Source organism: Coenobita brevimanus, chromosome 59 (assembly GCF_032717465.1).
Source record: "Coenobita brevimanus isolate Jiangsu-jjx chromosome 59, ASM3271746v2, whole genome shotgun sequence".
In the NCBI taxonomy this organism is placed as follows: Eukaryota; Metazoa; Arthropoda; class Malacostraca; order Decapoda; family Coenobitidae; genus Coenobita; species Coenobita brevimanus.
Window position 1 is genome coordinate 10,987,649 of NC_137012.1, and position 72,089 is coordinate 11,059,737.

The window sequence follows — 72,089 nt, forward strand, 5'->3', positions numbered from 1 at the left end:
CTCAGGCTATACAGTACAAGAAAAATGGTAATAACACTTATACTCAAATTATACAGCAGCTAGATGATTGGAGACTTCCTGAGCACTCACAAAAATACACTATACAGGGGAGGACAGAGATGTGAACAAAATGAGGAGTACATCTAAGTGGCAATTAATGTAGAGACTGAGCTCATTATATAGGGGCCGGCAGAGTTTGATTCAACTTGTAAGAAGGACGCGCAAATGAAGCCATAGGGGACAAAGAGTTGACAATCCTGCTCTGAACAACAGAAAGAACGACTTACTCTACTATAAGGGGGAGAAGGGGGGAGTGAGGTAGAACACGCAAGCCTGGTCACTATGGAAGCCACGAGGCGAATCGTGATCAAACATGCAGCATACTGTACGTTAGAATTATACAAAGGATGATGAAATCATAGGCTATGTAACACCTCCCCACAAAGAAAAAGAAATTTACAAAGGAAATTTCTTATTACTCTAAAACAATCTGTCTAAAGTCTACATAAGCAATCTGCAATAACATTTTCTTTCCCCTTGACATGTTGTATGTCTAATGAATACTCTTGAAGAAGTAGACTCCATCTTGTCAATCTCTGATTTTATCTTTAAACTTACTAAGGAATTTCAGTGGGTTATGATCGGTATAAATGACTATGGGGTCAAAACCAGAACACAAATAAAATGAAAAATGCTGTATACCCAAGATCAAGGCCAAAAGCGCTTTCTCAATAGTTGAGTAGTTATTTTGAGGTGGAGTTAACTTCTTACTGTAATAAGATACAGGGTGTTCAATACCCTGATCATCCTCTTGCAGCAAAACAGCCCCAGCTCCTGTATCACTTGCGTCAACAGCCATCTTAAAAGGGCTTAGCAAAATTTGGAGCAGCGAGCACTGACTGACTTAATAGGATAGCTTTAAGTTTACTGAAAGAGGATTCACAGTTATCGGTCCAGACAAATTTAACTCCCTTTTTCAGTAGGTCTGTAAGTAGTGATACAAGAATTGAAAAGTTAAGAACAAATCTCCTGTAATAACCTACCATTCCCAAAAATATTTGTAGCTCTTTCCTACTTTTAGGTCTGGGAAGATCACTTATAACCTGAACCTTAGCTCCTGGTGGTGCAACATGTCCATCACCAATTACGTACCCAAGGTACTGAACTTTAGCTTGACCAAACTCACACTTTGATAAATTAGCTACAAGATTAGCCTGAACCAAACGCTCAAGAAATTTACTGACATGGCATAGGTGATCTTTCCAGTTGTCACTGAAGATTAATACATTATCAATATAAACAACACACCCTGCCAAACCCTCTGTTACAACATTCATGAGCTTCTGAAAAGTGGCTGGTGCATTCTTCATACCATATGGCATTACAGAACATGCAAAAGTCTTTCCTAGTGTTACAAAACATAAGATCTCCCTAGCACGTTCAGTCATAGGTACTTGTCATTATCCCTTTAACAAATCAAACTTACTTATGTACCTAGCCTTTCCGATCTTGTCTATGCAATCTTCCACGCGAGGGAGAGGGTAAGTGTCTGTTTTGGTTATCTGATTAACACGTCTGTAGTCGATGCAAAGCCGCTGTGACCCACATGGCTTAGGAACTAGAGTGACAGGAGAACTCCACTCACTCTGACAGGGCTCAATAATCTTGTGGTCCAACAGGTAGCCAAGCTCCTTCTCGATGAGAGGAACTTTCACTAGGTTCACACGGTAAGGAGGCAGTTTAATTGGCTTTGCGTCTCCAATATCGACATCATGCATCAACACAGTGGTTCTTCCTGGAGTGGCACGGAACACTGGCGAGTACTCATGCAGTAATGCCGAAAACTCCTGCCTTTCCTCGGGAGCTAGATGAGAAACCTTAGTCTGGAGATCATTCATGATATCAGGATTCTTCCCCAAACTATCACTCAGGCTCATGCTGCATGGGAGAACTTCACTTGCAAACTCAGGTGGAACAGCTACAGTGCAGACTGGGTTATTTTCGTCCCGCCCGTGATATAACTTTAGCATGTTGATGTGACAAAGTTGCTTGTTCTTTCTACGATCTGGTGTGGCGATGACATAGTTGACATCACTGAATTTCTTCTCCACGAAATAAGGACCACTAAACTTGGCTTGAAGAGGTTGCCCATGCACCGGTAGCAGAATCAAAACCTGATCTCCTGGCTGAAAGTGGCGTAACCTGGACTTTTTATCATACCAAGTCTTCATCTTCTCCTAAGCAGCTCCTAAATTCTCTCTCGCCAGCTGTAAAGCAGTGGACAGCCGTTCTTTGAACTTCATCACATACTCCAGCAGGTTGACGTCATCTTCCTCCGACAGCCATCATTCCTTGAGTAGTGGGGTCCTCTTACTTCATGGCCAAACAGTAGTTCAAAGGGTGAGAAGCCCAGTGATTCATTTGGAGATTCTCTTGCAGCAAATACAACGAACGGAAGACCTTTATCCCAGTCTTTCTGATGTTCCAAACAGTATTTCTTGAGCATCGATTTGAGTGTTTGATGATATCTCTCCAACGCTCCTTGGGTCTGGGGATGGTAAGCTGAAGACGTGATCTGGATGATGCCCAACTCTTTCAGAGACTGCTTGAAAACATTCGACATGAAATTACTTCCACGGTCTGACTGTACCTCCTTGGGCAGACCAAACTTTGTGAAGAACCCTAGCATTTCCTTAACCATGTTCTTTGCTGAGATATTTCTAAGTGGAATGGCTTCAGGATAACGAGTAGCCATATCAATCAGGGTCAACACATAAGAAAATCCTGAAGAAGTCTTAGGAAGAGGGCCCACAATATCCACCAACACACGGGTGAATGGCGCCTCAAAAGGAGGAATGGGAACTAGAGGTGCAACCTTTTTGGTCTGATTACACTTCCCCACAACTTGACAGGTGTGACAAGACTTACAATACCAGGAAACATCTCTGAAGATACCTGGCCAGTAGAAGTGTTTCAAAATGCTTGCCACAGTCTTCCTCACTCCAAGGTGTCCTGCCAAACTGGAATAATGAGCCACTCTAATGATATCCTGCCTACAAAGACGAGGGATGACAACTTGATGTACAACCTCCCATTCACAGTCGGCTGATGCTGTTGGGGGTCTCCACTTCCTCATAAGTACTCCTGACTTTATATAATAACAAGTAGAAGCACCAGCTGACTCTTCTTCACTGCAAGCAGAGTTAGCTAGACCTTTCAACTCAGGGTCAGCAACCTGCAACTCAACCAACTCTTGACGAGACAAATTATCAACACTACGGGGTACTGCCTCATCTGGTGAGTTGTCCAAATTAGCAAGAAAAGTGTCAGCTAGGATAACATCATCATCATCATTATCCTCTATGTCACCAGTAACTTTAGACTTAGCCCTAGTGACAGCACATGCAGAGAACACATCAGGGACATCACAATCCTGGGTCGCAGTCACTGGTTCACTAGACAACTGAGGAGCTGGACACACTTGACTTCCACCAATATCATTTCCAAGTAAGAAAGTTACACCTGACATTGGGAGTGTCTCAACCAACCCAACCATAACGGAACCATTAACAAAACCAGACTCTAAATTCACTCTGAACAGAGGGACAGAGAAGTAATTATTCCCTACACCTTGTAAGATTACAGTTTTATTAGAGGAATTAACATTAGGGCCTAGAACACTGGTCAGCATAAGGGATTGGCAAGCACCTGTATCACGATATATTTTAACTGATTTCCTGTCATTACTGTCCAGAGGACTGACCAAACCATCAGACAGGAAATTAGCACATGAACTCTTGAGAGTGTCATCCACGTTACTGCTCAAAAGAGGAGCTTCATCATGAGAATTTAATTTACCCCTCAAAGCAGGTTTAGTTAACTCAGTTAAAGAATTCTGGGAACTCTCAAGGGTGGACACTAGACCAATTGACTGAATATTTAAAGACTCCTTTTTGTTCACATCAGCTGTCTCCTGAAACATTTCTCCGTAGTATGACCAAGCTTACTACAATAAGTACATTTACTTTTCTGAAATCTAGAGGTGGAGCTGGTATTTACTTCCTGAGAAACATCATCTTTATTCTCTTTCCTGTTACCTGTACTCTGAGTAGAGGCAACGTACTTACTCTCAGATTTCCTTTTTTCTTTAGAATATCTCTTGCGAGTGAGAACATATTCATCAGCTAAAACTGCAGCATCAGACAAATTATCTATTCTTTTCTCATCAAGATGTAGGCTTACATCTTTATTAATACACCTTTTGAAGTCCTCCAGCAAAATCATCTGCTTAAATTGATCAAAATCAGAATTTACATGCTTAGAATTTAACCACTGCTCTAACAGATCTTCTTTGATTTTTGCATACTCAACATGGGATTGCTTATCTTGCTTATAAGTTGTCCTAAGTTTTACTCTATTGGCTTCAGGAACAAACTCATAGACCTTAAGAATCAAGCTCTTAACTACATCATAATTATCAGATTAATCCTGAGGCAAAGATGCATAAGTTACTTGAGCTTTACCGGTGAGAACACTCTGTAAGAGTACTGGCCAATACGTTTTGGGCCAATTAAAACCTGTAGCTACCCACTCAAACAACTGAAAATACTTTGTTAAATCAGATTCATTAAAAGGAGGGACAAGTTTAACATTTTTAGCCACATCAAAATCATCAGAGCTAGATGATCCAGTTCCACCTTGTTTCATGCGATACTCATGGTGTGCCTGAATCCTAGCAAGTTCAATTTGTGCCTGAACCTGTGCCTGTGCCTCCTGAATACGAGCCTGAGACTCAGCCTCCTTAGCCTCAGCCTCCTTAGCACAAACCTGAAACTCAGCCTCCTTAGCACGAGCCTGCAACTCAGCCTCCTTAGCACGAGCCTCCTGCAGGACTAGCTGTAACTTAGCTATTTCAATCTGCGTTTGCTCATCTGGAGGAGTTACAATAAACAAGCTTTTATTAATCATGTCAACAATTTGATCTTTAGAATGATGAGAGCGAACAGAAATTCCCAATTGTTGAGCAACAAGCTTAAGTTCATTCTTTGTTCTGTCTTCTACATCAAACACTGTTTGCACATTTGACAAAAAATCTTTGGCTTCATCAAGAGTAGTAATAGTAGACATCATGAATAAATCACAGTCACAAAATATCAAGCAATATCCTTATGATAATATCCTGAATATCCTGATAAGAGGTCGCCAAATTTATGTTACGGAACAGAGAGAGATAATGAACACTTCAAGTGAGAATACTAAAATCACTACTGTCCCGCAAAGTTCCAGGTTCAAAACAAAAGAGTTAGGTAAAATTACAAGTTAAAGTTTAACGCTCAAACTAACAACTAAACATTCAGGACTCATAAGAATAATGTAATGGCAAAACAGGTTACATATATGGTTAACTGCAATAGCCTCTATTAACATGAATTTAGCAAGAGCAAATTTATCTAAGTCAGCCCTGATAAATGAGAAAACCGGATAATGCTCAGTTAAAGCAAGTCATATTATTACAGATACAAAATATTATTGAAAATGGCTGACATCAAAAACTCTACATGAATCACAAAGACCCTATCAGGCCTACGAATCAACGCCTCTGGCTATACAGTACAAGAAAAATGGTAATAACACTTATACTCAAATTATATAGCAGCTAGATGATTGGAGACTTCCTGAGCACTCACAAAAATACACTATAGAGGGGAGGACAAAGATGTGAACAAAATGAGGAGTAGATCTAAGTGGCAATTAATGCAGAGACTGAGCTCATTATATAGGGGCCAGCAGAGCTTGATTCAAATTGTAAGATGGACGCGCAAATGAAGCCATAGGGGACAAAGAGTTGACAATCCTGCTCTGAACAACAGAAAGAACGACTTACTCTACTATAAGGGGGAGAAGGGGAGTGAGGTAGAACACGCAAGCCTGGTCACTATGGAAGCCACGAGGCGAATCGTGATCAAACATGCAGCATACTGTACGTTAGAATTATACAAAGGATGATGAAAGCATAGGCTATGTAACAATATATATATATCTATATCTATATATATATATATATATATATATATATATATATATATATATATATATATATATATATATATATATATATATATACATATATATATATCTATATCTATATATATATATATATATATATATATATATATATATATATATATCTTCAATGGTACGTTACCAAATACTTCACAGTCAAATTAATCTGAGTTTTACGTGCCAAACTACGCAAAGCAAAACGATCTGTTCTAATAGTTAACCGTTATGGAGACTTCAAATTGCAAAAAATTCATTAGGATCATTTGTAAATATGGCTACAGGAACATATACTAGTCTCGTGGGATGTAATTTTTGCTTCCTGTTGATGCAAATGATGTAATTATGCTTTTCGCATACCTGTTTCTCTCATATCATACCGCACTTTCCTCTATTGTTTTGAATATTTTACCCATTTCCAACGATAATAAAGAAGTGCAGTTTCTTCCCATGCATTCAGAGAAAAGCAGAGAAACTGCATACCCAGTGCCGCGATATGCATACCGACCTGAGTCATGGAAGAAGCTGATATACCGATATATTACCCACATGATTGCAATGGTGGCATATTGTAGGGGTAATATCCCATGATACACTCAGTGAATAGTAGTAGTAGTAGTAATAATAATAGTAGTAGTAGTAGTGTAGTAGTAGTAGTAGTAGTAGTAGTTGTTTTTGTTGTTGTTATCCGATGCAAGTCCCTTTTACAACATGCACTAAATTATCAAAGCGATATCCGCCATCCTTCCCCTGTTTTGTATCCTATATAAGATTTGGAGGGGAGCAGACCCCTCTTAAAATAATGGTGGAAAATTTAATGTAGTGGAAGACTTTATCAAGAAACCTGCAGACGAACGGATCTGAGAGGTTTCGTTGAAATCCATGCGTTCATTTCCCTTATATCTGATCGTTTCATTTTGGTTGGAGCTGATCCCCCAAGAATCATTGATGGACATCATGCTCCTTGTACAGTATACCGCATTATGGATGAGAGTCAATTGTACAACATGTATTAATAATATCAAAGCCAATGCTGCCCCTCTTTTATTTTTTCTGAGTGTCTGTATTTTGGTGAACGGGGCTAGCCCCCTAAAAATCATGGTTGGAAAATTTTATTTAGTAAAAGGCCTTCGGAGTAACCATAAGAACTCACCTGGGAAGTTTAATTCAATCTCATCAAATAGTCTCGGCACACAGAGAGCAAGACATACAGTTAAACCGAATATCGCACAAAGGTATAGAGCAAGTTGCCGAGAATGATGCTACCCTGCTTCAAAGTACTGATAAGTAGAAACTTTTCTGATTCAGTGTAAATGGCAACGGTAATAGCCAGTGCCATATTACCCCCTTCGAGGTGCAGGTGCCCGAGGCAAGACAACCGTAGTCCATTACATTTAAGGACAGATAATCAGCCTACTTTAGTTAATGGCATTACATGACTGAATGTTTCCAGTCACCTTCTAGGGTACGAAATTATGCAAGGCCATCACTGAGACCGGGACGTTATAACCACAGTGCCACTAATACAGGTTTCACTGCACTGAGCTCTCATTGTCAATTAATTTGCTTTTCTTTATATAACTTACCTTTACTCATCAGCCTCATTCTACCTCCAGCTACTCGCTCATGTGCTGACAGCTTTTTTTTTTTTGTATTTTTTTCCGTTTCACCCTGTTTTCGCGCAAAACATAAACTAGAAAGCTCTCACAGAGTGCATACCTCCGCCAATGACATTGCCATTAAAAGGATCCGGATCGGTGGGTATAGCATGGATCTGCTCCAAAATTTAATCAATTCTTTCTTGTTCCATGGCCCTCCTTTCCACAAAATTTCATTGAAATTCATTGAAAACTTTTGGAGATATTGCGTTGCGTACTCTGGATCCGGATCCGGATCCTCACCAAATTTTAATTCTTTCTTCCTTGGCCCATGGCCCACCCTTCCACAAAATTCGTTCATAACTTTTTGAGTAATCCCGGATCCGGATCCATGGACATAGGATCCGGATCCCCCCCCAAATTTTATCCATTCTTTCTAGGTCCATGGCCCACCTTTCCACAAATTTGATTGAAATCTATCGAGACATTTTGGAAATATTGTGCAGGATATTCCTGATCCTGATCCGGATGCGACCAAAAATTTAATCATTTCTTCCTTGGCCCATGGACCAAGGCGGAGGTAAAAATATACAGCAATTTTCCAACCATCCCAAGCGTCCATCTCTTTATTCCCCGATCCGGTCAGACTCTGAAAGTGAAAGTGAAATATTCATTTAGCCAAAAAAAAATCTTTAAAAAAGGATTACAGTATATTTTTGATATCAATTATGACTGAACCTTTTTGAAAGTAAACTCTCCTAAAGATGCCTTATATGTCTGCCACTAGAAATATGTAGACATATTCCTAAATTTGTTAATTTGAGAAAACATTAGTAGGCTAACCTACTTCCAAAAACATCTAAGTGCTGTAGTATTTACAGCAGAATTTCCGTCTAGAAATATGTTGTTACATACACTGTGTCCCTTTTCATGTTCATAGGTAAATCTATACACCGATAGCTACATTTTAAGGCTGGCTCCATGGTGTCCCTGTTTGTCCAGGTATACAGTTCGGTACCTGAATAAACTGCAATTGTTCCGTGTTGTATATTTTAGGAAAAGAATGTGACTTGGTAATAATTAACTGTCTGCCCTAATGACCCTCGTGCAGTCGACAGGTATTGGTTCATTTTTCTCCCTTTTTTTCCGATCCTTCCTTTTATTTATTTGTTTTTTCCACAAGTTGCTGAAATCACTTTCCACCCACAGTGAATTCTCCCTAAACGATCCAATGGAGAAAAGTAAGTTAAATATATTAAGAAAAAATGCACAAATAACCAAAAAGGATTTACTGTGCTGAACGACCAAAGATGTGACAAACTGATAAACAGCAGCAGCAGTAGTAGTAGTAGTAGCAGTAAAAACGTGCATTGGGTGGACTGCAGGCTGAAGTTGCCCTTTCCCAACAGTCCACCATCATCCTTTCCGGGGATATGAAGGGAATTGAGGAACTTTCTTATAACCGGGCAGAGAAGCCAGTCGGTTATATTGGTGTCACCACGAGAAGGCATCGTTCTCCAGCACCAGCAGACATGTGAGACACTGGTAAGTAAGCAAAGCAAGTGAAGAATAACTCCTTCACCACAGTTGCTGGTGTTGCCACGCGATTGGTGCTGCAGAGGGACGCCTTCACGTGGTGTCATTCACATAATTGGACAGCACCACTTCCCGGTAACGTAAACGTCCCTGATTTCAGTTCCTATCTCCAGAAAGGAGGAAGCACACTGCAGCAGGCAGGCAAGTTCAGCCTCCAGTCCACCTGGTTCACTTCTCTATGAATCTGGGATTCCGACTACCATCAGTACCACCACCACCACCACCGCTATTACTATTGCTACCACTAATATTACGACTGCTGCTACTACTACTACTACCACTGCTGCTGCTGCTGCTGCAGTATTTGTAGTACCGTATTCAAAACTCCATAGGGGTCTTCGTCGCATCTCCATTAGGTATTCATTTTACATATTACACCTTAATATTCTCCCGTATGTTATGTATATCGTTTTAATATACGTTTTCATTAGTAGTGCACTATCAAGACAATGCTAAGGTATAAGATCCAGAATAAATTACTAAGAATGAGGACCTGAAACGCAGATGTCACAGTAGATTACAATTCCCAAGACTGTCTGGTCATTGTTGGAATACAGTAAGTGACACTACACTTTTTTATTATTATCCGTTAATATGTAAACAAAAAAAACATTGAAGTTATGTATCTACTAGCCTGTCTTTCTGATCATCTATCGATCTGTCCATAAAGCTGAAATGATAATCCTACAAGACACATCCTTCTCTTCATCAACTATATAAAAATTCATGTGGTTTCTGTCTGCCAGACAGTATTAGATGTCAAGGACTGCTAGAAATCTGTCTACGAGGGTTTTCAGTTAGGCAGAAACAGAAACTTATAACACCATCAGTTTCAATATTTCTAGTTATTTTTCGGTATGCAAAATCTAAAATATACCTCTGTAATACAGATCGTATATTTCTTACTGCTGCTCTACAGAGCTGAAGATAGTCACCTGGTAGAGTTAATAATGAAACATACAAGATGTAACTGAGGTGGAGCAGTAGAGGTTCAACGTAATGCTTTGTTATACCCTGTCTTAATACAGAAGTTAATAACTTGTATACGTGCATGTGTCTTTCTCAAACACAGGAATGAGTTATGTCTTCACTTTTTAATGTCTGCAAGCACAACCGACAGACAGTATAAGTAGAAAAAAGAAGAGAAAATCTCTCTCTCTCTCTCTCTCTCTCTCTCTCTCTCTCTCTCTCTCTCTCTCTCTCTCTCTCTCTCTCTCTCTCTCGTGATGTTATCTTTTAATTGGGGTTAATTAAGGCCTGGTAGTCCGTTATCAGAGCGTCTTATCAACAACACAGAAAGTCAGTTAAGCTCTTCAACCTGAGAAGGTTCTTTATTTTATTTTTTCCATCTCCTTGATGATTCTGTTCGGGTTAGGAGAGTGAATTAGCAGTAAAGAAGTTAATGAAGGCAATTTCTGGCCCTTACAGTTCTAAACGACTCTCTTAGGCTAATCAAGATAAAGCCAAATGAAGAGTGCAATATGGAGCACATGAGTAGATGACGTCATGAAGCTGGATAAACCGACGCACCGGGTTGGTTCGTGCTGTTTATCTTTATTGCCCAGATTATGCGAGAAGAGTGAAACTGAGAAGAGGGAAAAAGTGGTAGAACACGATAACGCCAAATAATGAAGTGAACTTATTATGCATGAATAAGATAAAGGAATCTTGCTATTCTAGTAGGAGAGAGAGAGAGAGAGAGAGAGAGAGAGAGACTAATTAACTAGCATCGCCACTGACAGTGTAGCTGTTTAAAATACTTGCGAACAAGACGCGGTGCCAAGGCACAGCAAACCCATCTCCGGCAGTCATTTTAGTGCTGACGTATTAACGCAACAGGATATCTAGTCAGAGATGTCAGTCACAACAACAAAAACTGCCATCATCACCATCACCACCACAACAACAAAAACCACTATCATCACCACCACCACGACAAAAACCACCACCACCACAGCAACAACCACCACTACCATTACAATAACCACCATCACCACCACCACAACAATAACTACCATCACCACCACCACAACAGTAACTACCATCACCACCTCCTCCACAACAACATTCATTTGCTTAGTCTGAATTCACTGTAAAACAAGCCCCACTGTTACATGCTTGACCGCTCCAAGATGGCGGCCACACAGACGCATCACCACTGTGCTGAAGAATGGGCGATGCGGCATCTAGTCTTATTTATATCTACGTCCTCCTCCTCCTCATCATCATCATCATCATCATCATCATCATCATCATTATGAATCCTACTTCCACCTCAAGATGGGATGTAAAGGAAGTGCTACAAACATAATGCCAGTAACTTCCACAATGTTGGCACAATGTTGGTATTCTGGTTAGTACTAGCGATATTGTTCAGCACCAAAAAGTCCTTCGACGTCAAAGGGTTGCATTTTTACTGGTATGGACGGTGCGTGCTCACTAACTTAACTGCTTCTCATGTATAATGGTTGACAATCGCCTACCTAGGTACATAAAAAGAAGAATGTAGCGCACTTGGGGTCGGATTTGAATTATGAAAGCCCAGTTAGCAGAAACAGTTAATTTGCTAATAAATACCAAGTCCCAAAAAGGTATGAGCGTTCTGGATGTAGTTATTACTCAAACTGGGAATGATTCATACTGACGCGAAGTTATGATTCGTAATGAAAACAAAGCATATGATCATTAGTTCGTTCTCAGAGTTTCGTCTAGTACCGTCTTTATTTACTCTCCAACATATGGCTGCTACCGGAACACAATAAGACAACACAGCGCAGGCCTATGCTCCGTAGCGTCTCTTTCTTACTGATATATTTTGAACATTATACTGGACATTCATTTGTGAGTTATTTATTTCCCTTTAATATCGACACAGATTGCAATAATAACTCACAAAAAGCTATGGAGGCGTAATCCTTAAAATAAATCGTTAAGGACGAGGTGTTACAAAATCTTCAAGCCATCCAGAATACTACCCAGCAACAAAAACTTTGAGTGGCTCAGCAACGTTTATTGTACTTTAGTATTACTAGCACCAGGTGAGTTTTTGTAGGTGAGGGGAGACTCTAAATATGCGGGAGTTAGAAACAGCTTCCATTTACCCTTACATTATCAGGTGATCTTCCCTAAAGTATTTTTACTTCCACCAGACGAGGTCTTAGGGTGGTATGCTCGCCATCATAGTGGCTTTCTAGTATCCTTTCCTTAAAGATTTTTTTTTTTTTTTTTGCATTCTGTATCTTAATATTCTCATACGTCTCAGTATTACGAACAAAGATTCCATAAAAATCATATATAGGATTATTGAAGAAGCTCCCTGCAGAAATTAATAGGTAGGCTAAGAAATAGGAGTTAGGGAGCCTCCTTAGTTCACGACAATTAAAGCCTGAGAAACACCACTACCACGATGACCTTCTTCATCGTATTCATCCTGAGAGCAGAGAGTTTTATTCAAATTAAGGGATATGCTTTGGGAAAGTGTTAATAGAGGTCATTTCTAACCCCTTCACTACCAGACTTCCACAAAACTGTGTGAGTGCGATTGTTGCTGATGTTGCGGCTTCAGACTCATATGAACATGAACCCAGTGCACTACAGGCTGAAGTTGCCCTTCTGTAACTACACCATCCTCCTTTCGGATGATAGAAAGTTGAGAGATGTTTTTATAAGCTTACAGTGGAGCAGTGTCCCAGCATGAAGGCGTGCCTCCCCAGCGCCCTGAACACAGTAAGAGTAAATATAAAATGGCGTCATCATACATGAAGGTAGCAACCAGTAAGGCCATCTTTGCTATCTTTCTAACTATTGTCAGACGCCTTAATGTCGGAAGGGATGTGCTACAAATGTATCGCCTCCATGCCGTTCTGTCTTCCACCATCCGGCTGCCTTCTCTCTAACTCAGACACCCCTCACCCATATAACAGTCCTCCCCTTATTCCATCTCATCCTCGGTCTCTCTCTTCTCCTCACCCATCCACCTTACTCTCCTGCTTAATCTCTCATTGCATAATTGTTATTTTGAAGGAAGTTAACAAGTTTCCAGAATAAATAATTACCCTCGCCAGTGTACTGTTGTGACAGATTTTTTTTTTGTTTTTTTGCCATTTTAAGTCACTCTTATTATGATGTTTCGTTAGTTGTATATGTGAAGACACGTATACATAAGCAATTTAATGCACAACTTATCCTGTTCAAAACGATGAAGTGTTCTACAGTTCATCCATGCTATCTCCAGACAATTTTATTCAGCCTGGGATAAATATCTGGATCTGGAGGAGTACGATATGGCCTTAATTACCCCTTCCCTTCTGTTGAGCTCAATTGAATAGAATGAAATCGTGAATAGGCAGGATAAAAAGAATCGTCGTACTGACGGTGTTAACCTTGGTTTAGTTCATAAATACGGCTTCTGCACTGTTGTGGTCACATTTCCTGGGCCAGCTGCTCTCAGTGAAGATAACAGAGACCTTCCCTCAGGGACACAACACCATATAATAACACACATGATGGTAAGTTGTCGGGGTACTAACAGCAAAACGCCCACTGATTTGTTGTAATGATGGTGTAGGGTTGAACGAGTGATGGTCATCTTGGGTGTAGTTTTTTTCTGTCCTATGTTTGTTCCTTTTCTCTCTCTCTCTCTCTCTCTCTCTCTCTCTCTCTCTCTCTCTCTCTCTCTCTCTCTCTCTCTCTCTCTCTCTCTCTCTCTCTCTCTTATCCTGCTCAAACACTGCAAGAGTCAACTTTTACACATAGATCATCAGAGGTAGTAGAGACGGTATACACAATTACTATATTCACGGTGATATAGAAGATTTCGTAGCACCTCTTCCTGTGTGAGTTACTTTGCATATTACATCACTATATCCTCCATTTAACTGATACAAACTGTGTCAGTATTCAGGATTGTGTCTCACTGTATGAGTTCATATTTGGTTCATTACAGGACCGGATCTTATCCTCGGAGACTGAATGATAGCCAGAATTAACCCATCCCCATGCTGGCGAAAGATGAATGGGGAAGGACTGTCTGTAGGATGAGCTGTACATGTGAAAGCCGATGTATTTTAATGGGTAAGTTTTTGTGTGTTAGAGTTTGTGTATGCCTTCGGTAGAAATGACTGGATATGAACAAAGCATGAAAGAGCATAGTACTGTCTGTCGTGGTTTAGGTTTGAACCTTAGACTGTGGGTACACATATCGAGCGACGTGTACATTACTGATGGAAGCGCGGCAACTTCCGATAATAAGGTGATATGCTTTAAATAATACGCAAAAGAACACTAAGGTAGTGTGAGCAAGCATACCACAAATGAAAAGGTGATAAGAAATCTCACAAGACAAAATACAGACACAAGAGTCGTATCCTTAGTAACTTTAGTTGGCAGCGCTGTTTCCTTAATAATTTTATTGTCCACACTGCACCTCAGTATTATCTAGTACGTTATTAATGTAAATTATGTTGATATTGAAGAATTACCAACATATAAGCCCGAATCCAGCTACTGAACCAATTTCCGCCATGTACCTGTATTAACAGTTGTAAACATTTTTCGTCATGAACCGATTTCCCTCTTGAATCATTTTTCCCTCATACAGTACATCAATTGTCCTCTCTTGATCCATTTCCCCATAGACTGATTTTCCCTACAGTTGTACTTTGCGTGGATTATTTTTGTTCCATTACCTCACGGACTTATTTCGTTCTACATACCATACTCTCAAATACTTTTCTCTGCACCAATTTTCCTCCATCGACCCATTTCCCTCTATGAGACCATTTTCCAGCATGGACCTATTTTTAATACATGGACATATTTTCCCATGAAAGACCTATGCCCATCATGGGTCTGCATTTCCTCTGAACCAATTATTCTCTAGACATACAATACCTATGTTCTTCATGGACCTAATTTCAACCTAGGAATTATTTCTCACACCATGTGGCAGTAAATCTCCACGTGGATCTACTTTTTCACATGGACCTATTTCCTCCACGGACCCTTCTTACTTACTGGACCTATGTTCCCCCTTTGGCTCATTTTCTCCGAGGACGTATCCCTCATGGAGCAACTTTCGCAACTGGACTTATTCTAACGATGGATCTAACCGCACAGAACTCATCCCTAGCAGATCTCTTTTCCCCCATCCTCCCACCAACCATAATATCCACATAATTACCCACTCATTAGACTAAGCAAGCCTGTCTCATGGGTTTGTTCTCCGGAAGGCCACCAATCCACCCATCCATCAACAAGCTCATCCACTCACCCAACCCTGAAGCGCACCCCCCCCCCACCCACGTACTAAACCTGCCCAACCACCCCACCCACCAACCTGCCCTCTCCACCCACCCACCCTGCCTGTTCTTCCACCCACCTATTTACCCTCCAACCCACGAACCTACCTCACCCATCCGGTACTCACCGACCTACCAACCCGGTCACCAAGCTTGAGCCTTCACAATATGATTTGCAACTTTCCAAACACACACACACACACACACACACACACACACACACACACACACACACACACACACACACACACACACACTCAAGGACGGCTGATTTTATTGTACAGACAAATTTACAAGAGAATGTCCGAAAGTAATATGCAAAAATAAAAATATCAAAGGAGGAAATGCTACGAAGCCTTCAATTCTAATGTAAGTAAGGGTCTAAGTCGAGCCACTGGCAGTAAAGATTCAACGTTTGCATTATACTATCCCTGTGTCGGCAATCTTTCACGATCATAGGGTGGGAAGGGATGGAAGGGGAACGAGAAGGGGGCAGGATGTTAATGGGATGGGATGGGTAGGGAGAGAGGACATAATGACTGGCCTGAAGGAAAAAAAAGAAAAAAAAGGCAGTGAGAACATGGGACAAAGGGTAAGATTATGGGAGTTGATGAGAGGGTAGGACTAATGAATGGAAGTGTGCCCTTAGGTATCGCAGAGAGAGAGAGAGAGAGAGAGAGAGAATGTGGGAGGGAGGGAGGCATTTCTGAATCAGTCCTGTTTGACTGAGTGTTCACAAATGTCTAAACGTATAATGTGTATGTTCTGACGTGTATATGCACTTGTGTGTGATTGTGGATGTGTGCGGAGTGATTTTGGTGTAAAAAGTGCTTGCCTCACGTACGCTTGTCTTTCAGTCATATCCACGTATGATTCCATATTCAAAATGCGAGAGTGGTGCTGGAGAGGGACGCCTTCACAAGGTAGCATCAATATACCGGAAGGATTTTTTAACCCACTTAAATGCCCCTCAGTCCCCTCCCTATCCTTCAAAAGGAAGATGGTAGATATCAGGAGAAGGGAAACTTTACATGCAGTACATCGGGTTCTCGTCCAGGTGTGCCTAGGGACAAACAAAAGCAACAACAAAGATTAGAGTACATGCCTTCACAACACTTTTATAAGCATTGATGGCGTCTTGTTTTTTTATGATATACTAATATATTTTCGGGTTAACGTTACTTTGGTTGAAGCCAAAACCATCTCCCGCATTTACTTGTAACACCCACTTGTTGCTTCATCTAACCCTTCTAAGTCGAAAAGTTTCCCATAAGTTGAGTCAAAACGTCTGGGGTTAAAAAAAATATATATATATATATCCTTGGGCTAATAGGTGCAGAAAGTGACCACATTCTCCATTATGAACTAAGGCCATTCAGGTGAATCAAATCTAATGGGCTGTATTTTATGTGACTTTGGTGATATCCAAGCAAATTTTCCTCGGCCAATAATTTGCCTCTTTCACCAAAATATCCTCTTGTGTGTCACTGATACAAACTATATCAATGCAAATTACATAAAATTCTTTCTTTTAAAGATAATGAATGGAGGAAGGAAAAACAAAGGAAAAAATATAAGTCCATGTGCCTAAAGGCATCCTCCATTCATAAAATATTTATAAAAAGTGGATTTAAATTGAAGTAGATTAAATGATTGTGGGAAACAACTCCCAGGAAGTGAATTCCAGAGAGTAGTAGTCTGGGGATAAATGAATTTTGATAAGCGGAGGTTCTGCATTGCGGGGGAGTCTGAGCTCATGGGCGCTCCCAGCTGCCCGAGTATTTCAGGAGAAAATGTGAAGGGGAGGCACAACTGAAGCAAGTTCGTCAGAGCACTTACAGTAAAAATATAGATAAAATAATGCTAAAGAAGCAGCATCTCTACGCACTGATAATGGAGGAAGGTCCTGTGTAATGGCAGAATTATTGATTAACCTAATGGCTTTATTTTGAATTTTGTCCAACTGCCTCAACGCAACCGCTCCACATCCACTCCATAGTGGTGAACAGTATTCGATCTGAGAACGCACATGACTTTTGTATATTGTGGCCATCTGGTCGTCAGTCAAGAACTCACGAACTCTGTACATAAGTCCCAATTTTTTGGAAGCCTTTTTAGCAAGGGATTTAACGTAAACTGTCCAGCTTAGGCTGTGGTTTAGAGTAACACCTAGGATATCAACTGTAGTGGATATGGAAATATATACATCATTTAAAATTATGTGAGAGTCTGAGGGATTCTTTCTGTTGGAGAAATTAAAGTATTTAGTTTTCTGAGCATTAAATGAGACCAGATTTGTTTGTCCCCATTGATTAATTTTAGAAAGGTCCTGGTTCAGAGAAGCTGCTGTGTTTACTTGGGAATTTATAATATCAAATTGTGTAAAGGAGGTACTAAATGTGAAAGAACCATGAAGGGTCGAGTCACCAACATAAGAGTGTATTGGGTTGTGAGTGACTGATAGGAAGTCATTTATATGAATGAGAAAGTGCTCCTATGTGTCAACAAGTGGGTTGGTGGAGGGTTAGTGCCCTTCCCCGTAAAACAAATAACTAAAAGTCAAATGGCCACCCCTTACAGGATTATGGCGTCTGGCAATAGATCGATAGATAGAAAGAGGGTTGGCGCCAAAACTAATCCCTGAGGTACGCCAGCATTTATGGAATGAAACTGAGAATAAATTCCATCTACCATGACTCGTATTTTCTTTTTTATTATGAAGGTATGGAGAAATTAGAGGAACCAGTGATGCAAGGCCATAGTGTTACCATATAAAGTAATATTATATTGCCGATATAAAGAAGTTGCTAAGACGGTGTTACAAAGTCTCTTTTGCCACCAAGAACACGGCCGACAGAACCATAAGACAATGAACATTTCCAGTATTATGCGTTGTGAAGCAGGTCACACAGCCATCCAAATTACATGTTATAGCATAATGAATGTGGGTCTAGAATGGTCGGTGGCATCAACCCCTATAATTATTCCCTCCCTTCCTCCCTCATTCCTACGCCATACACCATCTTGCTTCCCACAACACACATCCTGCGCACCACACCACACTATCCTACACCCCACACTACACTGCAGTGCATCCCACACTACATTAAACTGCCTCCACACCACACTATCCTGCACCCCACACCACACTATCCTGCACCCCACACCACATTATCCTGAACCCCACACCATGCTATCCTGCACCCCACACCACAGTATCCTGCATCCCACATCACATTATCCTGCTCCCCACACTACACTATCCTGCATCATACATCACATTATCCTGCACCCCACACCACACTATCCTGCATCCTACATCACACTATCCTGCTCCCCACACCACACTATCCTGCACCCCACACCATGCTATCCTGCACCCCATACCATGCTATCCTGCATCCTACATCACACTATCCTGCATCTCACACCACACTATCTTGTACCCTACCCACACCATGCTATCCTGCAACCAGCACCACATTACCCTGCACACCACACCACACTGGTTGTAAACAAAAACCACACAGCGTATACCCTACACACACACACACACACAGGACCATCACCACTACCACCACCATACGCCCTACATCACACCACAAACTAGACTACATTAAACACATCACCACCTTCATCCTGTATCATACTGCAAACTATCCTGCACACCACACCATGGGGTTCATCACTCAAATAATAAGAACAGCCACCATCACTACCCCTCCTTAGGTCAATGAAGCAAGTGAACCCTGAGTATGCAGTGCGCGTACTATGGCGCGCTTGTTTTATACTGACCAAAACTCCAACGTTCTCTCAGCTCACTTGTTAACCAGGTATTGTCAGATTGGAGAGTCAAATGCACTTATTATCATGAAACTCTTTCCTACTTTATAGTTAAGGTTCATTCTAATTTCATGCATCCCGGATTTAGCATTACATCTATAGCAGTGGTTTAAGTTAGGTAGAAACAAACCAATCGTACGTCTATCATGGTAACTGCGAGAGACTGCAAATTCGATGAAGGAACAAAGAAATGTTTTGACTGTTTGTAGGCTACATGTGAAGGACAACTGGCCATTACATTTTTCAGAAATAGTCTTCCATCTACTCTTATTTATGGAATAACTGTTGCTAGTAATACACTGTATAAACAATGGGCATTTAACGATTGTCTTTCCCAACCAGAGACGATAAGAACAGATGAATGGCCTTCTGTACGCAGTCGCCTGAAGGAGCTGTGCTATTTCGAGAGGATTTGTTTGGCTGTGACAGGGATAAATAAATAGTGGGGGGAATAAACAATGGCAAGTGCTCATATATACTGTTGAATAAATGCAAAGAGATATTTGACTGTAGAAGGAACAGAAGCAGAAGTGAATTATTACAGAGTATGATCATTATCTGCACCACGCGCAATAGAGATGCATTAAGAAATGGCAACTAATCAACAAGTATTGAGTTCGTCGTCTGATAACAAAGACAAGGAGGATCATTATTCATCCAGCACAATATGGAATCATCTCTGAACCACCACAGTTCCACTGACTCGAGTTTTATTTTCCTAAATGGCTATATATTGATTCAAAAATTTAAATTAACTTTTGATAACCACAAGGTAAAAGTTGTTTTTATGTACAAGAACTTGTCAAAATGCGAATAAGGCCTGAAAAAAGAACTAGTGAGACTGTCTGAAGACAGAGAACTCATATGTGGGATGAATAAAATCAAAATGTTGAAAATGAAAGCGAAGAAAAAAGCAAAGCTAATGAGAGAATAAAGACAGAATGACCAAGAACTACTGTAGGTGGACGGAAAGAAAAAAAAGAGTACATGAGCGAGGATAGCTTGAAGTGGCATGGGGGAGTGAAAATTAACGAAGGGTTATTGCATGCATTATTACCTTGGCCATCCTGGATAAAGTCTAAGATTAGGCACCTGGTATGGGTAAAGGTTATCGCTTCCAAATGGAGGACTGAACAGAAGATCGTATTCTTGCTGTTGTTGTGGGCCCAGGTTCATCCTGGCGGGAACCCGGTAGGCTTCTGACCAAAACAGCCCATTCCTGGAGTCCACCATCCTCCTTTTAAGGGGCATAGGGGAGCTGAGGCACCTTTTCATAACCAGGCAGTGAAGCCGTTCGGTCAAATCGGTGCCATCCCATGAATGCATCCCTCTCCAACAACAAAAGACTTTGTAATAACTCTTCGCCTGCGATTTTTGTTTAAGTTACAACCCACACTTGTCTTGTGTGATGAAATAACTTGTAATATAAGCAAAAATATATAAATACTCGTAACATGCATGGGATCTCGAAGGTACTGTTCATAAAAAATAACCTGGCAAAAGGAGAGGTGTTAGGGAGACTCCTTAGCCAAGGAGATACAGTACAAGCAGCCACACAAATGCATAGAAACACGAACGATGCCCTGCTGCTAAAAATTATATTACTCTGAAAAAGTTTGCTGAAACAAAGATATGCAGAAATTTAGAAAGCGTACCCTAGCTTTATAAAAAAAATTTCCTATTAATCCCATGAGCACACTGGGAACATTTTTTTCTCATTACCGACGGACTATTCATGAAACTGAAGGAAACACCTGGGACCCTATTCTCGTCGAATAAGGAGGCCTCCTAGCATCTTCTTAGCCATTTATATAGCATTCTACCATTAGGCTAGTGTTCTCATTCATTCATTTTCATTCATTGCCAGACGCCATGTATCCCAAACGGGGTGGCCAAGGGCTTAGAGTTAATTGTTTTACAGGGAGGGGCACTAATCCTCCACCAACCCCACTTGACACGTAGGGAGAACGTTATGCCAACAGCATCTGGTGTTCCCAGGCGGTCACCCATCCAAGTACTAACCAGACCCAACGTTGCTGTTCTCGTGTACGGTATTTATATGTTATACGTAACGACTCAGATTACATTAATGGAATGCAAATGTGCCGCATACAGGAATAAACTGGTAAGGATGTAATGCTGGAAAGGTTCCTATGACCGCAAATAGGATAGGGGGGGACAATTCTCTCTCTCTTTCTCTCTCTCTTTCTCTCTCTCTCTCTCTCTCTCTCTCTCTCTCTCTCTCTCTCTCTCTCTCTCTCTCTCTCTCATATTTTATATTTATCCCATTGGAGCCCAGTGTCCGGAATATTGGACAGAACTGGGATTTTTCAAGTCTTTATAAAGTAGGGAACCCCCAGGTTGGGACCTATGAGCTTCACGACTATGAGCCGATAGGCGGAGGGCGGTACGCTTGGTACCCACCCAGTACCATGCCTCCCCCAGCAACCCTGGGATCCAATGGGATATATTCATATGTATATATATATATATATATATATATATATATATATATATATATATATATATATATATATATATATATATATATATATATATATATATATATATATATATATAGGCTATATGAAATTCATTGCAATTCAGTGTGATTGTTCGATGCGGTAAAAATTTAAACATTGTATACTGTAACTAAAAAATACCACACTGCCTGCCTCAGCCCTTTGCATTATTTACTGATGTATATAGAGCCGTGCTAAGAAATGTGGACAATGGAAATTGTGAAAGTCTTCCTGGGTCCTTCCACTAACCGAACTAGTAAACACATCAAAGCCAGTACACACACACACACACACACACACACACACACACACACACACACACACACAAATCTCTCATGGTTCACTGAAGTCTAGTAAAACTCCTCATTACTTGCCGGTGTGTGTTCATCAAGTCTCACCTTTCACTACCAGTTTTTCCCTTTGTTACAAAAATATAAATTATAATTTATGTTTTTGTAATAAAAGGAAAAATAACGTGTTATCAATAAACTGTAAAAAAATAAGAGATATTTTTAGTCAATCTGTCTATCTATAGCCAGACGCCATAATCTCGTAAGAGGTGGCCTCAAACAAATTGCCACGACGTCGACCTGTCCCCTGTCATTTCGCTGCCCTACCCCCAGCACACACACCCCTTTCTCATATACCTCTCCACTTCATCTCACCATCTCATTCTCGGTCTCCCCCTCCTTCCCCCCCTCCTCCACGTCACTCGCTTACACTCTCCTGGTTAGTCTCTCGCTCTCCTTCCTTTACACATGGCCAAAACACGTCAGTGTATTTTTCCTAACGCTTTCCATCACATCCACATCCACATCACAAGGCTCCTTCACTTCCTTATTTGTCAGTCTGTCTCTCCATGTAAATCCATATGCTCCTCTCAAATACCTTATTTCCAGAGATTTCACTCTTGACTTGCGTCCTTGTAGTAAGGTCCAGACTTCACTTTCATACGTTAGAGTTGGTATAATAATACTATCATGTGGCGACTTTTTTTTCTTTCTTTCCTTCTCATTTCCCTGTTTCTTATCACTGCTTTCAAAGAACCAGCAACTTTCTTCCCTGTTGTACCCTTTCAAGCACTTCGTCCTGTAAACTCCCATCGTTACTCAACATACTACCCAAATTCTCAAATACACTCACATTTTCCATTTCCACACCGCCTAATCTCACTGTGCAATCAGTGACTTCATTTCTCTCGAAGAAAATAACTTTACTCTTCCCTACATTCACCTTTAGATTTCGTTTCTTACAGTTTCCAAAACTCATTCACCAAGCCTTGCAGTTCCTCTTCCTTTCCACTTAACAATACAGGATCATCTGCAAACAACAGAACAAGAATTTTCCACTCACTGCCCTCTCTCATTAGGGCCACTCCAACATCCACTGCCATACCCAGTATTTCTTTTGTAACTCCATCGATATACGGACTGAACAACCATGGAGACATGACACATCCTTTTTTCAACACAACATTCAGATACAAAACTTAACTAAATCCACATGTACTGCAGCCTTGGTGCCCTCTACTCTTCATGGCATTGAACTGCTTCAAATTTTCTCCATATATTCTTAATGTTTTCCACATTCCTTGTCTGTTCACTCTGACATATGTTTTCTCCAGATCCATGAAAGCTGCATACTGCTTCTTTCCTTTCTCTAGAGACTTTTTCGCTTAAGACCTTAAGATGAATATCTGATATAAACAACGTCTTCCCTTCCTAAAACCTCCATGTTCTTCTCCAACTAATTCCATAATTAGTTCCCTAACTCAGTCAATAGGTATCATACCATATAATTTTCTAATTACACTATGAAGACAAATGCTCCTATGAATATACACATTTTTCCCCCCTTTTCCTATGTAAAGGGGAATAATAATTATTCCTGACTTTCAGTCCTCCGGGACTCTACGTTCCTCCCAGGCCAATCATCTTCTACATCCATTTTACTACTATCTCTCCTTCGTTCTTCAGGATTTCACCACACACTCCATCAATTCATGGGTTTTTCTCCATTTTGACTTCTTTCATTGTTTCCAGTACTTCCATCCTACTGATCTCTTCTTTCCTTCTTATCTCTCTCCTTCTCCCAGCCATTCTCCAGCCATTTATACTGAATATACTTTCATTTTCTACATTTAATATTCCTTTAACCCACCCCATTCCAGCAATTTTTTCACCAATGACCTCCCCCAATCGCGGCAGATTTTCATTTTTTTTTTTTTTCTAAACTTCGCTTTTTATGAAAAACATCGAAAATTCACAGAGAAATTGCTCATCTGAGCTTAAACATGCCAGTACAGGTGACCATACCCTCACCTGGCACCGTTTTCTATTAACCCCGGCTCCAGAGAAACTGTTTTCTATGGGAGAGGTAACTATTCCAAACCACTCAGAATAGGTAGATATTCACTTATTTGGTACGAATTTGTATGCAGTACAAGAGTATAATGGTTTTCACATAGTAATATAGGCGATATAAGTGTTGTCTCACTCACCAAACACATCAACATACCCCATCTTTTCTGGCGACATTACCTGCTCATCACTTCTCATTGTTTGTTCCTCTAATGCCATGTAAACTTTGTCCTCCACATTGTCGTCAGTTGGGGAATCACTCTCGCCTTGAATTTCGTACCGTGGCATGACTTGTCTTTACTGGCCAGGTCACCAGTAGCAGGTGAACTGCCCTGACAATGTCGTGGGGGGGGGGTCACTCGGGGTAAGGCATTGTCCCCATCTGGCCTCGGGTAGAGGAAGGTGTCCCGCATATACGTACAAAAAATCACGTGCGAAATTTGAAATATGTGCAGATGATGGATCTTGCAATTGCAGCGCATTTATAAATGTCTACAGGAATCACAGTGACAAAACGTTCAGGTACATATGTATGTCAACGGGACCCGGCGGGTTAAAGTGTACTCTCCATCTGCTCACTTTTTCTTCCTTATCCACTAGCAATAATACTATTCTTATCTTTCACTCCCATGCTGCTTTCTTTATCTCCCTGTCTAAGTCTCTTCACCTACTTCCAGAACATTTTCTGACATTCCCTCCACTTTACACTCAAATTCCTTCCAAATTCCTCATCCAATCTATTCTTACTGTACCGTCTCAGACTAATCTTTCCACCTCTCTCTTCTTCTCTACATATAATTTCCCATTCCATCTCATAATTTCTTCCATGCCTCTGCTTTCCGTCTACTCACTGTATGCTTTCTTCCTCTGTGCCACAGCTTGTCCCATCTCTTCAGTCCACTGTGCTGTTCCGCGCATCCCCTCTCGCATTCTCTTCACCCCACACACCGCTTCACATGCTGCACAGATTTCTTCTGTGAATATTGTATCTTGTACACACCTTCCACTTCCCCCATCTGCACCAGATCATATTTACCTAATCACTCCTCCACTTCTCTCTTATATTCTGCCTTTTTTCATCCTCTTGCAACCCATCTGTCCTCTTTGAATGGGCTGCTTCATCCTGCCTTTCACTCCTGTTTATTCATCCCATTTGTACCTTGGCTTTCACCACCACCAAGTGGTGGTCCGAAAGTCCACTCTTACAACCTCCGCATGCTCTCGTATCCAGTACATACATTCTCATTCTCTCATCCACACACACACACACACACACACACACACACACACACACACACACACACACACACACACACACACACACAACCCACACACACACACACACACACACACACACACACACACACAATCAGTTATTATCTTCCATTTTTTCAGTTCACCACTCACCCTTCTCATCACTTGCCATGCATACCTGTGGACCATTTTGTGCCTAAAGAGGGTATTGGCTATCACCAACCACCTCCTCGCCCTAATGTCCACTATAGTACTACCATTCTCAACCATTTCTGCAGGTACACCCCACTCACCATATGCCATCGACCGTCACATTTCCTGCTTTTCCACTCTTGTCTTCAGTCAAAAACACTGACTCCTCTCAAATTTTTCTACGCATGGTGCCACATAATATGCATGCCTCCACAAAAAATTAATAATAATAATAATAATAATAATAATAATAATAATTATTATTATTATTATTATTATTATTATTATCCTGTTGACATGTAGGCTAATGCAAGAAATTTGGCCACCAGTGTAATGCTCAGAAATTTAGTCACCAGTGTAACACAAGAAATTTTAGTTATCAATAAAGGAAACCAGTGTAACGAAGGGAATAATAGATACCACCACTAATGCCACCAGTGTAATGACGGAAAATTTTAGTCATCAACAAATGACGCCAGTGTAATGCTGGGAATTTTAGAGATTATGGAAAATGGGTAGAGTGATTTTATTAGAGTGTTTATGGGAAATGTGGTAGTATGAAACTTTTGGAGATTGCGTGAGCCAATAGATATTAAGCACACTTTGCGGGCCTTTCAATCTCGTCTGTACCATACCACTCCTTAGAGGATAGCAAAGTTCAAACTCGTAATGACTTAAGCTAAGTTTTACTAAGCATTAAGAACTGAGACAATTACTCTTCGAACTGTAAACGAACAAAGCAGACTAAATATATAATCAGGGTCTGTAACTCCAGAATTATGAAACTTTACACCCTAAATTAATACTCAAAGAATACTGATACACCTGGGTATACTGATCCTGTGGTCACAGTTGGACACTCGGGAAGAATAAAAGAATACTGATACATATGAATATATTAATCCCGTGGTCACAGATGGACTCTCGGGAAGATTCAAAGAATTCTGATACACCTACACCTGGATGTATTAAACCCGTGGTCATAGTTGGACTCTCGGGAAGATTCAAAGAATTCCACTAAGATATTCACTTAAGACCAAACTCGTGTAATTCACGAATCATATGCAATAAAGTTACAGTAAATATATGAATAGTGGACAAATGGACTGTATCAAAATGGACCAGCCGATAAATTAGTTACTTAGGCTACATGAACTAGGTAAAGAGGAGGGGGGGGATTTAGTGTGATGCGATTAGCAGTGGCTTGCACGGACGATCCGCAATGATGGAGAGAAGCGCCGGTCTTGTTATCCAGTACAAGAGGGATCAGGAGAAGATATGACCAATGTAGCTCACGAATGTATATAACTTATTACACGAGCGAGAAAAAGGGGGTGTGGGAGGATGAGAGTTCGACACTAACCTGCAATGATGAAGAGAAGCACCGGTCTCGTTGCTTGGCGTGGTCTCCCCCACCTTTTATAAGCATCAAGATAGTTTTCGGGAATCGGCTAAAACTTAAACTGATTACTTTGTAGCATTTTGTTTCTACTAGATTTCCAAAGGATACAGGATATACGTTTGCATTCAACATACGAAGATAAATGACTTACGATGTTTAAAATATTTGTAAGGCATAAAGGAACTTTAATCATAACAAAGCCAAATCAGTTAGGAATCAGAACAGTTTTATAACCCATGCGAGCTTCCTATGCCTACGTGACTGTAAACACGACCCAGTAACATGAATTTCGCACTTCACTAATGATTACCTTCAACAATCTTACTTCAGACCTTCTCAATTCACCATTGGATAGTTCAAAAGGGGAATATTATTAACTTCGGCATATAAATCTCTAGATCAGAATACGAAGAAAGACATTCGCGATTTTTAATTTCTACTAAACTTCCGCGGTAATACTTCTTTGTTAATATCGGCTTGTTCACTATGTATAAACATTAATCATATTCACATCAATACTTAGTACTATCAGTATCAGAAGCATGCTCATATTATGAGTATCAATTAAGACTGGACTTAAATACAGAACTTAACGGTTAAATCATGAACTGTACAGACTATATTTATAATATTACCTAAGATTACACTTACCATACTAGCTTATACTTAATACTTAAAATTATGGCACTACACGGGTCCTTCCTCCAGAAAAAAAAAAAAATAACATCGGAAGTCAACATTCCAATCATTCATCTACATTTCCTAGGGATGTGTGTGCTGACTGGACGGACTTACCAAATTTGACTGTGAACCTCTCTATGAACAAAGATTTCCCTGACTCTTCCTCCAATAAGTGCCACTTGTCGGTCAACATGTAAAAACACATACCCCAGGGGGTCGCTTCTCTGTCACGGTAAACTCTAGAAACCCAGTGGAGAGGTGTGCCCCAGCCAACCTCCTGCATGGGTGGCAACATGGTTGTCCCACCTGGACTGATCCATACTCTCACTGCCACGATCATCCCAGGGGCGCTTCCCATTCACACTGCATACACTAATTGCATTCACACTCTCATCCATTCATTCTTACGCTTCCAGCTCTCCACCTAGCAATTGACGAGCGCCTGTCAGCTCCTGAAGTCAGTGTTCCACCCTAGATCATGTTGACTGTAACTTGAAAGGGTTTCTAGAATTTCCCTTGAATTAAGGCAATATTTCCCACTGAACTGGGCTGCGCCCATAAGCCAAACTCCTGTGAACTCTCGATGGATGAAACTTCTCTTGAACTCTAACTGTCCCAGTCAATAGCCAAACAGTCTGACCCACACACATTCCTCTAATCATCTCTTAACTTAATACTGCAATAGCCAGCTTCGACACTCAACATTCTTCAGTAAGTCTCCGGGGAGGGCGTCTCTCACAGGGCGGTAATTGTTCATCAATCAGATCAGATTCAAAAACCTTTTCCAGGGGTTCTAAGAGCCACTCTTCACCTCCATAATAAAGCTTCACTTGTCCTGCGGCTCTTTGTACCCTTTTCCCCGTGAACACATTTTTTACCATGTACACACTTCCGTCCATCAACACTTCCACTACACAGTACAGATCATCCCATTTCACATTAAGTTTTCGACATGTACCAAGTGTCACAATTTCCTTCCTATTACACACATGGGTTTCAACTCCAACTGTCTGATTTTTCTGCCTTCGGTTTGCGACGTCTCTATATCGACGCATCATCTTCCGGTGCGTTTCCCCAGTGAGAGCATGGGTAATAGCCATTTCGTCTTCCTCACCGTCAATGGAGGGTAAGGATGCACCAACCAGCCTAGGTGGATGGTGATAGAAGAAGGTGAACTAGGGTTGCTGTCCTGTGGATGTATGGACTGCCTGATTCATGGAGATCTGACATGGCTGGATCAGTTGGGGGCCATTGAAGAGGGTGGCCCTGACATAGGGCAGAGAGGACTGACTTCAGGGTCCGATGCGTCTGCTTGGTAACGCCATTCCCTTGGGGATGATATGGGATCGTGTAGTAGAGGGTGATTTGGTGTCGCTGGCAGAATCACTGAAAATTTCTGCTGGTGAACTCTCCTCCATTGTCCAGGACGATACTGCGCGCTGTGCCATAGTCTGCCACATACAGCCCGAGTTTGTCTGTGATGTGTGTGGATTGTTTTGTTTTGAAGGGGAAGAACCTAACACATTGGCTATAATGGTCCACTATTGTAAGAATGTAATGGTAACCCTGGACTCCAGCAACCATATCAGTAAGATCTATCCCAATCCTCTCCAGCGGCTTATTCACTGGAGGCAATTCCTTCCAATGTTCCTGTAACCCAGTGTCCCCTTTGAACCTCTGACAAGTTACACATTTTTTGACATAGTCACACACATCAACCTTAAGATTTTGCCAGTAATACAGTTCTTTTGCCTTTTTGACAGTTTTCTTTTGACCTAGATGACCAGTTAACTCATGTGCATGTTGAAGGGCCTGTACAACTAAGGCACGAGAGACTATGAGGCTGTAATGAAGACTGCCATCTGCCTTCTGCACAAAATATAACACTTCATCTATTAAGACAAACTGATCTAAGGTGGTTTTGGGCAGTCTTTTGGTGGGAACTCTACCACCTTCGAGATACTGCGCTAGTTCTCCCCAAGCAAGTTCTCTTTGACGGACCTTCATTTGTTCTCGATCTAACCTGAGCCAGGTGGCTTCAGGTGGACAGACTACTACTCGAATTGGGCGTGACAACTGATCCGCTACCAAATTACTTTTACCCTTGAGATACTGGATATCATAGTTATATTCTCGCATTTCTAGGATCCAGTGATTCATTCAAGGCGATTTAGTCTTACGCTTGAATATACTAGTGAGAGGTTGGTGATCAGTAACTACGGTAAAACGGGTACCCCACAGATAATGATGGAAGTTACGGCATGCAAGGACTACAGCTAGGGCCTCTTTATCTGTCACTGAGTATTGAGTCTCACAGGGGTTCAATTTTTTAGAGAAATATCCGATCGGCTTGTTGATACAATCTGATTGAATCTGGCTCAGGACTCCACCCACATAAGTGTTACTAGCATCTGTTGTGAGAATGAATGGTTGTTCTACATGAGCTCTAACTAAGACAGGGGCATTCATGAGGCAAGACTTGAAATAGTCAAAGGATTTCTGGCATTCGTCCATCCAGATAAATGTTCCTCGAGATTTAGTTAAGTTGGTGAGGGGCGTAGCAACTTTTGCAAATGAAGGAACCTGTTTTCTGTAAAACCCTCACATTCCTAGAAATCGCCTTACTTCCTTGACTGTGGTGGGAGGTCTCATCTTTGCGACCGATTCAGCATTCTTTGGATCAGGTTTGCTTCCTTCGGCAGAAATCTGATGACCTAGGAAGGTGACTTCTTTAAGGCCAAATTTGCATTTACTGAGATTTAGTTTCACTCCATTTTCAGTAATTAACTGGAAAAGCTGTCTCAGGCAGTCTAGTAAAGTTGGAAAGTCTGGAGCCCAAAGAATCAAATCGTCTAAGTATTTTCAAACCCACCCTTGCTGTAGGAGGGGTGCTAGTACTGAAGCCATTCTCCTGGAAAAGATCGCAGGGGAGCAATTAAGTCCGAATGGGAGACTCCGAATTTGGTATATTGTGATCCCGTCACTGAAGGTAGTAAGGTCACGACTTTCTTCATCTAACAGAATTTGGAAATATGCCTCTCGCATGTCAAGAGTGACATAATACAGATGTCTGGCTGCTTGTTCAACTAGCTCATCCAATCGTGGGAGGGAGTAGATGTCAGTCGCGAGGTGTTGATTCACATGATGATAATCGCGACACATACTTTTGCTACCATCTGGCTTATTTACAAGTACAATAGGTGACAGCCAGGCTGCAGTAGATCATTCTATGATTTCTCTGTCCTCCATATCTTTTAGCATGTCCGCAATGATCTGATTTTCTTGTTTGGGATAGCAGTACATGGGTCCACAACTGGGCTGAGGATCAGCTCCTTTAATATGAGTAGGAGGGCCACTGATGAGTCCTAACTCACTTTTGTTGAGAATGAAGAGAGGGTCATGCATAACGATTAACTGAGATAAGTCTTCTTGCTGGGGACTAGTGAGATGTTGCCAGTTTAGTTCTCCTATCAGTTCTTTCAACCTCTGAACACTTTGTCTGATTTGATCATTTTCTGGGAGTAGGTCACTGTGAATTTTAGCGACATTAACCCTACCAGAATGTGGATTATTAATTCTCTCGTACGATCTAATAATTGTGTCCTTACGAAATACCTTCTGCTTCTTAGTCGCCTATTGAGAGGGAAGTAGATTGAATTTTCAGAACTGCCTTTGACTAAATACGGGTGACTGTTATGACTGACCCTAGGTTGAGAATAAATGATAAGGTTAGTGCCTGGGTCTTCTCTTACAGGGATGGGCATAAACTTAGACTGATATGGATCTACTTTCATGGTGGTAAGAAGTAGGAAAGGTGCTGGGAGGAATGAAAAAAGTGTTTAGATGTCGTTCGCTTAGAATGGATGTAAAGAGAAGGCTGTATGAGGGTGTTGTGGTACCGACTGCATTATATGGGGCTGAAACATGGAATATGGGTGTAACAGAGAGGAAAAGATTGAATGTAATGGAGATGAGGTGTCTGAGGAGTATGTGTGGAGTGACGCGTATGGATCAAGTGCGAAATGATGAAGTGCGAAGGAGAACTGGAGTTGTTCGGGAGATGGCTGGCAGAGTTGAGCAGAGGGTGTTGCGATGGTTTGGGCATATGGAGAGAATGGATAATGAGCGATTGGTGAAAACGATAACTAGATCTGATGTGAGAGGTGTAAGGCTGAGAGGAAGACCACGAATATGATGGATGGACAGTGTGAAGAGAGCGCTGGATGCGAGAGGGATGTCTGTTGAGCAAGGAAGAGTGGCTGTGCGTGACAGAAATAAATGGAGAGAAATTGTGAATGAATAAGTGATGACGCAGCCCTGAGGGGATATTCTCCAGCATTTGGTCTGATCAGCTATTTCAGGTCAGGTGCAGGTAAGGGGATGGGTCTGTTATGATGTGGCAGGGGTAAACCAGCTCTGCTGTCGGGCCCTGCTGCGGATGTCACTGATTGCATTGCACAGTTGACCCTTGTGCGGTGTGGTGCGGTGAGGATCTGTCTGCTCTCCCCTTTGGGGCTAAGATGCGAATGAATGTGTTTGAATGGATGAGTAAATGGGGAGTGTGTCGTCCTGTCTCGGCTACCTCCCTTTCCTTGGGGGAAACAGCCTAGGTATATAGATAGATAGATAGAAGATTGATATGTGAGAAGTGTTGGGATGGGTTGGAAGGTTCGACTGGGTCAGCCTTCACTCTTTCAACTTTGTTCCTTTGTTGGTGAATGTGATTTACAACATTAGGGGAGCCTCCCCATACCATGACTCTCCTTACTCCATCCCACGTGAGAGGAGCTTGACCTAGTACATTACAACCTAGGAGCAGATCAGTATTTATATAAGAATTTGGCACTACCGGGACCATTGTTTATGGATCTTCTCATCTCCAACTCCGATTTCTGCCTGCAGCATTCTTAAAATTCTCAAAGGGGCGCCTGTGACTCCATGCAAATGAGATGGGTTTCACTGTGTATTTACTTCTCCCCCAATGCGCTTGACAGCTGATTCCTTAATTAGAGAGTACATACTCTCGGTATCAACTATAGCTTCTACTATCTTGCCATTAATAACTACACTGATGGTGGGGGATGTATGACCACCGGTTAGTCATAGCTTCTGGGGTGGATTTTGTTAATCTTTCGATTTAGAGCCATTTTGTTCTGGCGGTTTATAGTTATGTCCAGGACATCCACAGTCTCCACGACAACATCAGGGTCTGCGGCAGTCAAAACAATGTCTGGGAGGAGGTTTCCACTAACACTCTTGAAGACTATGTGATGAAGATAAACAATGGGCACAATATTTATCACTAGATGTTCTGGAGTTGCTAGGTTGCCCTTTATTCACTCACGCTAGGCTAGATTTGAGCTCACGGACCTGGCGTTTTTATTCTTCCACTTCGTCTTTCGCCCCAACTGGACTCGAGTGATCTGTTTGGTTCACCTAGGTGGACGACAACGGCCGATTCTCGAGTTTCCTTACCTTGATGTTATTCTCAACAGGCACTGCATTGACATGAAGGGTCTGACTCACTTCCAACAACTGACGTTCATGTTCAACTCTATTTAGGAACTTCTTTAATGGGTTCTCATGATCTAGGAATCCCTCAAGTTTTTCTCATGATGGGAGGGGTATGCCATACCACAGCTTCCGTTTGATCAATTTGTCACAGTTAGGGAACTTTTTGTTAGGGAGTTTATGTTCTATCACCGCATGCTGGCAGATGAAACAGTGCGTGAAAGCCTGGGGTGACCCTATCCAATCATGACACATTGATTCTAAGTCCTGCCACGGTCGATCAATACTGATTTCAATGGCAAACTCTGTTCGAAGAAATTCCTTAAGTGCTAGCCATGAAACTACTCGATGCTTTGTCTGGTTGTAATGAATGAAAATGGCAAGTTCAGGGCTCACTCTACCTTTTGCAATCTGCATGCGCATCACATCATCAGAATCACATTGTTCAACTAACTCAAAAAACATTTTCAGACGTGCTGCTGCATTGATACCCTATAACTGGTGGAGTTCTAGAATTGGGATATCACGAGGCTTTGTGAGGCTCCCTTTTGCTGTCATTGTTGGATGAGGGTTAGAAGGAAGATAGCAAGGATTCGTGAGGGAGAGTTGAGTTTCTGACTCGTCTATTTCATTCACTACCCAAGATCTAGATGAAGGTTTCTCCTCCTCCTCCTCTTTAATTTTGAATTTCATACTATCTCGCCAGCTCATGGTGTTAAGAGAGGAGAGGTTTACTTTTATTTCTACACTGTCTCACTCTGTTCTCCTTGATATGTGACCCTTAATTCCGTTAACAACTTATCTTCCACTTTACTCCTCCTTCCACTAGACCAAACCACAAAATACATAAGTCGCACTTCCATGTCGATATTCATTCTACTATCAGTGAAGAATAACTTTGCTCGTCCTCCAGGAGATTTGAAGATCATTAATTCTAGAAATATCACGAGATTAAGTGGGCCTCAAGTGTACTGTTACTGAGGGATTCTAACTCGATTCGTTAATTAACTGTAACAATATATAACCCACATCAATATCTTATCCACAACAATATCTTATCCCACAATATCTTACCCCACAACAATATCTTATCCCACTGCTTTAGCCACCAGTGTAATGCAAGAAATTTGGCCACCAGTGTAACGCTCAGAAAGTTAGTCACCAGTGTAGCGCAAGAAATTTTCGTTATCAATAAAGGAAACCAGTGTAAAGCCCCCTTCACTCTTTCACGATTGTGATGACAGCTCAGCGACTTGAAATCACCCTGAAATCGTGCGATTTTTTACCCAATCTGATAACACTACGCACACACTGAGACGAATGACGATGGTGTCCAGATGGCACTGGGAACCCCCTATGCCTGCATCCGGATGGGTACAAAATTGAAAAATAACAGTCATTTCCGGTTCCTGACTACACACCGACAGTGTATGGATAAGAACGATTGCATCAAGACAATAGGACGACGACACTGTGATTATGGGACGACCATCAGTGGAAGCCCCGGCACAATATAAAAAGCCCCACATGCCCCTCCTTGAATCAGATCAGCTGTGACCACCATACTAGCAAGAGTCCCTGCGCCAGCCATCATGACAATCTATAGCCATGGTGACACCGACAGACACGCATGTTACGGTCAGGGCACGCGTGCACTAGACTGTGAACTTCAAGGAGTCACACGCCACACATTTTATGGCTGTGTGCGCCTATGCCAATTGTATATACGCTGTTGCCACATCTCGTTAACGGTTTTTTTCCCGGCGATGAAACCACGATTTATCAGGACTGCAAATGGACTGTATCAGATGATACCCGATTGTACCCCGACTGCTTTCTGATGGATTTGACAATCGGCTAGGTCCACGATTATTTTATGCAAGCATTAAAAAATCCTGAAGTTCCAGGACTCCATGGCGATGTGCTAGACAGCGTTGCGATGCCAAACGATCACTACCTGACCGCAGCACGATCCCTAATCGCGCTGCGGTCGGTTAAAAGATCATGTAGGTGTGAAGGTGGCTTAATGAAGGGAATAGTAGATGCCACCACTATTGCCACCAGTGTACTGACGGAAAATTTTAGTCATCAATAAATGACACCAGCATAATGCTGGGAATTTTAGAGATTATGGAAAATGGGTAGCGTGATTTTATTAATGGGTTTATGGGAAATGTGGTAGTATGAAACTTTTGGAGGGTGCGTGACCCATTAGATATTAAGCACAATTTGGGGGCCATTCAATCTCGTCTGTACCATACCACTCCTTAGAGGATAGCAAAGTTCAAACTCGTAATGACTTAACCTAAGTTTTACTAGGCATTAAGAACTGAGACAATTACTCCTCGAACTGTGAACGAACAAAGCAGACTAAATATATAATCAGGGTCTGTAACTCCAGAATTATGAAACTTTACAACCTAAATTAATACTCAAAGAATACTGATACACCTGGGTATACTGATCCTGTGGTCACAGTTGGACACTTGGGAAGAATAAAAGAATACTGATACATATGAATATATTAATCCCGTGGTCACAGATGGACTCTCGGGAAGATTCAAAGAATTCTGATACACCTACACCTGGATGTATTAATCCCGTGGTCATAGTTGGACTCTCGGGAAGATTCAAAGAATTCCACTAAGATATTCACTTAAGACCAAACTCGTGTAACTCACGAATCATATGCAATAAAGTTACAGTAAATATATGAATAAACAAATGTACTCTATGAAAATGGAACAGACTATAAATTCGTTACTTAGGCTACATGAACTATTAAAAAATGGGGTGAGGTGATTTAGTGTGATGTGGCTTGCATGGACGATCTGCAATGATGCAGAGAAGCGCCGGTCTCGTTATTCAGCAGAAGAGGGATCAGGGGAAGATATGACCAATTTAACTCACAAACGTATAGATGACTTATTACACGAGGGATAATAAAAAGGGGGGGGGGAGGATGAGAGTTCGACATTAACCTGCAATGATGGAGAGAAGCGCCGGTCTTGTTGCTTGGCTTTATTTATTTATTTTTTTAAATCTTCACCTATCGACCATTGGGGCAAAGCCCCTGGTCATTAAGGCCAGATATATATATGTATATACATATACACATATATATACAGACATATATATATATATATATATATATATATATATATATATATATATATATATATATATATATATATATATATATATATATATACTGATATATATATTGATATATATATATTGATATATATATATATATATATATATATATATATATATATATATATATATATATATATATATATATATATATTGATATATATATATATATATATATATATATATATATATATATATATATATATATATACACACACACACACACACACACACTTCCATGCTTTACTTGGCATGGTTTTCCCTGCCTTTTATAAGCAGCAAGACAGTATTCAGGAATCAGCTAAAACTTTAAATGATTACTTTGTCATATTTTGTTTCTACTAGATTTCCAAAGGGTACGGGATATACGTTTGCACTCAACATACGTAGATAAATGACTTACGATGTTTAAAATTTTTGTACTAAGTATAAAGGATCTTTAATCATAACGAAGCCAAATCAATTAGGAATCAGAACAGTTTTATTACCCATGCGAGCTTCCTATGCCTACGTGACTGTAAACACGACTCAGTAACATGAATTTCGCACTTCACTAATGATTACCTTCAACAATCTTACTTCAGACCTTCTCAATTCACCACTGCATAGTTCAAAAAGGGAATATTATTAACTTCGTTTTATAAATCTCTAGATCAGAATACGAAGAAAGACATTCGCGATTTTTAATTTCTACTAAACTTCCGCTGTTATACTTCTTAAAATAACGGCTATTTCACTATGTATAAACAATCATATTCACATCAGTACTTGATTTAGTACTATCAATATCAGAATCATGCTCATATTATCCATATCAATTAAGATATTAATTTAAATCATTAACCGTACAGACAATATTTATAATATTACCTAAGATTACACTTACAATACTAGCTTAAACTAATACCTAAAATTATGGCACTACAGACACTAGGCGAAAAGTGGATTGTTGGGTGTCCTACGTTGTGGTGAGACTGTGACTTTTATTACTGTAACACACAACATCGTCAGCAATGACTTTGGAAACCCAGTGATTTGGTCTTTTGAGCCCAACAGACTTTTCAGAATATTGTGTAAGAGTTTCATAACTATCTGTCTATCTATCTATCTATTGCCAAACGCCTTAATCCCATAAGGGGTGACCACAAACAAATCGCCTCCATGTCATCCTGTCCCCCGTCATTTCATTGCCCTGCTCCCAGCTCACACTCCCCTCTCTCATATACCTCTCCACTCCATCCCTCCCTATCATCCTTGGCCTCCACCCCTCCACCTACTCACATACACTCTCTTCGTCAGTCTCTCATTCTCCATCCTCTCCACATGGCCAAACCATCTCAGTGTGTTTCTCCAAACGCTTCCTATCTCATCCACATCCGCACCATAATGCTCCTTCACTTCCTCATTTGTCAGTCTGTCTCTCCATGTGACTCCACATGCTGCTCCCAAGTAACTCATTTCCACTGCTCTCACTCTTGACTTCTGTCCCTCCAACAAGGTCAAAGCTCACTTCCCTGTTTCTTATCACTGCTTTCAAGGAACCAGCAACTTTTCTTCCTTGTTGTACCCTTTCAAGCACTTCACCCTCTAAACTTCTGTCCTTACTCATCACACTACCAACTCACATTTTCCATTTCCTCCTCGTCCAACTTCACTGTACATTCACTGACTTCACTTCTCTCGAATACCATAATTTTACTTTTCCCTACGTTCACCTTTAGATTCCGTGTCTTACACACTCTCCCAGACTCATCCACCAAGCCTTGCAGCTCCACTTCTGTCTTCACTTAACAACACAGTATCATCTGCCAACAACAGTACAGGGAGTTTCCAAACACTGCCCTCTCTCAATAGGGCCACTCCAACATCCACTGCCCTGCCCTGTATCTCTTGTATTACCCCGTCCATATACAGAATGAACAACCATGGACACATGAAACCTCCTTGTTTCAATCCAACCTTCAAATAGAAAAATTCACTCAGTTCACTATCCACACGCACTGCAACCTTAGCGCTCTCATACATACTTTTCACGGCCTTCAACAACTTCCCATCTACTCCATATATTCTTAATACTTTCCACAATCCTTGTCTATCCACCCTGTCATATGCTTTCTCCAAATCCATGAAGGCTGCATACAACTACTTTCCCTTCTCTAGAAACTTTTTCACTAAAGATCTAAGAATGGATATCTGATCTACACAACCTCTTCCTTTCCCTACTCCAACTAATTCCTATGTTATTTCTCTAACTCTGTCAATAAGTATCCTACCATATACTTTTCCTATTACACTAAGAAGACGAATGCTACTGTGATTACCACACACTTCTTTTTCCCCTTTTCTTTTGCACAGGGGAGTAATTTTACCTGACTTCCAATCCTCCGGGACTCTACCTTCCACCCAGGCCAATCTGCACATCTTCCAGATCCATTCTACTACTATTTCTCTCTAGTGCTTCAGCATTTCACCACACACTCCATCAATTCTTGGGGCTTTTCTCATTTTAACTTTCTTCATTGCTTCCACAACTTCCATCTTACTGACTTCTTCCTCTCTTCTCAAATCCCTCCTTCTCTCAACCATTCCCCAGCCACTTATACTGGCAATACTTTCATTCTTTGTGTTCAACAATTTCTTAAAGTGTTCTCTCCATCTGCTCACTTTTTTCCCTTCTCCACTAGTAATCTACCATTTTTATCTTTCACTCCCCATCTAACGTCTTTGGCACCCTGTCTAACTCTCTTTTCCTCTTTCCAGAACATTTTCTTACATTCTCTCCCCTTTAAACTCAAGTTCCTTCCATATTCCTCATCTACTCTATTCTTACTCACTTCTTACTCTCTCTTACTAATCTTTTCACCTCTCTCTTCCTTTCTTCATATAACTCTCTCTTCCATCTCTGAATTTCTTCCACCCCCTTGTTTCTCAACCACTCACTATATGCATTCTTCTTTTGTGCCACAGCCAGTCGCACCTCCTCATACCACCATGCTGTTCCTTGCACCCCCTTTCGTCTTCTCTTCACCCCACACACCACCTCACATGCTGAACAGATTTCTTCTGTGAATATCTTTCACACACCTTACACATCCCCCATCTGCTCCAATCCATGTTTCTATCTATCTATCTATAGCCCGACGAATCCATATTTACTCAATCGTTTCTCCACTTTGCTCTTGTATTCTGCCTTTTTTTCCATCCTCTTGTAACCTTTCCACCCTCCTTGCGTGAACTACTTCCGCCTGTCCTTCCCTTCTATTTCTCCATTTCATTTGGACTTTGATTCTGACCGCCACCAAGTAGTGGTCAGAAAGTCCACTCCCCCAACCTTTACATACTCTTGCATCCTTTACACACCTTCTGATTCTTTCATCCCTACACACATACATAATCAGTCATTCCCTTCCGTTCATTCAGTTCACCACTCACCCTTCTCATCACTCGCCATGTATACTTGTGGATCATTTTGTGCCTGAAGAGGGTATTAATTATCACCAACCCCCTCCTGGCACAAATGTCCACTAAAGCACTGTCATTCTCATCCATCTCTGCATGCACACCCCACTCACCAACTACTCCATCCACCTTCACATTCCCTACTTTTCCATTCGTATCTCCAATCAAAAACACTCTCTCATTCCGTTCAAACTTTTCCATGCACGCTTCCACATATGTTCAGAACTCTTCTCTCACTCTGCTTGCACGATCTTGCGTTGGCGCATACACTCATACAGTTGCCCACATTTGTAGTCCAACTTTCAGTGTTTCCCACACAATCCTTGAGCCAACTCATCCATACTCTCTTATATTCTCCTTCCATCCGTTACAACAATACGCACTTCTTCTTTTGCCCTCTCATTCTCACCGACTCCAGCCCATATACCCCATCCATACTCCCCTTCTCTCACACTCACTTCACCATTTAGTTTCAGTTAATCCACATACATTACTCTTCTCTCCAGTAAGATTATTTCCTTCACTGCAAGGATATGTTTTATGTTAAATTCTTCTACTCATATGCGAATTTGATTTTATCAACCATTTCAGTACGAAGAGGTAGTTTTCACATCAATCAACTTACCAACAGATGATTTTATTGATTTAAAGGTGGACCTATGGATGTGAAGAGGCTAACAGAACCTAAGTCGCCTTAGGATAACAAGAACAAAATTTAAAATACCTGCTCGGACTGAAGGGATCAGGAGAGACTTTTTGACCTATAGTCGTTTTGATGCAGCCTTAATAAAGTCGTCATTTTGAGAAGCCTGTAGTAAACTGCACCAAGTCGTCTGTTCTGTAGACAAAAGAACATTGAGAGACATCGTCGTGTTGAAAGAATTAAGGATCCTTGTTGGTGGACTTGCTGTCCACCAACAAGGATCCTTAACCTGAGGTAGAATGATGAGAATAATGATCAGAATGTAAATATTTGAGTTCCAGCACAGAATAGCACATATACACTCTCCACTCAGTACTGCACAAATTTCTCTGTTGGGACTATGGTAAACCGGCATATGTATGTTTGAAGCCCTTAACTATATTACTGATTTAGTAACGTTTTTGTGTTTGAGGGAGGGGGAGAAGAAGAGACAGACAGTCAAAACAGAAATTCAGGAGCGTGTATTGTTGATGTGGATATACTGAAAAGTGTATGGCTGTATGGAAGAAAGGACGAGACTCTTTCCCACCGACTAGGAAAATGTTTGTGAGGTGAAGGAGGAGAGGGAAACCGAGGACAAGGTGAAAGGACGGGGTGCAGAGTATATGAGCGTGAGTAACGGGAGTTGGAGGAAGGCAGCCTGATGGCAGAGAGCAGAGCGACATGGAAGACATTTTCTAGCCATCACCCCTTCCGGGATAAGGGAGGCTTGCTATGAATATGTCTATCTATCTATCTATAGATAGATAGATAAATAGATAGATATGTATATGTGTTTTAAATATCTAGGGTCACATGTAGCTGTGGATGGAAGAATAGATGCAGAAGTGAAGTTTAGAATAAATGAAGTACGAAAGGTGCTGGGAGGAATGAAAAAAGTGTTTAGATGTCGTTCGCTTAGAATGGATGTAAAGAGAAGGTTGTATGAGGGTGTTGTGGTACCGACTGCGTTATATGGGGCTGAAACATGGAATATGGGTGTAGCAGAGAGGAAAAGTTTGAATGTAATGGAGATGAGGTGTCTGAGGAGTATGTGTGGAGTGACGCGTATGGATCGAGTGCGAAATGATGAAGTGCGAAGGAGAACGGAGTTGTTCGGGAGATGGTTGGTAGAGTTGAGCAGAGGGTGTTGCGATGGTTTGGGCATATGGAGAGAATGGATAATGAGCGATTGGTGAAAAAGATAACTAAATCTGATGTGAGAGGTGTAAGGCTGAGAGGAAGACCACGAATAGGATGGATGGACAGTGTGAAGAGAGCACTGGATGCGAGAGGGATGTCTGTTGAGGAAGGAAGAGTGGCTGTGCGTGACAGAAATAAATGGAGAGAAATTGTGAATGAATAAGTGATGATGCAGCCCTGAGGGGATATTCTCCCACATTTGGTCTGATCAGCTAGTCAGGTCAGGTGCGGGTAAGGGGATGGGTCTGTTATGATGTGGCAGGGGTAAACCAGCTCTGCTGTCGGGCCCTGCTGCGGATGTCACTGATTGCATTGTACAGTTGACCCTTGTGCGGTGTGGTGCGGTGAGGATCTGTCCGTTCTTCCCTTGGGGCTAAGATGCGAATGAATGTGTTTGAATGGATGAGTAAATGGGGAGTGTGTCGTCCTGTCTCGGCTACCTCCCTTTCTGGGGGAAGCAGCCTAGGTATATATATATATATATATATATATATATATATATATATATAGAGAGAGAGAGAGAGAGAGAGAGAGAGAGAGAGAGAGAGAGAGAGAGAGAGAGAGAGAGAGACCTCTAATTTGCAATTCATCTACGTGGCTATGTCGAGAAATCTACGTTGACAAAAAAAATGAAATTGTAATAAGAATCACAGTTACTAAACATATTTTCATATTTTTGATCAAGCGAGAGATTACTGGGATAACAAAATCCTGTTCCACACTAAACTCGATGAAAATACTGTTGATGAAGAAACCCTATCCCTACTGGATTTCTTGTTCCTTTTGGCAGGATACTGTCCTATCTGCAGATGTATTGTGCACACGCAGCAGTTCCTGACTGGCTGGAGTATAAAAGTGTTACCATGTGAATCAATTACTTAACTCTTTTTTTTTTTTTTTTACTTTTTTTTTCACTCAAACCACTACTAGATTATTTTAAATAAAAAAAAAAAAAAAAAAAAAAAAAAAGAAGAAGGACATGTTATTGTGAAACGTTAATATCTCCATTATGAAAAGTCTCTCCAAAGCTGAATGGATTTGTCTGGAGGCAGCAAGATTATAAAGAGATGTAAGTCATCGGACTGAGGGAATTAAATTCAGCCTCCACTCCAGTGGGGGATGGGGGGATTCTCAAGCATTTTACTATTCTCTGTCGTAATTAGGATATAATTTTCTGAAAGAACTAGAGACACAGGAAGATCTGCAGTCTCCTTTCCTTGCTCCTTCCTATAGAAATACAAAATCTACAATTGTTTTCATCATGTAACCAAGATATATTATCTGTAGGAGGAACAAGAGATAATATGGGGGCACTCAGCATTCTCCTTTCCCTGTCGTTCCTGCAAATACGGATCAAAGTTAAGACATGGAATCGATCGAAACTAAGCTGAAGAAGTCGTCCTGTGCCCTACATCTTTCTTATCAGGTTACTGCATCAAACACATTTTCTGAATTTACTGAAATGTCTGGCACTTACTTTAACCCTTCCTCGACCATGACTTTGCTAAACAGTCTTGCCATTTTCAGATTTTTTTTTTTTTTCTGCAGATAAGACATTTCGAGTCGCAGGAAGTAATGTACGTGTAGCCTTCATTAACCGCCTCAGTTCGAGAAACCATTCTTAATTTGCATGGAAGGGTGTGGAAGTGGCAAAAATTTACCAAACCATACTTTATTCAATTAAACTAAGTGAAAAACTGCCACCTCTTCATCTCGAATGTTGAGCTATAAGAAGAGATTAACGCTATATATATATATATATATATATATATATATATATATATATATATATATATATACACATATCTGTCTATCTATCTATCTCTATATATATATATATATATATATATATATATATATATATATATATATATATATATATATATATATATATATACACATATCTGTCTATCTATCTATCTATCTATCTATCTATCTATATATATATATATATATATATATATATATATATATATATATATATATACATATATATATATGTAGTGTTAGTCAAGAAAAACTATTAAACTATTAAAAAGAATCGAGAGCAAAAGCATTTTCTTTATTCTGCATCAAGCTACAGGAAGTACGTTGCAAAAGGAAGAGAATCTTTGCTAGGTTAAGATGAATGAACTGTGGTACCTTATCATATTGAAGGGGTAAAGAACAGTAAGCATGTGGTCCTTGACTTCCTAGACACTCATCCATTTACAGTGCATGGACAATATTCAGGGTATTGATAAATTTAAAAAACAAACTAGAGGCCCTTTCCCAAGATGGGAATCACACCAGCCGCGATCCGATACTTATCGAGGGCGTCTCGGAATATGACCGTGACCTTGACCTACTTTCACCAATTTCGAACTGGTAGGAGACTTTCGTCCCTACTAAACACCTGTAAAATTTTGCAATGATATCTGGAGCTATTGCATGGTTATCGTGGCAACAGACACACAAACCTTGACCTACTTTCACCAATTTCGAACTGGTAGGAGATTTCATCCCTACTACACACCTGCAAAATTGTGATGATATCTTGAGCGGTTGTAAAGTTATCGTGGAAACAGATACACAAACTGAAAACAATACTCGTAGGAGACTTACATCATTACTACTCACCTGCAAAATTTTGTGATGATATCTTGAGCGGTTGCGAAGTTATCGTGGTAACAGACACACAGACCTTGACATACTTTCACCAATTTCGAACTCGTGATAGATTTTTTTCATTACTACACATTTGTAAAATTTTGTGATGATATGTTGAGCGGTTGCGAAGTTGTCGTGCTAACACACACACACACACACACACACACACACACACACACACACACACACACACACACACACACACACACACACTGAAACAATACCAGCTTCATTATAGCGGCTGTTAAAAAAAAAAAAAAAAATCGAAGCAGTTAACTGTAGTCAGAATTATAGTAATCATCATAGTGAAAGGGATGAGGAGCCAAACACCGTGGGATGCATTGCCTCACTCATCCTTCAACTCCATCCATATGGGGTCCATTCGTGCAACCCTTGAGGCAGTGACTAGTCTCCTAAACATTTCTCGACATGAAAGATCAACCTGCTTCAGCCATGAGTTCCGTGTCCTTCCCTTGGTGTCCTCCACCCCGAGATAACTCTGTCAGATATCATCCCGTGTGCAGGATCACCTTCAGGAAAACGAGCCACGTGCCCATTAACTGAATTTGGCGCAGGCGTATTATGTGGGGAGTAAGTCTCGACTCAGTGTCATGGAGTAGTCACTTATTACATACCCAGTAGTACCAGCGATATCCCATGATCCTGCGAAGGAACTTATACCAAAGGACTCAACTCGCTGCTTCAGTCAACTGTTTGGTGTCCATGTCTCACAGACATAGAGTAAGAGAGCTGGGAGCACCAATGCCTTGAAGATGCGTATTTTCGTTCTTCTACACAACTAACGGCAACGCCAAATACCCGAGTTAAATGAATTCATAACCCCGTTTAGTTATATTTCTCAGTTAATAATCATTCTTGTTGATTGAAAGTGCTTGGTAGGCTAGCCGTATAAGTGAAGAGGTAGGTACAGCTGTATTCAAAAGTTTCCTGACACTTCTCTGCCGGCTGTGATAATGTAAATGTTACGTGAACCAGCTTCATGTGAGAGCAAAATGAAGCACAGACCAAAGAGCATGGGAAAGACGGTTACTGTCTACCGCTTGGTGAAGAATGAGAAACGTGAAAGGCAGGAAACAGCGTAAGCAGATATTTGTTGGCGAACTTTTGCTCATGACTGTCAAAATAGGTAATCTTACGCAGAACTTCGGAGAGATCATTAATACGTCCCTGGTTCCCTAATGCTTGAGAGCTAATGATTACACAGTTCTTCATTATCCAAGCTTCTCTAATCTGCATAATACTGCTGTGGCGGCTTAAGGTGTACAAAATATATAAGGCAGATCTATGTGCAACAATCATTGATCGATCAGATGGGATCAACATCTCTCTCTCTCTCTCTCTCTCTCTCTCTCTCTCTCTCTCTCTCTCACACACACACACACACACACAGAGTCTTAACAGAGCACATTGGAAATATGGAGGGTGAGAAAGAAGATGGGGGTATAACGGGACAGCGATAGGACTCTCTCTCTCTCTCTCTCTCTCTCTCTCTCTCTCTCTCTCTCCCTCTCTCTCTCTCTCTCTCTGGGTCACGCTCCATGGTTCCTCTTTCCCCTCGTCCAAGGTGGGTCGGATCCCTGTGTGTGATACTGGGATTAACTCCTTCAGCCCCGACACTTTTTGAAAAGACTTAAAGCTTGTTACTTTCAGAAAATTTTATTTAGTTTTGAACAGATTTCTCGAACTGGGAGGGGAGGAGGGTTTTACCTATAACTTTCGTTTATCCTGTACTGCGAACCGTCTTCCCAAAGCTGAATAAAGGCATTAGAATTTTCCAGAATAGAATATTGTACAGGTATAGCCGTTCAGCCCGATGAGTTTTCTACATTATATTCTTGGTTCTATACCTTCAGTCATGTTTATGTAGATCTGGAGAGACTTTTCGAACTAGAAAGATTTGATGTAACTTTCATTAACCACATCACTGCCTGAGAATAAATAAAATCACTGCCAAATAAAATCGTTTGGAAAACTCGAGAATAAAATGAAATCGTCCTTCGGCTGAGGAAAGCTGTACACCCTTTTCATTAACCTACTGCAACACGGTGACATTTCACGGAAGTAAATATTTTGCTACATCCACATGATTATATTTAATCTTAGGACAGCCTCTTCTGACTGAATGAGAGCAAATACAGCTTTTATGAACCCCTTCAGTCCAATGGCGTCTTTTTACAGTTTATTCTTGCGACCTCCAGATGAGTATTTTTGACTCAGGAAAAAAAAAAAATCTTGTACTGAATGGGTTGGTCGGTGGGTGAGTGGGTGAATGTGTGGTTTCCCGGAGGACAAGGCAGGAGACGAAGTAATGTTGGCAGTAAATTTAATACTCTCTTCCCTGAGGCTCAACAGTTTTCTTCCGTGACAAGCACCTTCACAACTTGGAAACAAACACCCACCGTTTATATTAAATAAATACTAAGGCTGTTTCATTCATGACTACTGTGATGGTAGTGGCGGCAGTGGTAGTGTGTTTGACATGTTGATGGGTCTCGCGGTAGATAAGTAAGGTTTATTTTAACGAAATTTATATTGAAAAAACTGTTCTCTACCACAGCTCGGGACTTTCCTCAAGTCTTTTCAAACAGCAAATATCTTCCCTGTCCTATCCGACAATTATTACTCGGTAATAATTCGTAAGTTGTTATTGTTTCTCCACAGTTTGGACAGTGAACCGTTTTCTATGCAGATTGGACATTTCATAACAGCTCTTCCGTGGTGATTTATTCTACTTCTATCACCTCAGTTCGTTAAGAAAGAGGACAGGCGAAATTCGCCAAATCAGTGAGACGAAGGCTCATTGTCTGTTTGCTTCACGCGGATTTACACACGAACTTACAGTCAACTCCCATTGAAATTATTTGTTTTTATAAGACGAACGTGAGATGGGCAGTCACTGAGTTGAACTACCTCCTGGAAAGGCAACTCTAACTTACGAGAATCGGTTTAGAAAGTGAACTTGGTTGTGAATCTCAGTTCCTCCTCCATGCCTCCGTTTAAACCTGAATACTTAGAGAGAGAGAGAGAGAGAGAGAGAGAGAGAGAGAGAGAGAGAGATTTTTATTGGTGCTACAACCTAAGGAATTTCCCACGATAAAACAGGCTCCTGATTGTGATGGGGATTAACTGAAAGCTGTATCTAGACCCATCAGTTCGAAAACCCTCGCTTAAAAAAATAAAAACGTTTGGAGATAACAAGAACACTACCGAATACATTCATTCCATCTTTTGGTAGTTAATAATATAATAAAATGGACGACTTATGATCTAGTAAGTCAATGTTGCATATGGCCCATAAGGATGTATGTTGCATGTGGTCTATAAGGCCCAAATTCAAGTCGTGATTTTAAACCCAGTCCCCGGATTGAACCCTAGATCACAGCATAATTCTAGACCAATGATATTTAGAATGAGGCTTGAGCAACTGTGGCGCATAATCCGAGGTTTCGTCCATCCCATGGGGTGGAATGACCGGAGAGGGAGGCTTGCAAGTTTCAACATAAATACGAGCCATCCTTTCCAAACATTTCTACAGACTGAAGAGATTCTGGAGAGGGGACTATTGGGTGACAGGCGTGATAATGTCATAAAAATTAAATGTCAACCACCCGTGGCCACTGTACATTGAGAACGCTGCAAACAGTATCCTATTACTATCGTAACCCATTTTTCTGCCATAAGACTTTGTTAGTTGTGCAAACAGCTGCCTGTTATCATCGTACTTCTGTTCAATGAAAGTTCGTCAATTGTGCAAACCGTTGCCTATTATTACTATACTTCTTTATAATTAAACTTGGCCAGTTGTGCAAATAGTAGCAAAAGAAAAAAAAAAAAGTCAGCTGCTCAAACAATAGCGTAAAACCCGTATATATCATTGTACAGTCAACCAAAAAAGTAACGAACTTCTTATAGCACGTATAATTCCGAATCATGGAGCACTCTGTGATTATAAGTGCAAATATTATCCTTGGTGATTAGGACCCGCAAAAGCACAGTAGTCCACATTTTGAGTGCTATGTTTTTTAAGGCACTCGCTCATTTTCACATTCATCGCACAACAAATGTGCGATACTTTTCTTGTTGACTGTATGTCTATATAATAAAAATATCAGTTGTGCAAAGATTGGTCTAGTATTACCGTACTTCTGGAATACAGTATAAACGTCTCTATCAGTGAATATTTTTTTCTAGTAGCCACATATTATGCTATATCATAAATTTAAATTTGTTTCAAAGAAACATTAGTAATAGTAGACAGGATAATTTAAACATGTTATTATAAATCACCCTCTCCCGTAATGTAGTAAGGCCTAATTGACTTGACATTATTTGCTTCCGCTTGTGTTACTTTTACATCGTAGGTCTATCAGAAATGAAAAACAGATATTGGCTATCGCATTAAGACTTGCATAATTATTAAAATCCATATGTGGTAAAATGATATAGACCGATAACTATGGTAATACAGAAATAAGGACCAGCAAATGTAACGTGTTTATGCTTATCAAGCTTACTAACTTACTGGTATTGCATTATTCATGACTAGTCATGATTATTTTTCATTCGTTCGTTTTATAATGATATTACTTTATATACTGGATTAATTTTTTTCATCAGTTCACTAATTCGGCAGGGAGCGAGTTTTCTTTTTCTTTAGAGGCTGGTTTTCCCGCCACATTCAAATCTCTGTTCGACTAAAAAGGCATGCTGATTGGCGGTGATCACTGTGTCCAAATGCGTGCTTCAGTCTGAGGTTTAATTCCCGGATTACACATTCCCGGATTATCTGTGATATAATCCAGCGACTTGAATATGACAAAACCCTAGAATATGATCTTGGATCAAATAATTCCCAATCCGTGGTTAGAACTAACCTCAAAAACGAGAAAACCGTCGTCCTGAATTTGGGTCTAAGTGTTTAAGCCCGAGGCAAGGTTGGGATTTATTGCTCATTTACTGGGTAATGCCACTCCGAGCCAAGCAACAGGCCACTCTCCTTTTTAAAGTCAGGACTGACCATATTAGCTCTGGATTCTTACCTTTGTTTGGAACAATACACATAGGTTATATGTACTCGTACATAAATATATATATATATATATATATATATATATATATATATATATATATATATATATATGTAGAATATGGAGAGAGAGAGAGAGAGAGAGAGAGAGGAATGATTGATATGTAACCAGAAACAGAAGGTCAATGCAATGGTACTGGCAGAAAGACTTAACTACATGTTGAGTCATTTTTACTGTGATGAAACTGTTCACAGCTTCTTCAGCCATAGTGTCCTACATTTCCTGCATCGAGTAATTATAATTATCTAGGCACCTTACTTTGGCCTGGAATTGCCATTTTCCTACCCTTAGAGCTGAGTTGCAACAATACAACAGCACTAGAATAATACACTACTAGGTACGAAGAAGTGTTAAGGAAAAAGAAATATACAGAGGCGTAGTACTGTCTTTTCTTTCTGCCACTGTACCATGTGAAGTAAACTTCTGAAGGACGAAAATCTGGAGTAGGTTAAGGTGAAAACTTTATAGGTACAAAAAAAAAAAAAAATGCACTGAGTCTGTATGTTAAACATTGTCGGTTTGTTCATTAGACCAAGAAATACATGCAATAGATTAACTTACAGGATGAGAATAAAACAAAAATAATACATTCTGTTTTAATATATTTGATCAATAGTGTTTGGTCATGTGACCCTTGGTTTTCAGTGCCGCCGATCCTTTATTTTAAAATGTTTGATCTATAGTTTTAGGTCATCCAGCCCTTGGGGTTCAGTACCGCCGTTACTTGATTTGGCAGCTGCCAGATAATATAACAAAATATTCAATATTTTTGCTTCGACTGCCTCATTCACTCGTCTAACTGCCTCTGATCCTCAAGTTTTTCCTGCACTTTCACAGTTGTTGGGTTCGTTGTGAACCCAAGCCATCACAGCACTCCTATTATTCACGGGGTTCACTTCTCATCCGGGGTCAGCATCTCGCCAAGGACCAGTTTTCTCAGGCCAGTTTTTCCTCGCAGTCAAATATTTTACCAGCCCGACTACATCACAGACCAGCTATCACCCTGAACCCCAGTTCCTTTGCCATGTTCCTCAGAGAATAATGTCGTCCTTCCTCACAACACCACTTATTTTCCGCGTCAGCAATTCTCCAGCAACAAATCAGATTTATGTTAGGTCTTCTCGTACCCAAAAATATTTTACCTGATACCTACCCTAGTCCTCTCATCAGCTTGTCTGCCTGTGCTTGTCAAACTGTTTGTCTGTCTGTCTCTGCCTATCGAACCACAGTGTAGAGTCTGAACACTGTGAGTTTAACTGTCTCTCTGTCTGTGTCGGGTTACCTTTCTATCTGTCTACCTGTGCCTGGCTAACTGTCTGTATGTCCTGCTGGGTCTGTGCTTCTCTCTCTCTCTCTCTCTCTCTCTTAGCAGTAATGTTCAGGAATTCCCCTCATACTACATATATCGTCCAACTCATCTGCTCAACCACCATGTTTTCGTCATTTTAAATTATTAGCCTCTCTGTCCGGTGGGGAGGGTGGAGATTACAGAGACGACGAGGGAAAAGGAGGACGATGGAGGAAGTGAACGAGAAGAGAGGAAGAGATGTAGAAGGAAAGCAGTCAACACCTGCGAATTAGACAACAAGAAAAAGGAAGGACACTGTAAGGGTAAGTGAGAAGCTGAAGGAAAGAAAGAGCTGCGAGAAACAGAGAGACATCTAGAAGGAAAAGCTGGAAAACCTATGGAGAATATGATGAGAACTGGAAGGGGCAATGTGAGGGAGAGAGGGAACACGGAGCGAACGAGTGTGAGAAGATGAGATGTAGGAGGATGTGACTGGAAGAACTGCTCGAAAAGACAACAACGGGATACAAAGAGTTTTTTTTTTTTCTTTTTTAAGAGTGTGTGGAAATATGTGCGAAGAATAAGAGAAAGGAAACGTTTGGCTGACATGAGCAGAAGGAAAAGAGTAGAGGAATAAGTTGGAAGTATGCTTTTAATGATGCAAAAAAAAGGTGGATGCTAAAATTAATGACTGAAAAGAAAAAAAAAAACTGGAGGGTTCTTAAAATCTATCTACCTATCTATATACGTAGGCTGCTTCCCCCAAAGAATGGGAGGTAGCCGAGACAGGACGACACACTCCCAATTTACTCATCCACTCAGACACATTCATTCTCATCTTAGCACCAAAGAGGAGAAGAGACAGAACCACACCGCACGAGGGTCAACTGCGCACTGCAATCAGTGACATCCGCAACAGGGCCCGACAGCAGAGCTGGTTTACCCCTGCCACATCAAAATGGACCCATCCCCTTACCCGCACCTGACCTGATCAGCTGATCAGACAAAATGCAGGAGAATATCTCCTCAGGGCTGCGTCATCATTTATTCATTTGCAGTTTCTCTCCATTCATTTCTTTCACGCACAGCCACTCTTCCTTGCTCAACAGACATCCCTCTCACATCCAACGCTCTCTTCACACTGTCCATCCATCCTATTCGTGGTCTTCCTCTCAGCCTTACACCTCTCACATCAGATCTAGTTATCTTTTTCACCAATCGCTCATTATCCATTCTCTCCATATGCCCAAACCATCGGAACACCCTCTGCTCAACTCGATCAGCCATCTCCCGAACAACTCCAGTTCTTCGCACTCCATCATTTCTCACTCGATCCATAAGGGTCACTCCATACATACTCCTCAGACACCTTATCTCCATTACATTCAAACTTTTCCTCTCTGCTACACTCATATTCCATGTTTCAGCCCCACATAATGCAGTCGGTACCACAACATCCTCACAGAGCCTTCTCTTTACATCCATTCTAAGTGAACGACATCTAAACACTTTTTTCATTTCTCCCAGCACCTTTCCTACTTCTTTCATTCTAAACTTCATTTCTGCATCTATTCTTCCATCCACAGCAACATGCGACCCTAAATACTTAAAACACTCTACCTCCTCAAGCAGCTCACTATTCAAAACTATATTCATCCTCCTACCATCTACCAACCTCGTACACTTCATCACTTTACTCTTATTCTTAATTACTTTCAATTTCCTCCTTTCACACACCCTTCCAAACTCCTCTACCGACTGTCTCAATCTCTCCTCTGAATCAGCCACCAGTGCAGTATCATCCACAAACAGCAGGTGCTTCAGATTCCACTCTCTACCATCAACATTCACCAGACTCAGACCTCCACCTAATGCTCTTGCATTCACATCCCTTACAACGGCATCCATATAAATATTAAACAACCAAGGCGACATCACACATCCCTGCCTCAGCCCCACTCTCACGGGAAACCAATCACCCACAGTATTTCCCACTCTTGCACACGCTCTACTACTTACATAAAAACTTTTCACTCCTTTTAGTAACCTACCATCAAGTCCATACAATCTTAAAACGGTCCACAAAGCCTCCCTGTCAGTTCTATTATACGCTTTCTCTAAATCCATGAACGCCCAAGACACATCCTTACCTTTTGCTAGATACTTTTCACACACCTGTCCCACAGCAAACACCTGATCCATGCATCCCCTCCTTTTCCTAAAGCCACACTGCTCGTCACCAATCACTCCCTCTATACCCTCTCTAACTTTCTTAATCAACGCTCTGCCATACACCTTACCTACAACACTCAACAGACTTATACCCGTAAAGCTAGTACATTATCACCCTTACCTTTATACAACGAGACCACGCAAGCACTTGCCCCGTCAACTGGCACCATACCTTGCACATAGCACACATTCAACAATCTTGCTAACCAGTCAACACTAGTCGCTCCACCACCATTCAGGCATTCCACAGCACACCCATCCATACTGCAGCTTTCCCCGTTTTCATCTCCCTTACTGCCTCCTGCACTTCATCCATCGTACTCAAAGAATCATTTAACTCTCCGAACACATTAATTCCTTGCACCCTTCCAACTGTCACTATCTCAGCCTCTCTTTCCTCCTCTACATTTAACAGTCTTTCAAGATACTCTGCCCATCTCTTCCTTACTGCATCCATTTCAATTAACATCTTTCCATCCTCTGCTTTTGCTCGGTCTTCCTTCCCAGACTCTCCCTTTCGCACCCTTTTCACCTCCTTCCAGAACATTTTCTTATTCCATTGAAAATTCTCAGTTAACTGCCTACTTAACCTCTCATCTGCTGCCACTTCAGCATCATGCACAGCCCTTCTCGCCCTATTCCTCTTTTCCTTATACCTCTCATATGACACCTCATCCTTCCTCTGCAGCCATACTTCATATACACGTCTCTTCTCAGCCACAGCCATACTTACTTCCTCGCACCATCATTCACTTCCCTTTCTTACACCACCACACGCTCGTCTCACACCACACACTTCTTCCTCATGCCCCACCACAGCACTCTTAAACAATTCTCATTCCTCCTCCACACTGCCATTCTCCTGATCTGTCACTGCATTCCACTCATCTTTCAATTTCTCCTGATACTCAATCATTTACTCTCTTTTATCCAACTCATTCACTTTTAAAACCTCCCTGCTACACCTAACTCTTGTAGCTCTCATCCATCTCTTACCTGCTCTCAATTTTCCCTCCACCAGGTAGTGGTCAGACATACCTCCATCCTTCCCTCTCAAAACTCTCACATCCAACAATCTCCCTAATACATTCCTGGACACAGCCACATAGTCAATCATTGCTCTATCAACGACCCTTCCACCCTCCTGCCTCACCCACGTATACTTATAAATATCTTTCTTCTCAAATAAGGTATTTCCAGTCACCATCTCTCGCTCAACACACATCCCTATCACTCGTTCCCCATTTTCATTTCTTCCAGGCACACCATGCATACCAACTACACCTTCAGTTGCTACATTCCCACTCTAGCATTCAGATCTCCCATCATTACCACATTCACATTTGCACCAAAACTCTGCAGACACTCATCAACATCATCCCAGAAAGACTGCCTGTCGTCTTCATCTCTTTCACTACCAGGCCCATAAGCACTTACAAATACCCACAACTCACGTTCAAATTTTGCTTTCACCCTCATCAGTCTCGATGACACCTCCTTCCATTCAATTACACACTGCAGTACTTCCGGGTTCACTAACAAGGCCACACCTTCTCTTGCCCTTCCTCTATCAACACCTGACAATCTTCCATTCACACTTCCAAACTTAGACTCACTTTTCCCTTTCATATTTGTTTCACTCAGAGCTAACACATCCAACTTTCTTCTCACAAACATTCTCCCAGTCTCCTCCCTTTTAGCCTCAATTGTACTACATCCACGCACATTCATAGACCCAATCTTCAGGGTACACGGATAACTCAATTCCCCATCCCTATCTATGGCCTGTCTTTTTTTTTTTTTGGAACTTTTTTTGGAACTAATAAAACAGAGAAGGGGGACCCTAGTCCTCTCACCCAGTCCCTTTTAATCACCTTTTACGACACACAGGGGATACGGTGGCAGAATTCTTCCCAACACAACCTGACCGCAGAGTAGTAGTACCACCCCATAGTGCGGACAGATTGTGTCTCCCCCCCCCCCCCGGCCACAGGGGGTTCTAAGATGCAGAAAGAAATTATTTTAAAGGCGACTGGAGGATGGATTGAGAGAGAGAGAGAGAGAGAGAGAGAGAGAGAGAGAGAGAGATGCAACTTTCATACAGGTTTGGGAGAGAAGATGGAAATGTACTAATCCAGGTTCATATATCATAAGGGTGGAAGGAGAGTGTTATCTTGAAGCTGAGGTGAGTGTGTGTGTGTGTGTGTGTGTGTGTGTGTGTGTGTGTGTGTGTGTGTGTAGATAAGAGGCGTAGTAGAGGTTTGGGTGGAGTACTCGTTAATCAGAGGGAGGGAGTGGATATGTAATAAGAGTGAAAGGTAAAAGAGATTAAGTGCAGGGAGAGTGATGTTGATGGCTAGAGTTACGCTGGATGAAGGATATGAGGTAACATGGAGTGACAGAGAAAGGGGCAGAATTAGCCTAGGAGTGGAAGACTCGGTGGCTCGGCCGGTTTGGTGCTGCCGTCATGTTTGGGACGCTCTTGACTTGGGTTAGAGCTGCACTGACTGCCACTACGTTTGTGGGTAGACGCTCACAAACCATCGCTAGTCCACAATAATCAAATAACCAAATCAACCTCATATCATTGTCTTCGACTGCTGTCTTATTCACTGTCTGTAACTGAATTGTCTCTGTCCTACTGTTTTGCTAACATTCAGTGATGTTATCATGTAGTGATTGGAGGAAGGAGGGAGGTGAGTCCGAATGGTCTGAGTACTGGGTCCGGGTTAACATGGCGTAACTGACAAGGGGAGTAGTTAGAGACCATTTACCCCAGACAGCGACAGGCAACCCTCGATGTACCAATCCTGGTCCCATTTCCCCATCTAGGTGTGGACAGGCTGAGGTAGAGAGACTGCCCAAAATGTTTCGTGATTGGCCAAAGGGAATCAAACCTGGGGATTTTCAGTTACACAGAAGTATGTGTTCCATTTCTCTTCATGCCTGAAGAGGATCCAAATCGGCCTGAAAATATTGTTTGATCATCAGCTCGAACTCCCTTCCCATCCAAGATGGGGTGAGGTAGTGTCCAGAGATAAAGAAAAAACGTGGTAAAAGGAGAACTATCAACGTATGCCAAATTAAATGAGCTGAACATTCATTCACTCATCATTCAAGCACTGGACGCTCGACTTCACCTCATGGTATGAAATATATAAAAAAGTTGAAGACTGAGGTACAATGCTTGTTATGGTACAATAAAATGCTTAAATCGTCACGGGAAATTGAGATGAGGCATCCTATGCCACCTGAAATACGAGAATATAATCGTTAGGTGGTAAAATACGATGTCCTCGTCCTGAATTATATACAGAATATATATATATATATATATATATATATATATATATATATATATATAAAGAGAGAGAGAGAGAGAGAGAGAGAGAGAGAGAGAGAGATCCGTATTGGTGACAACAGAAAACATCCACACCACATTCAATCATCTTCAGTGATACCATACATCGCAGCTTATTTTTTCTTAGCAATTCAATATATATATATATAAATATATATATATATATATATATATATATATATATATATATATATTACACTTGTATTGTCTTTGATATTATTTAACCTACACTGATAGAGTTGGTAGATGCCGTAGAAAACGAAAATATTTATTTATTTTTTTTTTACTTTTTAAATGCTTCTAAAACATGTCCTATATTGAGGCTGTAGCCAAACTTATAGTAAATACTTGCAACTAGACTTTTAGAACATTTTATTTTCCATGATATGAAGCATTTGACACACAGTTCAACATTACATTTGCTGCATTGACACGGACCAGTTGGCGTACATCCTGTACTGGCATATCTCCTTTTCTTATTATCGGGAACGTGTTCTACGTAATGTTCTTGCTAGTCATATCTGATTTCAATGTGTTCTGGAACATGCTTGGTTTTCCTCATTTCCCCTTATGGGGAGCACCAAATAACTGTAGGTAGGACATGCCAATTTCCCGGTGAAACTGGAAGTGTATCGTTGCACTCCATTGTGCTTTTGACAGATGCCCAGCATTGTGAACTGCAGCATCCAAAATCCATCAGCAGCAGAATATACACCAGTCAGTTCACAAATATCAGGAGGATCAATATATACATCATTGTCTCAACCTCTTTGTCTGAAAGATCCAAATTTCGTTGAAGGTAAGGGTCCTGAAAACCAATAACATTTACATGTATTCTCCTTGCGTGTCCATATGGCAACTTTTACTTTCTGTACGAGTACATTTCTTATCACATATAAACATTAATCACTGTCATTTCAAATACATTACTTACCTAAACAATTATGCATTATTTGCCAATAGCAGCTGGAAAAACATTCTCAAAGGTATAGCAGTCAATGACTCATCTTTTACTGAAACAAACATATGCACTTCAGTGAGATACTGCTTGAAACAAGTAAATATCGCTTAGAGTCCCATTTTCGCGATTATTATATCTGTTGAGTGGTGGAAAACATATTGCACAGCACAGAAATTAATGGGAACAAATAATTAAAAATTCTGGACTAAAACAGTTTTACTTTCATGTTGCCAGATGGCATCACTAGGAGATGGATCTAGGAAACCGTTCGGCTTATCGCTCAATGAAGTCACTTGCAGGCAGCATTATACTGCATTACACTACACTACACTACACTATATTACACTTTACTGCATTACACACCACTACGTTTGGCTAATCATATTAGCAGTAGTTTTTAAACAAACTACTTAATATCTAGTAATAACTCGCAACAATATTCCATTAAATTCCAAGAACATTTTGCTCACCTCCTGCACATGATTGGTTAACGAAATTTCATCTGCCAGCGTACCAGCAAAGGCCATTGGCTCCACAACTTGATTTGTGGCTTTACAGTGGATTGTATCAAACCAACGCAATACTATCGCATTAACTTGGACTGCATATAATAACTGGTAATGTGAGAAAAGATTAGCTTTAAAAAAAAGTCCAGCATCAACAACTTATATTTGTATGTACAGATGGGGAAAAAAAAGGGGGGGGGGGAATGGTAAACCATGGTCTCTGAAAATGAACTCAGTTTAATACGGTGGAAAAGAGACTGACAGCTTTGGTGGCATAGCGAAGAGAGGGAAAGGGAGAGGCTGGATAAAGTCTGTATTTCATCAGAGGTCGTGGAGAAGATAAAGAAACACTCCAACTGCGAGAAAAACACAGCCAGTTAATGGGGTGGTTAGGTTGTCCCGGCACGAGTCGCCATCACGTTGATCTGCTGAGGGGCGGAGAAGGAGGCAGATAATGTGGAAGAGAGGTGGGAAGGAAGGGTGAGGGGTGAGGAATGAGGAGGTAGAAGAGTGAAGGAGGAGAGGAGACACACAGAGAAATGAAGATAAGAAGCTCAAACGGGGGAAGGAGTGAGAGGTGAGGGAGAATGAAGAGAGAAGAATGAGGGGAAAAGAGAAGGGAGGAAAGGAAGAGGAAATGTAACAGAGGAATGGTGAAAAAGAGGGGGAAGAAAAACAAAAACATACAGTATACAGGCGGTAGAGCTAAAGAAACGGAGAGGAGAGGGGAGGAATCTGCGCAGACGCGAGTGGGAAGAACAGAACGTAAGGGAAATAATTTGGAGGATATTTCTTGGACAGATGTAAGAAGAGATGTACAATCAAGTAAAGGAAGCAGATGAATAGAAGGAGTACACGGAGGGATGGGAGAGATCCAACAGGGGACTGAAGAAGACGAAGTAAAGGGAAGGGAAGGGGAAAATAACCAAAAGTAAGAAAGGGACTGGAAAGATGCTGAGTGGATGGTAGACTGGAGGGAAGGAAGGGTGAAACTCAAAAGTAGGGAGCACAAAAGAGCTGAAAAGAAACAGACACCAGTTAGCCTATACCTCCTTTTGAGACCATATCTTCGAAAGCACGTTATAACCACAGTATCTGGTGAACCTCTCTTTCTCCCATCAGTCCCTCCAGTCTAAGCAAAGAGGCGATAAACAAAGAAGGAGAGCAACAGATGTAGGGAAGAGAAGTAAGTCGGGAATAAAAGGGAGGAATCACTGTGAGTGAGGAAAAAAGGGTGGGGATATGGTTAGAACTGGAATCAAGGAAGATGAAGTTGGCAAATCTGTGGAAAACGGAGCAGACGCCTACATATGAAAATCTAGAGACGATGTTATCTGTATGTTTTGCAAACAGAGAGCAAATTAAAGCATGTCGGAGATTAATGTTTGTAGCAAGGAGCATAAAACGAATATCGAATGGAAATTATAGGTGATAAAAGAGGCCGTAATAATAAAAATCTATCACCAAGACAATAAATACCATGAAAATTTCCATTGTGGGACAAAGAAAATTAGTCAAAGCGTCGCCCCACCCTAAGGACCAATTTTAAACTATTGTAAGGCGAGCCTGGCCTCCTGGTTGGGGTCGGGGAAGAGGAAAGAAACCAAGATAGTCTATCTATCTATCTGTCTGTGAACCAAGATAGTAATAATACCATTTTCACACTGATCTCTTCACGTAGGTGGTGCAGGATGGGTTAACATTTGTACCAGAAACTGTATTACGAGGCTGCTGGGAAAAGATGGACGAAAATATCCCAGAACTAATAAATCTTAAGCAGATCTTGGATAAATAATTTTTTTCGTTTAAAATCCACCTGCAGAAAAATATTTGTTTCTAATTAGCAATGACCTTTCTCCCCCACCTTATATATATATATATATATATATATATATATATATATATATATATATATATATATATATATATATGCTCTATATTATCTATCTATCTATCTATCAATCTATATATATACTGTATAATATCATCTCATCAGCCGTTTGAGTTTCCATTGCAGGACCGACCTATCCCAACCGAAGCGGGGACGATACAGCCAATGTATCTCTACCAAGTGGCTTAGGCTGTCTGGTAGAGATTGTACAGTATGTAGGGTGAGAAGTGCTTGTAAATGTATTGTTGTGTTGGAGTGGCTTTGGATGTGTGTGTAGTCTGTGAACCAAGTGTAATCGGCACGCGCAAGCCGACTGGGTGCAAGCATACTTTATAGTATGCGACACTGGTTCAACGACAGCACCCCTGATGTCCGCCAATATAGTACGTGGCCAGAAGAATGCTCCCAAAGTTTATTACCTTGGCGGGGAGCGCACCCTCGTTCTTCAGTGTACGAAAACGCACACTTTACCACTGTACCACAGAGGCTCTCTCCCTCTCTGTATATATATATATATAATAAGAGAGTAGAATTACTGACGCTTCAACCCCATGACGATATTCACATTATATATTACTGTTTGGTGTAAAATGAGATATCTTCCAAGTTCAAGGGATTTGTGCCACATTCTAAGTGGCCTTGGAGATTTTGTAGCATCTCGTATTGAACAAATTAGTTTGCGTAATATATCTATCTATCTCTAGCCCGATGCCCTAATCCCGCAAAGGGTGGCCGCAGACAAAACGCCTCCAAGTCGCTCTGTCACCCACCATTTGACTACCCTCCCCCCAAATCACTCCCCCCTCCCTCATATACCTCCCAACTCCCTCCCTCCACCTCATCCTCGGTCTTCCCCTCCCTTTCCCTCCCTCCACCTCACCTACTGCACATACATCCTCTTAGTCAGTCTTTCATTCTCCATTCTCTCCACATGTCCAAACCACCTCAGTGTATTTCTCCTAATCTTCTCAACCACATCCACATCCACCCCACACCGTTCTTTTTCTTCATTCGTCAACCTGTCCCTCCACGTCACTCCACATGCTCCTCTCAAGTAGCTCATTTCCACTGCTCTCACTCTTGACTTGTTCTCCTATTGCAAGGTCCATGCCTCGCTTCCATGCGTATAATACCCCTAAATATTCTCTTGTATCTTTCAAACAGCGACATAGTTTTTATCGGTGACGTACAAGAAGGTACTGAGGACTAATGTTCAAAACATATTGCAAAGGAAAAGATGTTACAAGATCTATGCTGCTTATTATACAACCCAATGTCTGATTTCACCACCTGCTCTTTCACTGTCATCCCACCGTAACTCTTTCTATCTTGGTCTCATGCTGCTCTCTCTCTCTCTCTGATTCCTTGCCCATTACTCTCCCATTGTCCCTTTCATATTGGCTACCTAATCTCTCCTCTACTTGTACTCTTTGCTATCTTTGCCCTCCATTCCCCTCCCATCCTTTCCTCACGTACTGTTTGCCTTTCTACCCTTTCTTACTCTTTCCTACCATCTGCATTTATCCACCCCTTTCCGTCGCCTCTTTACCCCTGCTTTAATTGAGCAGCCGTGCGACGTAATGTGTCCTCATGCTTAATCATAAAACGTCAGAAAACGGGTCCGAAATGCAGCAATATGCTGGCAACCATAACTTAAAATTTTGATAGTTCAGTGTTCATATTTTTTAATGGAAGATTTTTGAGTGTAGGTTTGGATTCTTATAATATTCTGACAACGTCCATGAACCACCAGGTCGATTAAACACCTCTAAGAGTGAGGCCTCGTAACCACCTCGCCACCGCGGGTCTAAAAGGTGTAAGAACATCGCGTAATGTGATGTTTCCTTTCGGTTTCCCACACCCCGACCCATTGCAGTGGGGACACAGTGAATTTAAGTTAATGCAGCCAAGATGGTTTTATTCGTCAACCATCGTGGCCGCATTGACTTAAATGCACTGGCGTCTCCAGTGCAATGGGTTGGGGTGTGGGAATCCGAAAGGAAACATCACATTACGTGATGTTCTTACACTTTTTAGACCCGGGGTGGCGAGATGGCTACGAGGCCTCGCTAATCGACCTGGTGGTATACTGCAAACTGTCGTTCTTGATTTAATATCCATGAAATTAAAATTAACTAGTTACCTATTTTCAATGCATTGCTTCAATAATAATGCTTCTCCATTCAGTGATTAAGGTATGTGTAACAGAAACAAGGTCTGAAGACTACGGTAACTTTTTGTGTAACATTAACAAGCTCTGAAAACAAAGGTGTCGAAGAAGACGTGCAAATTTTACGTTTTCTCAACAAGTAGCTAACTGTATTCTTAATTGTAACCATATTCCTTTTATTGTATGAAGGACAACAGCTATATATCTGGAAAGTTACAGCTTTAATGCTAGTGATTTTCTCTAAAACTTGTTGAAAAAAAAAAAAAAATCAGCACTTTCCAGTAGGATAATGGCAAAATACTTAGCCAACAAATTTCAACAAACATTTTTAACATGGAATTTTTAACCAAATAAATATTTCAGTTTATATTTCAATTTCATATATGCAGTTTTTAGAATTAAAATGAGTATATCACTTTCAAAAACAGGTTAAGGTCATATATATTTAACACAAGGACTTGGGTTGCCCTAGTGTACATTTAGGTGAAATCTCAAATATCAAAAAAATATAAATTCAAAGAAAACCAACTACTTACCTACCCTTACTTCACAGACACCATATAGAAAATGGATGAGGTATATGTAATATAAACAAGATCTGAAGACCCTAAGGTAACTCCTTGTGTAATATTGTTTGAACTTCGTAGCCACCATTTATATATACAGTATGTAACTCTTTAATTTTGTAATAGGTGAGTCTTGAGTTTTGGTTAAAGTTATTTTGGTAACTGAAGAGCAGGAGGAGTTAAAGATGAATACAGGGAGTTGATCTTGATTTATTATCTTCAGAGAAAGTCTAAGTTAGGCATCATATGTATTACAAGGGGCTTAATATACTAAGTCTAGTTGGACCCCTCTTCTTATTTTATCTCTCCACTACCTGCCGGTTGTGTGGCTTGCCCCTTTCTGAGGTCTGATTCCTACATTCTCGTTTAGCAGGGGTCGTGTCACGTGGGCTATACTGTTGTTGAAATGTTCTAGAAGCCTGTGTGTGTGTATGGTCACGAGGCACTGTTTGTGGACTATTGTGCTGGTGTGTTCATTCTGGAGAGGTGCTAACGACACTTCCTTTGGCCCCTAGGGTTGACATTGACCTAACCTCTAGACTATATTATGTATGCTGCTGGTTATTATGTATTAAGATATTTTACAGTCCTGACATCACTTGGTCACGCTAACTGGCGGTCCTCCGACAGCATTCATCATTGACATATGCTAATCCATTAATAAATAATATTGATTATAATATTGTATAGACAAAATTCATGATAATATTGTACTGGCCCAATAATATTCTAGAAACATAATACATTTTCAACAAATTGTATACATAATTGAAAATGCACTATAGTTAAATTGGTTATTGTATAACAATTTGTAAGATGTATATGTATAACAGACATATGCATATAATTGTGCAATGGTAATACTGCTAGGTCCACACACCACAAAGCCAGTGAGGAGACAGGATGTGTGTGCTGGGCATTCCCCAGGTCCTGTCCTCCCCACTTACTGTTTTTTAATCAGCCCATACACCACTGACCGGGCTAATGTATGGCCCGGCCTGCACTATATGTGAAGGGAAACTTTAAACGAACGAACGAACTGCTAGGTCATTACATTATATATGGAGTCATCCCTTTAGTAATGTCTAATATTTCACCTAACTTGTGTGATGATTCTGGTAATACAGAATTGTAGTAACATTGTATGAATTGTTATATAATAACTGTAGTGTACATAATTGTATTGTAATTGTTACATATCGTTTGTAGTTACATAACTGTAACATCTGTAAAATAACGCAATCGTTTGTCGTTACATAATTGTAGTAATTGCAGTAATATTGTAGTAACTGCAGTAATATTGTATTAACATTGTATGAATTGTTACATAATTGTATTGTTATGTAATAATTGTATTGTACATGATTGTTACATATCGTTTGTAGTTACATTATTGTAGCAAATGTAACATAATGGAATCGTTTGTCGTTACATAATTGTAGTAACTGCAGTAGTATTGTAGTAACTGCAGTCCCGACATCGCTAATCCGGTCATGCTACGGACGATGATAGTGATGATGTGTCTTGCCACTGGGTCGTAGAGAACAATTTGTTTTTTGTTTCACTTATAGAAGTAGGTTATATGGTATTTTGGCATTTGTAGTAACACTTACACCTATTTTCATTTGTTTGTTATGTGATCTTACTGTATTTCTTTCTTTTGTGTGTGTGTGTGTGTGTGTGTGTGTGTGTGTGTGTGTGTATGTATTGATTTTCTATAGTTTGTTTTTCTTCATTTGTCTACGCTTTTTCGGTGTTGTACAAGGTTGCATAATGGCTGATTAATTCCCTTGGGACCCTTTTTTAAGGCTTAGTTTATATTGCACAGATATTATTGAAAATGATATTATATAGCCCCATATTTTGTTATTTTATATATAAAAAATATATATACACTTTATACAGTATTAACTATATACACAGACTTGTTGTTCACTTGTACCTATTGTGGGCAATATACTGTATATGTCAGCACTGTGTGGAAATCTTTGTCTTCACGATTGTGTGGAAGATATTGTTCATTCTTGCTAACGTCATTTGGGTTGGCCATTTTTTTTTTTTTTCTGGTTTTCCTTGTAACTTAATTAGTCTGTTTCCACTAGGTAGCTTTAATTAAGAAATGTTTAATACAGTTTTTTTAAGCGCTCACTGGGTAACTGTGATAGTATATTTTCTTTATTACTTTGTAGATGTAATAATGTATAGCTGTATGTATGAAACACGTATTTTATGTAGGTATAAATGGTAACACTCGCTGGTATTACATAACTGCTATAGTAAATGAGTGAATATATACAGTGTAAAATATTTATTGTTGGTGCAAGTATTTAGTGATTGAATTATGCAGATAACTGAAGTAGGTATGTGTACGTAAGTTGTAACTATACAACACGTGTTATACGTTTGTGCAGAAGTTTTTTGTCTATCACTGTGTATTGTATAAATGAAGTAACTATGTAACTCACTAATTTTTACCGTGGTGGGAATCGTGTTAGTCATGGTGCAGGTGGTGAGTTGATTGACATGTTGTGAGGTGTCCTTAACTTCTCAGCAAAACGCTAGCAACATCGACTTCTCACTCTGGTAACCGTGGTGGGTAAATAAGTAACGATGAGTAAGGTGAGAGGTGAGTGAGGGATCTGGTATTTGTTGCCTTCTTCACCCCTGCCTCAGCGTTGTGGTGGTGGTGGAGCTGGTGGGTAGGTTGGAGAGAGGGGTGGGGTCAGGTGTGGGATGATGGTTGTTGTGGGTTGTGAGTTAACTCTCGCTCTTCGTTTGCTTGTTTTGTTTTTCTTTCTCGATGTATTCTCAGTCTTTTTTTCTTGTGATTTACTCGTTGTGGGATGTAGAATGTCGCTACTTGTAGGTGCGTGTAGAAGATTATAGAGATGTCTTGAAGATTTGTTACTTGTAGTTGATCGTAGATGGTTGTGGTTCGTTGGTTCGAAGTAGAAATTGGAAGATTGTTTGTATCATCATTTTGTTAAACTACTGGCAAGGCGTCGTGTGACCTCTTCACCTCTACATCAGCGTGATGATCAGGGAGATGTAGGGGAGGTTGGAGAGAATACTGTCAGGAGCTGGTTGTGAGTTGTTGGTTGTAAAAGATATTGTTTGTTTTCTATCTTCATAATGTAGACTCAACTGTACACTCGTAGACTCGTAACCTTGTAGACTCGTGGGTTTGTAGACTCGTAGACTCGTAGGCTTGTAGACTTGTAGACTCGTAGGCTTGTAGACTCGTAGACTCGTTCTTCTTATTGTATACTCGCTTGTGGTTAATTGATCGTAGAATTGTAGTTTCTTGATAATGTGGAATCAACTGTAGAACTGTAGCTGATCTTGGTTACAGTTTCGCCTGCTTTTGTAGAAATTCACTGTAGATTTGTAGACGAGGTTCGTACGTTCGCTGCCACCATATCTTGTAGAAACTTCATAGCTTCTTTTAGTGAAGTTTTGTAGATCAGTTATACTTATATTAGACTCGTGGACGAGCAGTTGTTATACGTGAGTAGTTTTGTAAGTAGATAATCTTTGTTCCCTTTTGTCATGCAATGACAGGTGAGGTAAAGATTAGTATGGAACTATTTTTATTTGCCTTGGAAATATTAACAATGTGTCTCACACACGAGTGAAGTATAAAGTAGAGTCCCGCTAGCTACCTCTGTCTCACTCTATCTCTCTCTGCCACCCTCTCAACCCTGTTGCTAGTCTCCTTCTCTGTCGCTCTCTCTGTACAAACTTTTGCTACGATCGCCAGCCCCCTTCTGATCTCTGATTCCTACATTCTCGTTTAGCAGGGGTTGTGTCATGTGGGCTATACTGTTGAAATGTTCTAGAAGCCTGTGTGTGTGTATGGTCACGAGGCACTGTTTGTGGGCTATTGTGCTGGTGTGTTCAATCTGGAGAGGTGCTAACGTCACTTCCTTTGGCCCCTAGGGTTGACATTGACCTAACCTCTAGACTACATTATGTATGTTGCTGGTTCTTATGTATTAAAATAATTTACAATCCTGACAATATCAATAAGCTCTGAAGACAACGGTGTCGAAAAACACGCGTAGATTTTACGTTTGTCCCACAGACTAACTGTATGTTTAACTTTTTTTATGCGAGGAAGAAGGAACGAAAGGCCACGAGCCCGGAATTGTTGTTCCTTCCAAGAGAAAAACAAAATTCAAGATCCAATCATTTTGAGATGCCTGGACACACCGCATTTGAAAGACTGGAGATCATAGGAAGCAGGAAATACAGACAGAGGGAGACAGTTCCAGAGCTGACCTGTTGCATAAATGAAGGACTGGGAGTAACGTTTAACTCTTGCATTAGAGAGATGGACAGAAAAGGGATTAGAGTTTGCTGCTAGACGGGTACTATGTGCCCATCGTAGAGATGGAGGAATGCATGCAGACAGTTCAGAGGAGCAGTGACCATTGAAGTAGTGATAGAAAAGAGATAAAGATGCAACAGTGCGATGAAGAGACAGGTTGAAGGGAGTCAGTAAGAGGAGGAGAGTCAATGAGACAAAAGCCTTTGACTCCACCCTATTGAGAAGAGTTGTATGTGGGGAGCCTCCTCACACATGAGAGTTGTACTCTACACAGGGGAGGATAAAACCCCTGTATACTGTAGAGTTAACAATTGTGCAGGCGTAAAGAAGGAACAGAGTCGGCTTAGCACACCTAATCTCTTGGAAGCAGATTTTACAAGAGATGTAATATGATCTTTCCAAGATAAGTCCCAAGTAAATGAAACCCCAAGCATGTTCCAGGATGATGCAGGATTAAGGTGAATATTATTAAACATTTGTGGGTATACCTGTGGAAGATTTTGTCGGGTTGATAGGTGTAAAAACTGTGTCTTTGATGCATTAAAAATTACCAGATTATTTTTACCCCAGAGATACGAGCCAAGTCAGACATTAGGTGTGCCATAACCTTATTCCTTGTTTGTTGAAGTAACTGCTGAGATGGACGTTGCGGGAACCGAATGGAAAGGTGAAGGGTGGAGTCATCAGTATAAGAGTGGATAGGGTTAGATGTATAGCTTAGAAGGTCATTCATGAATAAAAGGAAGAGAGTCTGTGATAGGACAAAGCCCTGAGGAACACCACTGTTGATAAATCTAGGAGAAGAACGATGGTCGTCCACAACAGCGGCTATAGAACGACCAGAAAGGAAGCTAGAGATGAAGGCACAGATAGAAGGATAGAAACCATAAGAGGGCAGTCTGGAAATTAAAGATTTATGCCAGACTCGATCGAAAGCCTTAGAGATGTCAAGTGCAATGGCAAAGCTTTCGCCAACGTCCCAAAAGGAGGATGACCAGGAGTCTGAAAGGTAGGTGAGAAGATTGCCAGTGGAGCTTCCCTGACAGAACCCATACTGACGATCAGAAAGGAGGTTGTGACAGGAAAGATGCTTTAAAATTTTTCTATTAAGAACTGACTCAAAAACTTTTGAGATACATGATGTTAAAACAATTGGACGATAGTTAGAGGGTTGGGAATGGTCACCCTTCTTTGGGACTGGCTGAATGCGAGCAAACTTCCAGCAAGAAGGAAAGGTAGAAGTTGATAGACAAAGGCGAAAGAGCTTGACTAGGCAGGGTGTAAGTACAGAAGCACAGTTCTTGAGAACAACAGAAGGGACTCCATCAGGCCCATATGCCTTATTAGTATTGAGGCCAGCAATGGCAGAAAATACATCAGCTGAAGAAATTTTAATGTCAGCCATGAGGAAGTCAGAGGGGGGAAGTGATGGTGGAACAGCACCGGAATCGTCTAAGGTGGAATTGGAGGTGAAAGTCTGAGCAAAGAGATCTGCTTTATCAGTAGAAGAAATAGCTACAGACCATCAGAGCAGAAAGGAGGAGGGAAGGATGATGAGGTAAAGTTGTTAGTATGGTTTTTGGCAAGGTGCCAGAAGGAGAGGGAAGATTTTGAGTTGGAGAGTTGAGAGCATTTAGTACGGATGAAATTATTTTTTGTAGAGTGAAGAACAGACTTAGCACGATTCCGGGCAGAAACGTATAAAAGATGTGATTCAGGGGTGGGTTGGCTCCGGTACCTTTTATAGGCCCTCTCCTTGTTGCGGACAGCATTAGAACAAGTGTGATTAAACAAAGGCTTTCTTGCATTAGTCAGAGGATATGAGAAATGAACGTATGCTTACGTGCCCGAGAGAATAGTCTCCATAGTGCACAAGGCACACTCAGATGGCTCCCGGCCATAAAAGCAATAATCATTCCAGGGAAAATCAAAGAAGTACTGCCTGAGGGCCTCCCAATCTGCAGCTCCAAAGTGCCACAGCCGACATTTCTTTGGAGGGTCCACAGGCCATGCCAGAGCGATAGGACAGGTTAAGGTGATAAGGTTGTGATCGGAGGAGCCCAACGAAGAGAAAAGATTAACAGTGTTAGGAGAAGGATTAGTAGTACTGAAGAGGTCAAGTAGGTTGGAGCTCTCTCCAAGACGGTCAGGGATACGGGTAGGGTGCTGTACAAGCTGCTCTAGGTCATTCAGGATAGAGAAGATGTAGGCTAGTTCACCAGGTGGATCAGTGAAAGGAGAGCCAAAGGTGGTGGTAATCACTGAAATCTAGTATGGTGATTTCAGAGAAAGGAGAAATGGATAAAATGTGTTTCATCGTAGATGTAAGATAGTCAAAGAATTTTTGATAGTAGAATTAGGAGATAAGTAAACAGAGCAGATATATTTAGTCAGACAATGACAGGAAAGCCAAAGCCAGAATGTAGAGAATTCAGAAGAATCGAGTTCAGGAACACGAGAACAAGATAGGTCGTTGCGTACATATACGCAACATCCACCTCTGGCTTTGAAATGAGTATAGAGAAAGTAGGAGGATACAGAAAATGGTTTGCTGTCAGTTGCCTGAGACAGCTGAGTCTCAGTTAGAAAAAGAAGGTGAGGTTTAGAGAAGGATAGGTGGTGCTCAGCAGAGTGAAAGTTAGAGGAAAGGCTGCGAATGTTGCAGAAATGAAGTCAGACAGTGGTTCCAGGCAGCTCGAATCGTCACCGGGAGAGGAGCGGCAGGTGGGGGCATTTATGGTCCCCCCCCCCCTGGAGACTCCGAGGCCACGTGTAGTGCTGCCATGATTTTTAAATTTTGAGAACGGAAGTGAAGTATGTACTGTTCATGTAGTTTGGTGCTGATAACTAGAGAAACTTGTATTGGAGAGCATGCTGGCCTACTCCCTGTGTTGCTGAGACACTGAAAAAGTTCAGCAAAGGGGGATTGTCGGGACCTAGTCCCGAGGGCTGATGAAACAGGAGCTCCAGCTCTCCCTGTCATCAGCTTTCCATCCACCTTGGGAGTACTGCACTGCTCGACTGGTGCTACAGTCTACTCCTTTCAGATCATAAGAGGGACAGCAGCTAAATATCTAGAAAGTTACATCTTTAAAGCGCTTGTGGTCTTCTCTATAATGTGCTGAAAAAAAAAAAAAAAAAAAAAAAAAATTGAGTTCCGTATTCTCCAGTGCCGGTCCTAGCTTTTCTGAGGCCCTAACTGGATCTCATTTGGAGGCCACCCCACCACTTTTTCTTTTCTTTTCTCCCCCTCAAGTTATACCCCTATCCTGAGCAATGTAAAGTAAAGGCGACATCACACTAGGGCAAAAGTGGCTAACATGCGACCCAATTTTGCAAAGCTGCTAGCCAAACTGACTCACGGTGAGCGAGATTTCGCTTGTGAGGCGAAATGGACATTAATATTCGCTTACAGCTTGTTGGTGGGATTAGAACTCATGTGAGCCTGTGTTTATTTTGTAACTGGTGAGAAAATATTCTCTTACTTACAGAAGGAAACTTTAACTAAGATTGTCAAGTAAATACAGTTTAATTCCTGTGGTTTTTATTTTTTTTTTTTCTTGTAAAATGAAATAAATATTTGGACACTTGGGTGACCAGCCTCGGAGGCCGTCTGTTTTGTCTCCAAACAACAAGTAGAAATCAGATTTCGATATGGATCCTGCGGCAATGAAAACTCTGGTAAACTGCCTTGTGGCTGGAGCTGCTAAAGTACGTGAGGCACTTACGGAAACTGAGGAAAAGAGAATGGGTACTCCGTTGTGGTTTGTTTACAAATGACCACGAGATACCAAGGCAGACGACACTGTTAGCTGTTTCGGCTCGCAAAAAAATACGAGTGTGACGGACACTCGTCTCTGCTAGCCGTTTTGCCTCACAAAAGCTGCTCGCATGTTAGCCGCTTTTGGTCTAGTGTGATGCCGCCTTAAAAAACTTACATTGCGTAATCTTTTATTCTTTGAATAATAATAAAATAATGATACCTTGTGTGAAACTATAATTTACAAATAAATTACTCAGATATATAAAAAACAGAAATGCCATATAACTCCATAGTGACAAAAAGGCTACAACATTATATATTTTGTAAGATTATGAATTACTACTATTGGAAAAGGTAAAATTTAGAGCTAAAATGCCTAATAGTGGCATATAGGTTGCAATAAAAATACTGAAACAAAAACATGTAACATCAGTAAAAATACCATTATAATCGGTAATAATTCTGAAATTTACACCAAAACGCTGTAGGTGCTTATATATAACTAATCATAATCCACAGAAAGATTGAAGATTCTAATGTTATACTATAAGTAGCGATAATGAATATTATCTTTATTACATAAGGAATTTTAGCAATTAATTTAGATTTTCGCCCTCCTGCATCTTCTTGAGGCGAAGTCGTCTATTACATCATCAGAGTTGAGATGCTTCCCAAGCTCTCTGTTGATACTAATGACAGCAAGTGAAATGAAAAAAGTTACCATTCAGCTAAATGTCACCCCCTATGGCTGTCACCCGGGGCGGGCCCCCCCCTGCCCCCCCTTAGTAAGCTACTGTATCTGATTATTAGGGAGTTGAGTCTTTGCGGTAGTATGGCGGACCAATTAACCAAAATCAAGGAGGCTTGATTTTGTTGGAATAGGCCAGTGTTTATGCTTGACACCACCACTGACACTTGCATCTTTCTTAGAAGCCATAGCCAGGGTTAAGTAGAAGTGAAATGAGGTAAGGAGAAGACAAAATACCCGGAACACACCAAGACATGCAGTGTAAGGAATCCAAGTCATCACGCCGTCACTCAACATTATCTGTGGCCTTCCGGTAACCTATTTTCATTTTCACCGAGTCTGGCACCATCAGTGATGTCCTCAACGCCTGTACTGTTGATGTAAATCCTCTGCAATAGGTGAGCCTCTTTTATATTACCTTGAAAACCTATATAAAGGCAATACAAGAAGGTATATCCAGTGCTGAGGAGCTTTATGAATGCTATAGGTGTTGAGGACATAACTAACGGTGCCAGACTAGGTGAAATGGAGTATAGCAGCAAAGTGCAGTCCACAGACCTTAAACAGATAATTCATAGAAATGTTCTTACTCTTGCATATAATAACTCGGTAAGACTATTAAAAAATATATATATAATTTCAGTGATCACCATTACATTAGCCTTTAAGATCCTCATCTGTCAGACTGTAACAACTGT